We start from the raw sequence: 69650 nt of genomic DNA, 5'->3' as shown, positions 1-69650 counted from the left end.
ACACAGAGCACTGATCACTCACATAACCTCATTCTCCTGCTCAGACAGCTGCAGTGGAGAAATTTTGTCTTTAAGCAGGCATGGTCTGCCTGTGCCATTCTAACTTTGTTAAGTGTCATCTACCAGCTCAAATGCCATATCACACATTCTGGCTAGTTTGACAGAACAACCACTGGACACCAGTGCCTCATCTGGGTTGGATCCACTCTGCTGGCTGCTTTGGCAGCACCCACATAGGTAGGAATTGATGAGGAGCCTTGGTCTCAGACTGATAGTGTGTTGGCATCTGCTAGGGGTCTGTCCCTGAGATGGATAGCACCTGTTGCAAGAGGCTTGGGATCCCGTAACAGGTGCTGCCAGAAGATACCTGGTCCATACATCTGGAGAGCAGGAGGAAGGCAGAGAGGTAGGAAGAGATGGTAAATTGGTGCTACTGCCTTCTTTAGGAAAAAAAAAAAACCACCAAACATGTATTTCTGCATTCAGTGACAGGAGGAGGTGGATGCTGAAAGCTGAGCCTAGACCTGGTTACAAAACAGGAATAGAAGCTGGGAGGGACCACAGAGTCCAATAACCTGCAGACCCTCTGGCCACCCTCCCCTCCTGTCCACCTTGTTTCCCATAGCCCTGCTCCAGCTCAGGATTCCCCCTGCTTCACCTCGGGGCTGAGCTCTCTGGTAGGGACCAGGCTGGGCTGGCAGAGTTGGGGGGTCGGGGTGGGGTCATCAGGTTTCCTTCTCTGGGGCTGCAGAGTTAACTTCTGCATGGACTCACGCCCGCGGGAGACATCTGGGAAGAGCGGGCAGAGCCGCCTGGTACTTACGTGTCATTGGGATGTACATTTTCCTCTGCTTCACCGGGAGAATCCGTGTCATGTTTTTCCCCTTTCTTAAAAGCAATTGAGCAAAGCTGTCCCAGGAGGGAGCGAGTCCCCCCATGCACTACCGGAGACGCAAGTCCTTCTTTCTGGACCTGCCCATCGCCCCCTCCGTGACTGGTGTGGGACTGGGGCCCACGCCCGCGCCCACTGGTGGCCGGCCGGCCGGGCTGGCCTCCCTCCGGGGATGCGCGGTCCCTCACCCTGACGCCGGCCGGTCTCTCCCCCGCTGTCCCCTCGCCATCTGCGGGAGAGGGGGCTCGTCTGCCGGGCTCGGGCAGCCGGAGCGGAGCGGCGGCTACCGGGGGACGGATGCCGGCAGCCAATCGGCGCCACGCACGGAAACACCGGCAGGAGAAGGAGAAGGAGAAGGAGGGGATGGACGACAGGGGCAGGAGAAGGGAGAGGAGCGGGGGGGGAGAGAGCGGGATGGAGAGAGAAAAGGGGAGAGGGAGGGGCAGGAGAGGGGCAAGGTGAGAGGGGGAGCGCAGGGCAGGGGAGGATGGAGGAATGGGGAGTGCAGTAAAAGGAGCTGGGGACGGTGGAGGGGAGAGAGAGAGAAAGAGGAGCGGGATGCAGAGAGCAGCTGTGCGGTGGAAGGGGGGCTCTGCTCGGCTCCCCGAGGCAGGGGGAGCTGTGGCAGTGCGAAGCGCCCTGTGAATGCCCGCGGGCACACAGGAGAGGGGCTCCCTGCTCCGAGGATCTTGCGGGCAGGACCGGTGCTGCTCAGAGATGCAGGGATACGGCAAAGCCTGCAAAGCCTTCTGGCTGGCAAGATGCTCAGAAGCCGAGGTGGCTGCTGAGCACACAAGAGCTTCTCCCTTCTGCTCTGCCCTGCCAGCACCTCCAGCTGGATGGAGCTGAGAGCAGATGGGCAAATAGGGGGGCTGTCAGTCTCAACTCTCTCCCTCCCCTGGCTCCCTCCACAATCTCATGCCTCTTTCACCTTCTTTGGGAAAAAAGCCCCAGTTCAACAGCCCCAAACTCTCCTACCAGATTTCATCTCTGCTACAAAGAGTGGACCCGGAAGAAATGGGGCAGGGCAAGAAATTAAGCTCCTTTGTGTAAGCAGTTCTCCCAGGAAGGAAATTAGGATTTTTCCATCCCATTCCCTGCACAAAGCGCTTCCCTGTAGCCCTCACCCCCTTCCCTGCCCTGCAGCCAACATCAGTGACTCCTTGTGCTGTGCAGTCACGCAGCTCTTCACATTTGGCACTGCTGTTACTAGCATTTGAGCTCCTAGGGCCAATTCCAGCCTTAACGGAAGTAGGGAGTATCTCTGCGAGCGGAACACAGCCAGGGTCTAAAACCTGGCCTTCCAAACCTGCTTGAGCAATGTCCAGCCACTGCTGCTCAAAGGTGAACAGGTGAAGGCAGTACAGGGCTTCAAAGCTGTCCAGATGCCGTAGCCTAGATCTTGGCCACAATGCTGTCTGGAGACACACAGGAGAGATGAGGCCTCACTGGGGAAGGAATGGCATGGGCAGCACCCAGCGGCTATCTTTGTCATGGCAGGGCAGGTGTCTGCAGCACCATGCAGGGAGCCCCCAAGCTAGTGTCTGAGAAGAAACAGAGCCATGCAACAGCAGAGCTCTACCCAGGCCAGCTACCCCTTGCAGGACTTGTTAGCATAAACACAGTCACAGGATTACAGCTTCCAGGTCTCCAGCTCGCTTCCTCAATGCTCAAAGTCCTGCCCCATTCTCTGCCTCAGCTCCAACGGGGTTGTGCAAACTGCTTGAATTGTGCTGGAAGGAGAGCTCAGCCTGTGCACCTCCAGGGAGGCAGATACATCAATTTTGTTTCATGTACAGGGTGAGCCTCGCCTCTCTGCATTGCTGTACGTGGTAGGGGACAGGGCAGACTGAGAAGGTAAAAGCCAAAGGTTGAAAACTGGAGAGGAAGTAATAACCCACTGGGAATTCACTGGTTTGAGTAATGTTTAGGATGTTTAAGGGAGGCTAGATCCCAGTCTCAAGGGCTTTGTGTCCCTTGCCCTTCCACAGGCATATGACCACACCAGAGACTTCATTTCTGCTCTTCTGGACTTATGTTGACACAATTTACATTACCTTTGGATGGGGCTTGGGCAATTCATCAGGCAGCCCATGTGCAATGCAGACATTTGTGGAACTCGCTGCCACAGGATGTCCTCCAGGGTTGCTCTGGACATTATCAGTGGATAATGCGTCATATCACTGAATTAACTGCCTTACTCAGATCCGACCATGAATTGAATTTGCAGAAATTTCCCTGGCAGCAGGAAGCCCTCAGGGGCATCACTGTGGCGGGTTGTTGCTGACACTACCCATGCACCTCCTCAGTGCAGGAAGCAGCTTTTGAAACTCAGAAGTGGTGCTGCATTGGGGAGTGATAAGCTGGCTCAACTCCACAGTTTCTCTGTGCCTTCCTAGGACTGCAGGATTTTGCAGTGCCAATCATTGCACCCTGAGCCCTCCTCCCTCCCGCAAGCAGTGGCAGTAGCAGCCACCCTGTAACACTTATTGCTCTCAAGTCCCTGCAATGCATCAGAAAGGCAGGTGCTCACAGCTGCCAGATCCATAGTACCACTGGGACCACTCTCTTCAGCTTAATTTTAGTGACTTGGAGGCAATTCGTCTGGACTGGTGACTCATTCCTTGCTCTTTCTTTTTTTTTTTCCTTGCCCTCCCCCTTCCTGTTCTTGCTCTGCCTGTGCCTGGCAGCATGAGTGAGTGCTGGTACCGATATGACTGCCTGGGACATGAGCTTAGGAGTGCTAATGCAGAAATGTTTTGGTGAAAGGTTGTCCCCAGCAACGTGCAGGGGCAGTCCCTACAGAGAGGAGTCTGGGCCCGGGTGTCCCCTCCCAAAGCCTGCATCTATCTCATCCTCTGTGTGTCTCGGAAGGGAGACAACTTTCCCTTTGAACACATGGAGGCTGAGAAGAGGAAGGGCAAAAGCCAAGGTGTAATCACCCCGCTGCCCTTGGCTCGCACATGATATTTGCACTTTATTGAGGAATGCAGGGGGCTCAGCCGAGAACTTAGCAACTCGGCTCATGAATCAGGCCTCGTCTTTTCCTCCTATAGTGGCTGGGGCTCCCCAGTACCACGCTCAGTGTGGTGCTGCCTGGGTTGTCACTGCCGAAGGAGGGACACAGCTGGCAGGCGCCTCCACCCCAGCTGTCCCGTTGCTCACTGCTTCAGGGCTGTGTCCCCCCAAAGTGCAACACATCACGGACATGACAAGAACGTACGGTCTGTTTATTGGGTCTTTTTCACTGCGTTGTAACCGTGGGGCTTGGTGAGGAAGGGAAGGGGCAGGTGGGGTGGGGCAAGTGTTGGGAAGTTGTGTAAACAGACAAACCAGTGCCACAGACCCACAACAGTCTTTCAAGCCAACAGAAGTAAAAAGCGCAGTGACTGCCACAAAGTACTGAGCTCTGGGATGCTGGAGCCATCGCTCTCCTGCGTGCTGGGCAGAGCCTGGCATCAGGACAGGGCTGGGATCTGTAGCCAAAAACACGACAGACCTCGTGAAACCAGCCCAGCTGTTTTCCTGCTCTCCCTCCCTCTGCCCTGGTGGTAATGGGAGAAGAAAGGGGCAGGGTCCCAGCTAGAAAGCTCTCACTCTTCTCTCTCCTCAGGATCTGGACAGCTTTGCCTCTTGTCCTGAAGCCTCTCTCCTCCCTCTGCTGCCTTGAGTTGAAGGGGAAGGGCAGGTGGGGACAATATGAGGAGTAAAGGAGTCCTGGAGGAGAAGCTGCTGCCTGCCAATGAACAGCAACACAAATACCACCCTTGAGGTGAGCAGGGCCTGGTAAGAGGAAGGGCCATTGGGCAACTTCCATGAATAAGGAACAACTTTTTTTTTTTTTTTTTTTCCTGTAGAAAAAGGCTGCGGCTTCACAGCTCTCACAGCAGGTCATCTCCAGGGCAGCCTGGATGCAGTTCCCTCTGTGGCAGAAGGTGACAGACAGTTCTCTCTGTGAGGGCAGAGGTGAAAAATCCTGGGCCACCCTGCACCAGAAGATGGGGGCAAACCTGCCCATGGGCAAGCAGCAAGGAGGGGGAAGTGGTTCAGGGGTCCGTGTGCTCCGTCATACCATGTCCTGTCCTTTCCCCAAGCAGGACTGCTGTCTCCCTCTCTCTCTTTGAGAGTGACCCATCCCACCAGGCACAGCAGGTCATAGGAACTCAGGAGCCCTGACCGTCCAAGTTCAAGAGTGGGAAAGTGCCACTAGGGTCACTCCCAGGGATCTCTTTCAGACTTACTCTCTTAGAGGAGGCTGCATACACGTTTCTTTGTCCGGGTGGGCTGCGGACAGAGGACTGCTCGGATGGCCTCGTCAAACACCGTCTTGAGGCCGCGCTGCGTCAAAGCTGAGCATTCGAGGTATTTCACGGAGTCTGTCAGGAGGAAAGCAGGTGCTGTAATGGGGAGGAAGGCAACTGGGGCAGGCAGTGGGGGTACCCAGGAGTCTGCTGCCAAGGGTGCTCAGAAGAGAAACACGCAGGAGGAATACCACAGATCACATCAAGCAGAAAGAGATGCATGTGCCTGTATCACCAATAAGTTTCTGGCTCACATCACTTCACAGCCACAACACTCTCCTCTCTCAATGCCCATTTTACAGTGTCCTGAGGCACATACACACCACCTAAACACACCCTGAGTCTCGTCTTAAGATGAGGTCTCAAGTCTCCCCAGGCTTCAAGTGCCATTCAGAGTGCCTGGGCTCAAGCACCTCTGGTGGCATCTCCAATCACATGGCACCTCCCTTTTGGGACTCTGTACCCCTAAATTCTCAGAGATCTTATGCTGGAAAGCAAGGCACCTGGCTCTTGCCTGAACTGAATAAACACAGCACAGGTGATCAAAGCCGTTAAGCATTGTCAGGACACGCTCACTCATTCAGGCAGTCTTCACTTCAGGGCAAAGCTTGCCAGCTGTACAAGACCAGGGTGTGCCTATTCTCTACCCTTGTAGCCAGAGCAGAGCCATCGCATGAGGCTGGCTACGTTATCCTGGCCAGACACCCTCTCCTCCAAATGCCTGGTTGAAAACTTCTCCCTCAAGCTGTGTTTCCCACCCTCTCTGCTGCCTCTGCGTGCTGCATCTGAGAAGAGAGGTTACCTGGAACAGGCATTTCTGCATGTCCCGAAATACAGGAGGGAGCTGATGCCCCTGAGATTAATGGTGGGGTGAGACACGCATACTCAGGGCTGCATGTACAAGCCCCGGTAGTCAGAGGCAGGGACGGGAAGCTGCAGTTGCAACTCTTCCTGAGAGATGTTAGAAAACTCACTCTTCTGCCTCTTTCCGGATGTGGGGGAGAGGCCTCTGCCCACACAGCAGCTGCGGCTTTCACAGAAAAATATTGGCCCAGATAGAAATAGCAGGGTAAAAGGGGAGGGTAATGTGCAAGTGTATATTTGTGTACGTGTGTGGAGGATGGTGGCCAGAGAGAGGACGAAAACAGAGGGTTGAGGGGTTGAGGCTTCCTCAAGGAGCAGATCTCTTTCCTGAGTCTCCTGAAGTGCATTTTTTCCCGTGACCCTTGATGTGTCTCCCTGTGTCCCTCAGAGATACCACTGCAAGATACCTCTATGAAAGCCTCATTAGATTGAGGGGAAGCCCTTATCTTCTGGCTCTCTCTTTTCAGTAGGTCCACGATTTTGCCCCCAAGCACATACCAATTTCCTTGGCCAGAGCAAGGCCCTGAGGATATGTAATGGGGGACAGCTTCTTCTCCTTCAGCTTCTCAATGGTGTCCTTATCATCACGAAGATCCAGCTTTGTGCCCACAAGGATGATGGGAGTGCTAGGGCAGTGGTGCCGCACCTCAGGGAACCACTAGCACGGGAGGAAAATGGCAAAGATGTGAGAAGAAGTCACACATATGGGCATGCACAAGGGAAACAAAGACACACCCCTGAAAAAATGTCAGCCAGATAGCTAACACCCTGTCCTTCCTCACAGCCCTTCCATCCAGTGTTGGCCACTATAGCCTGGCCCAGGCCAGCCCTTGTTGCTGGGTCCTCAGGCAAAATCCCTGACATGGAGCTCAAATTCTGTTAAGCAAAAGCACAGGGTGCTCTCCACCCTTCATGGCTCCCTGAAACCCAGGGAGGAACCTGAAAGTGGAAGGAAGGAAATACTATGTTGTTCTCCTCTCCATCAATCTCTCCCTTCTTCCCTCACTTCCCATCCAAAGGCCGTGGGTACGTGCTTCTCATAACCTATGGACTGGTCCTGTGTGTCTGTGCTGCAACAATCTTGGCTGAAAGATACTATCAGAATATAAGCCTGTGGTCTCAGAGTTCAATAGCCCAGCAAGGTGAATACTAGCCCTTTAATAGGGTTGGCCGCCTTCTTTGAGATGATCCAGAAAAGACATCTGAAGGAGGCCGATATTTTAGTTCCTTCTGACTGACACAAAAAAGATATTACCTCTCTGAATCTAGATGTCCTATTAGCAGTCTCCACCCACAGTCACTCTCTTTGCAAGACCACCACCCATCTCACCCTCCTCAACCCCTGATGGACCAGGATACCCTGTCTCACCTTAGCACGGACGTTTTCATAAGATGCTGGGCTGACAAGGGAGAAGCAGATCAGGAAGACGTCCTGTAGGCATACAACCATGGTGCAGAGTTAGGATGAGGGCATGGAATTGCATGACAGGAGGCAGGGAGGGGAGAGAAGAGCTGGGTGGGCAGCATCCTCCCTCTGCAGCAGAGGGTCATGCTAGGGAAAGCTGTCTCTCACAATGTAACACAGTCCTGACTGGTGCTAATTGCCTCTAGAGGAGAGAAGGATATTTGCTCCCCTGACTCATGGTAACCATAGCCACCATTATCAGAAAAGCCAAACGTTTAACTATGAGCATGGGGTTTTTGCGGTAGGCACACTCATCCTCATGGGAAATGGCCTGACAGCATCCTGCTCATTTCTCACGGAACACCAGAGAGCTTTCAGGCCAGAATAATTTTGGCTGCTGTTGAGGCAGAGCTAGGCTCAGCCCAAGAAGTGCACGTGCAGGACGCAAGTGAGGCGGAGTTTCGGTTGTCCACGTAAGTGCTTCTCCTGGGCCTGGCAGAATTTAGACTTCCATTAAAAACAAAACAAAACAAGACAAAACAAAACCAAACCAGGTCTTCAGGTTTATATTTATTTCATCCAACTTCACCTAGCTAAAACAAGGTGTCAGGCCCAGACTATCCATTTCCATACTTCTACAACCATCAGAGGCAAAAACCTTGGAGAATAGTTCCCCCACCTATCTTTGGGATGTGTCCCAGAATGGGTGCAAGCACGTTGTTGAGAAATACATCTGCTTGCACTGACTGCAGAAGGAGTCTAGGCAAACAGCTTATACCAAGTGTCCGACTTTTAGGTGGCTGAACCTAGCTGAAACAAATAGTGCCCTCAATTCCGAGCCCTTTTGGTTACAATGGCAACCTTTAGACCACTGCCTGAGGCAGCAGGGTCTTTCTGAGCTTGCCAAGAGATTGCTTGGAACAACATCCTCCAGGGAAGGTGATCTTTAAACCCTGAAATCACCCTCTCAGTGTCATGAAAAACTGGTGAACACAGTATCTGAGGCATCCATTTGTTTTGCTAGAGGCTTGGGCTTAGTTGAGGCATCAGGAGATCAAATACATGTGTCCGCATATCAGATCTCTTTTAAAAGGCAGAAGCCAGAATAGCGGGGTTCACAGAAACATGAGAAGCTCCTGCCTCAGCTCCTAAATTCCCTGAGCCACCTTAACTTTGCAAAAGGAGGGGTTTTTACCCGGGCTGTGTAAGGCATCTGCCCGACACTGAAACCAATGTCACCTGGGCTCATAAGTATCTTCAGCTGGGCTTAAAAGTATCTTTGAAGGTCTTGGTTTTCTTGCTAAGTTATACCAGTAATGAAGTTTAGATAAAGACTCCAAAATACCCTTAGATGTTTTTTACCTTTAGGGTTTCAAGGCACTTCTATATCAACAGAGGTATTCTCAGAAAAGGGCAGAGAGAGACAGGAACAGTCCTGTCACTGTTTTATGGCAAATGTTGATTTTTTCAGCAGGGAACAGAGGCATATCTGAGGGAGGAAAAAGGGAGGAGGGGTATGGAGTGTGACTCACCGTCTGAGGGTAAGAGAGCGGCCTCAGCCTGTCATAATCCTCTTGTCCAGCAGTATCCCATAGGCCCAGATTTACAGGCTTGCTGTCAACCATCACGTTGGCAGAATAGTTATCGAACCTGAAATTCAGAGACATGGGCCATGGCTCAAACAGGAGAAGAGGGAGCCCTTCCAGTAGTGTAGGTGGGGTTCACTAGGTGCACCCAGGAGAAAAGGGTAGTGGTTCTTCTTCTCAGCTCACCTGGGTGATGCTGGTTTCCTGTGAACCTCTACCTTATGGACTTCCCACTCAGTATCAACCTCCTCCTCATCACCCAGCTGTCCTGGACAGGTGCCTGGCTGCAGCTCCACCTTTGGACCTTGCATGCAGATCCATAAACCCTTCAGTTTCCCACTTCTTTCCCCAGTATCCTTCTCACAACTGTGTCTGCTCTAGCCAAGCCCCTGTCTTTTTTGTGCTCTAAACCCCAGCTTTCTTCTGAAAAGTGAAGAAGAAAAACCCATGACTCTGTAGCTCCCCCAGTGCCCTGCACTCCTCAACACCCCTGCTGGAACAGAGGCCAATGTGCCAAGGTGTGTCTCTTTGACAACCCAGCATGAAATACTTGAGAATAGCTGTCAGGATTGCATGTTTGGGAGCAAAGACTTAAAGGAAAAAAAGGATATTAAATCAATAGAGATGTTCCTCCCCTCATCCTTGAAAATTTTATTTCCTGTTCCTTTTGGTACAATTTTTTTTTCAGGCTAAGGTGAGGGAAACCAGCGATAGGAAGGAACAAACACAAAGACCTTGTGAATGTGCTCACAGTATACACCGCCATTGTAAGATAAGCCATGCTGTCCAGGAGCACAAAATGGCCTCCCTTTCACATCTCCAGGCACAAGCCTCAGACAGGAGGAGAAATGGTGTGTGACACACAAAATGCATAACCACTTCATGGCTACATGCTAGGAAGGGATGGTGCCCTTCCACAAACCAGCTTCTCAGAAAAGATGGGTTCTTGCTGCCACAGCCATTTTTTGCAACATCCATGGCAAATTGATCTGGAGAAAAAAGTGAGGCTCTGAGGTTTTCCTGCACCTGTATTTCCCAAGGAATCTGAACGTGAGCTGGAAGTCTGACACACTGTGCCTAGCTCATTTTCCCACCTCAGGGAGCGTGTAGTCGTACTCCACACCCCAGTGGTGTGGTATGAGTATGTGTGGTGTGCATCTCCAAACATACCCCCATGTACTGTGGGGACACAAATGCATCTGAACACTCAAACTAAAGCAACCCTAAGCTTGCTCCTTATTCCAACAGTCTGCAGGTCTGTGCCAGCCTCACACATACATCTGCTGGATTGCATAGTGCCTCTATTCTGGCATTGAGCTGAATCCTGCACTCTTACCATTAGGGTTATCAGTGCCTGCTCTAATGACAGCAGGTGCCTTGGACAAGGAAGGAAGTGGGGACCCCTGTCCATCCAACTGCCTTCTCTTGGGTCTGGCCCAATTTTTGTAGCCTGATGCCTGGTTGTTTTGCCTAGCAGGACCCCATCTACTACTTGTAAACTTAGCTGGCAGACAGACCCTTAGGTTGGTTTGTGTCTCCCAAATATCCCATTTATACCAGGGTTTTATAAGGCCACTTGTGCTTCTGGTGAAAGGTGACAGATTCAAAGTGTAGAGGCACCTTCGCTGGTTTGGCAGCCCTTCCTCTGCTGGCACGGAGATTGCGACCCTGCCTTCAGAGCGCACAACAAGGGGTTTCTGCACCCCTTTGCATCCAGCTTGCCATGCCTCCCACCCACCCCAGGACCTGTTTATGCATTACTCACACAGTGGGGATGTATTCTCCTGGGAAGGCATTGGTGGTGTAGCTGATAAGGAGACAGGTTTTCCCCACAGCTCTGGAAGAGGAAGAAAAAATAGCAGGAAGTCATGGTAGTGCAGGCAGTCTTGCTAGGGTGAGACGGGGATGGGGCAATCCTTCCACACCTCTAAGCTAGCCCTGCCAGGAGACCCCTGGAAGCAGAAACACATTCACAGGACCAGACAGTGCATAACCATAGGTTAGACAACCGGCAGGAAGAAAGACAGGATGTCACCCCGAAATGTTTGTTGTCTTCGAGCACGAAAGCTTGTTTTTATGGTCTGGTACAGAGATCACTCAGCTAAAACGCATCCACTCTGAGATGGAGGTGAGAGCCCATTTTCCAGTGTGTGCACAGTGCTATACGCTCACAGCCACGGTAAGTGTATTGATTTGGTGTGGGAGTGCCATGACAAAGCTGCCCAGCCAGCTACATTCCCTGAACACAGACAGTCCTGCCTGCTTCTGCAGGTGCTGTGGCCAGGAGCTGATAGCACCTCTTCTTGCCTTAGCTTCAACATCTTCCACTTTTGCCTGTTTGTGGTAAGCTGCAGCATCATCTGCAGAGAGAGCCATAAGCAGCAAGGTGTCTCTCCCTGTGGCTGCTGGAGATTGTTGGTGGTGTTTCTGAGCTAGAAGCTGGTGCTTCCTCTCTCCTCAGCCTCCCCCACACCCATGCTGCAGCAGGGTGGAGCACAAATAAGCCAGGGTAGCAGCACAGTTCAGACTGGGTGAGAGTATTGATGTGAGGCAGGTGGGAAAGGGGGCAGTACAGCTGTCAAGGAGAGGAGAAGGTGTCATGGGCAAGGTGAAGCCTGTGGTAAGGGAAAGAAGAAGTGGAGAGAAACTGGAAGAAGATAAAGCAGCCAGGACAGGTGTGGGAAGGAGAATCCTTCTCCTGCTGGGCTGCTGTTTCTCAGGTCTGTGTGGCCTGGGAGTCTGGCCATGTTTCAGTTACAGGATGTGGAAAATGGAGGTGGTGAGAGCAACCTGCCTCCTCAGCCCGCAAGCACAGCCACAGGATGAGGGAGATGCCTTTCCTGGGGGAAAGGCTGGAGTCCTGCTGCTGGGGATGCTCCAACCATCTGAGCTGTACCTGCAAAGTCCCCTGTTGCAGAGCTGCAGCCCTGCCTTTTTGTGTGCCCTTGACAGGCACAGCTGGCATCTTCGCCCTGGTCACAAGGCACCTGCCTTGGTCACTGCACTGTGGGGCAGCTGAGGAGGAAACTGAGCTCTTTGGCGTGCTCTGATGCTTGTTTCTTCCTTCTGCCACCTCCCTTTCTTAGATCTTCCCCTCTCAGTCCCTTCTCTTTCCCCAGCTCCCTTGCTTCCCTCTTATCATAGAGGTATTGAGGGAGGGCCACAGAGGATCCCTGAAGGTCTACAGGTAATGGCTTAGGAGATCTATGGGACTGTGGGTGTGTCAGTCATGGAAGAGGGGATGGTTCTGAATTAGTGTGGTTGAACAGAGAGGAGCACAAAGGGTCAGTGAAGGGGTGAAGGTTACAACAAAGCTATTGAGAGAAGAGGTGAGGTTAGTGGCACCTGCAGGCTCCTGGTACTGAACTCAGGTTGTTTAAGAGGTCGGTGATGTGTGATGGAGGGGGCTATGGGGCCAGAACAGCTATGGGGCAACATGAGGGGCTTAGTTGAGTGATGGCAGAAGGTCCTGTGGTCAGTAAGGTTGAGCCAAGGGAGGGTGACATGGCTGCTATGGCTGGGAGGGAGGTGAAGGGTGGTGAACCAAGAGCTCAGCGCGATGCGGGGATGACTGGGCTGCTGTGCTGCAAGAGGGTGAGAGGGGAGGTGCAGTGTACAGAGAAGCAAAATGATGGGACAGAAGACATTTAAGAGGAGTTGCAGTCAGAGGGGTTGGGAGCAGGATGTGTTGTGGGGTTAGCCATGATATGAGGGGAAGGCTGCCTTGAGGGATGGCTACAGAGTTAGTGCAATGTGTGAGGGGGAAACTGGGGGGTTAACAGGGCAACAGATAAATGCCCAGTGGCATTGTTCATCCAGCTCTAGCTTGCAGCCTTCAGGGGACTTTTCTTAGAGGTAACAGTCTTTATCTGGGGCTCTGTCCTTCCTTGTCCCTTCTCCCTGTCCCCTTGCCCCAGCCCCTGAGAATATGTCTAACATGTACCGTTATGTTTGCAGATGTCTTCTTCCCCGGGCAAGTTTTGAAGGAGGAAGTGACTGTGGGGAGCAAGGCTGCTGCAAATGTCTCTTCATCTGCTACCTGATAGCTGCCCCAGATAACAGTCTGGCCAGCTCCTAGCTGGGAAATGAATTAACCTATCCTGTGCCAAACGTGGACTCTCCTCCCCTCCCTTCCCTGCATCTACTCATCCCACAGGGCAAGAAGAGGCCCAGTTCACCCCATCTCTCCCACCCCCTGCAGTACTGACTGCTTCACTTATTGGTGGCTTAGATCAGGCTATTTCCAGGGATCACAGGACGTGGGCAGTGGTGCCATCATGCTGTGAAGGCAAGGTTGTGTTACCTCTCACTCCCAAAGTGGGATATACTTGTGCCTATCTCAGTGGAAAGAGCTCCTCCTCCTTGCGTCCACAGAAACTCCTTGCCAAACAGTCTCCCCCACACCCCGATACAGAGATAATGTGCCAAGAAAAGCTGAACACAGAGATACTGGCAGACATCTCATCAGGACCATAGTGCCGTGCCCTCTCCCAGTCAGTCCCAGTGAGCAGATGGCTTTCAAGGAGCCATTCACCTGCAGGAGAGCGCTTGCACCTCTTGGGTTTTAAATCTGACTCCTGCCTACAGGTTGAATCTGGCAGCAACGCCACCACCTCCTGTGCGTGGGACAGACCTGCTCCACTTTCCATGCCCTTTTTGCAGATGCCCTTCAAAATGCCCTCTCTCACACCCTCCCCAGAGGAAGGTGCCTTGCCCTGGGGAGGAAAGAGCGAGCGAGAGAGGGAATGCAGTCTGCAGGAGGTCAGAAGCAAAGCTGGGGAAGTTTCACCAAGCAACCACCTTCTTTCTTGCCCCTTGTCACTGCCCGTCCCTCCCTGCATCCACAGCAAACCAGTGGGTACCTACCCGTCTCCCACCACGACACACTTGATGGCTTGCATGTCTCTGGACCCGTGGTGGAGGACAGCGCCTGGGGCAAAGGAAAGTCACGCCAAGGCAAACAGCAGGGAAAGACGGGCAAATTTGGGTATCAGCCCTTGTGCTGCAGTGAGCGGCAGGTTGCAGGGAGGGAGGAAGTGGAAGAGGGAACTTTACTTGACGATCACCCTCTGGTCCCTCCTCCCTTCCCACCACAGCAGCAGCTCTGCGGCCAAAGCCGTTAGCTGAAGGCGGAGCATGCGTGACTTCATGGTTGAGATGATGACTGCTGTAATTTTTCTTTCCTCCTCGTTTGTCTCACCCACTCCCTTCCCACCCCATCCCAGTGAACAGCTGGGGGCACCAAACTGCTTTTACAGGGGAGCTGAACAAGGGTTAGAAGCGGGGTGAGAAAGTGGACGGGTGGATTTCCTCCTCCCTCCTTTATCATCCAAACTTTGGAGGAGGTGGAAGCAGGGAAGGGAATCTGAAGTGGGAGTAGTGGGGAGACATGAGGCAATGAAGATTTTTCAGGTCTTCCCCGTGCCCTGGAGCGTCAATGGCAAAACATCACAAGGAACAATGTTTTCTGTGAAGGCTGAAAAAGGAAGTTAAGCAGCCTCTAGGAAGCAATAGCCACCCCATGGCTGCTCTGTCCCTCCTCTCCTGTGGTGATAAGGTCCTCCCACACTTCCCCACCTGCCCAGATTACTAGTAAAAAAAAGTATTGTGTGAACCTGTGTATTCACCATGAAGTGGGGCAAATGCATCAAGGGATGTAATGAATTGTTTTCTCTCCCCTGCTGGTCCTATGAGAGCCAAGTCTGGTGGATGAGAGGAGCCCCTGCAAACCAGCTTCTCCCTATCCACCCTCTTCCTTACTTCTGTGCAAAAGCAGCCAGTGGGAGCTGCTGCCAGACCTCTTCCATCTTGTCATAGAATCACAGAATCATGGAATGGCTTCAGTCAGAAAGGACATTTAAAGGTCATCTAGTCCAACCCCCCTGCAATAAGCCAGGACATCAACAACTAGATCAGGTTGCTCAGAGCCCCATCCAACCTGACCTTGAATGTTTCCAGGGATGGGGCATCTACTACCTCTCTGGGAAACCTGTTCCAGTGTTTCACCACCCTCATCATAAAAAATTTCTTCCTTATATCTAGTCCAAATCTACACTCTTTTAGTTTAAAACCATAACCCCTTGTCCTATCACTACAGGCCCTACTAAAAAGTCTGTTCTCATCTTTCTTATAAGCCCCCTTAATGTACTGAAAGGCTGCAATAAGGTATCCCCAAATCCTTCTCTTCTCCAGGCTTGTTTAGCCCCAACTGTCTCAGCCTGCCCTCATTGTCCTCAGAAGATAAAAGAATTTTAGAGCTAAGCAGCAAGGAGAAGAAGGAAGCAAAGAGGAGACAAGGAGCAGAAAGATCCCAGAAGGCTCTACTCTTTCCTTTCCCTTCTCGAAATGAGGGTCTGCCTTCTCTTCCTTCCTTCTCCTCCCATGCAACACTATGCCTGGAAAAGGCTTATGTGTGCACATCTGTGTGCTCCAGCCTGAACTGATGAGTGGATGGGCAGGAGATATGTTTTACAGAAGAAGGGATGTAGTGACACAGAATTAACTAGAATTTCCAGGCTTTGTAAGGAGGCCAGTTAGACCAAGAACAGTGGGTTTTCAGCTGGGATGTTCCTGAACAAAGGAACTCTGAAGGAAAGTGTTTCTCCAAAGGTTGGTGACCTTTGTGCTGCTGCAGCCACAGGAGGCTGTTGCAATTGACCTGCTCAGGAGGAGAGCTCTCCCATCTGTCACTCAGCACTGGCCACAACCCAGAAACCTTCAACCGTGGAACATTTCCAAGTCTTGCAGCTATTTCACAAGCACAAAGCAACCAGCTGTACTAGGTGTTCCCTCTGTGGGTGGTAGGGAAGGGAGAGGAAGGAAACCCACTGATTCCTCTGCAAGCGAGAGCAGGAACAGGCCATAGGAATACAGGTCAGAGAAGGACAGAAGGGAGAGTGACAAAGGCTGTTACAGGGAGAACAGCAGCAGGAGCTGGAAAGGGCAGGCAGGCACAGAATATAGTGGGCCAGGAGACAGGGACTCAGTCAGAAGAGAAGACAGGTATATCTGGCTCTAGAGAATCCTGCTGGTGGATGAAGAACAACCATTACAGCTCCCTAGGCAACTGGGCACATTGAGAGCTCTCTGTGGGAGACATCTGGGTGACAAGCAAGGGCCCAAGGAGCTGGAGCTGGTGGAGTCCCTAGGGATTCAGGGAGCTCTAGGTTGGGCAGGAAGCCTGGGACAGGCAAGCAGGAAACTAACCCCTTTCTGGGCATCATTAAAACTTCATTCGGAATCAGCTTTTCCAAAGGAACATTTCTGTTTTCACCAGATCTTTTCTCTGAAGGTTTCCGATAACCCTTACGTGCCTGGGAAGAAGCAGGGTGGGAAGAACAGAGAGTGAACACCTGGGGCGGGAAGGAAGGGGACTGAGTGGAAAAGAGCTGGGGAGAGCTGGAGAATACGTTTAGTCTTACCTGGGACAGTCATGTGAGGATACTGGGGCTAGGGACGGGATTCAGACAAAGGGAGACTGAATGGAAAACCAGCCAGCAGCACAGTTGGACCTGGTGGCAGGGACAAACAAGGACCACTGACCTGCTGAATGCCAGTGTGTGCTTTTGTCCTTGTAGTCTGGCATATGGGCTTGTGAGACTGGCAGTGTGGAAGGGAGTAAAGGGAAGAAGAAGACAAGTTAAAATTGGTCAGGGAGGAGCGACTGTTGTTGAGACCCCATGTCCAGGTGAGCCCTATGTCAATGACACCGTAGTTCTTTATGGCCAACAATGAGATGTGGGAGTCCTGGCAAGAAGGTATATCTCCAACCCACTTCTAGGCAAATTACTTTTGGAAGAGAATTGCCTGCTACTGCTATGGATAGTCAGTTCTCATCCAAGTCAGAGGTCTACGCTGTGAATCTATAAACGTCCCTCATCTGGCAGTGCCTCTGTAGAGGGACGACGGGGGTCTGCATAAAGGCTTTTAGGGTGTTTCTTTCCATAATATTTAAATTATTAAAAACGGAATATTACATTCAAATAACACATACTGTAATCACTCTGAAAACAACTGGCACCTGTTACATTAAAATCTCTCAGTTGTACATGCTGCAGGAAAGGGAAGGAAACTGCAGGAAACAGGCCCATAACCCCTAACTGCGCACATACAGATCTGTTGCTGTTTTGATGTCCTCTCGCACCACCAAGAGGTGCTATTGACCTGAGTTTCCTTCTGCACGTGCAGTGGGGCTGAGGGAAGGCAGGCACGTATCTGGTGTGTCTTGTTCCCTTTGCTGAGTGTGAGGAAGACACTAATGGGAAAGAATGGCTCAATAAGACAATTTTGCTCTGACTTCCAGGGCTCTGGGCTGGGTCGCCTCCAAGTGCTGGGTTTGCATGGCACCCATGTGGGACGGCAGGCAAGGGAGGAAATGCATGATACCATTTTTCCCCCCACAAGGATCCAAAGCAGCGAGGAGTGCTCCATGTCTCCCCCTCTTTCTGTGGGGGTCTGCTCCCTCAGGGAGGATGGGAAAACGGTGAGGGGGCTCTTTCAGAAATGATGTTTGCACTTCACAGCCCTGCACAGGAGAGCAGGAGCTGAGCAGGAGGCTTGTCCTTCAGCACAGACAGAGTAGCAGGGGAAATCCTTTCCTGGGGGGGGACACAAGGCTCATTTCTTTGTGCACACAAGGCATGGCCACAGCAGGTATTCTCATTACCCTGGGCCCTGGTAGGATTTATTTTATGTGAGCTGTCGCTCAGGCAATCCTGAGCGGCCATGAGACCTTTTCTGCGTGTGCTGGGCCTCCACCAGGGAAGAGAGAAATTTGCTTCAGCCTGGCTGGGCTGCAAACTGTCCCTGCTTGCTATATTCCCCTTTTGCGTTTTCCCACTTCCCCATTCACACAGCGTCGTACCATCTGCCTCCTGCTTTTAGATCTTGCTTTGCTGCTTCTCTCCTCCAGAACTCCCACCCCTCCCTGTTGCTGCCCCCCTCTCCCCTCGCTGCTGTGGTTTCTCACTGACTGCCACGCTTGTCCGAAAAGCCTGCCCTGAATTCAAAGCTCAGATCATAACTGAAGTGGGGCGATGCACCTCAGGCCATGATGTTCTGCAGTCCTTGTTAGAGAGGTTGTGGAGTTGCTTCATACAGGATCTGTTTTCTAATATGGCCATACCAAGGGCTCCTCTAGCCTAAATTTACCCTGTCAAGTAAAAGGTTAGGAAAAAAGTTTCCAATCCAGTCTCACTGGACACAAACTACCTACGTTTACGACGTAACTCATAAGCAACTCATCTTGCAAATGGTGTTTACTGAATCTTGGATCTGTCTTACTCATTGGCTTTTCTGGAGACCAGGCCTACTGCAATCAGGGGCAGGTGGTCCATTCCTGATACGTTGTGTCATGGAAGCTCCTCTGTCTTCAGAGTGTGACTGTTCTCAGCCTTTCCAGTTTGGGGCAAAATAGCAGGTCCACTGCCATGCTTCTATCTTGAGCACTGAAAGAGGTTCACCTCCTCCACCTCTTCTCCACTATGCACTTGGGTAAGCAGAAGACCATGGCACAGACCTTTGGGCATCAAGTTCTCTGTGATGGCTGATTCACACTTGCACTTCCCTCAGTTGAGAAGTTGTTCGCAGACTCTAAATCATACTCTTTTTTTTTTTTTATGGCTTGGCCTTATCTGGTTCTCTGTACTTCTGCAAGTCCCCAGTGATTCTGATATGGGTTTCCATTCTTACAGATATTCTGTTCTCAGCCAGTGACAACCCCCATCTCGCTGATACCACTCTGTTACTTAATGGTGATAAACACAGATCAATATCTGACTGTGCATCCTTTCCCATGCGGTACTCAGATGGTTCAACAATGTTTTTTCACCTGCCTGTTTTAGAGGGGAGGTAACAGGGACTAGAGATTACACATGTAAATTCTAACTTGAGGGTCAACTGCTTGACTTGACTCCCCTGCCTGCTAGTACTCTTCATACATTATCAGACGTTAGCTATTCTATGTTTTGTAAAACCAGATCTAATACATATCCTTACTGGTAAGCTATGGTATCTTCTAGGAAGGCTGCATCAGGGAAGTGAAAAGCGCTGTTTAGAGTACTAAGGAAATCTGTAGCTACTCTGTTTTACAAGACTAATATTTCCTGAACTACCAAAGTAAAATCTTTTGCTTGACTTCTACTATTTTATTTCAAAGGCTTGAAGCTTCAACCTTGCTGCGCTTCTGAGTCTAACAAAAAAATCCCTCTGGCTCTTCATTCAAGTTTATCAGACTCTAAGTGGCCCTCTGTCACGGAGGTACACTAAAATTAACTGAAACAAAGGACAAACTCAAACAACTTTATTGCACAAAACAGCCAACACCACACAACAGAAAACAATGAGAAACAGGGGTAAACTGAAATCAAATCAAATGATAACATTTAACACACAACAGGTCCGATAACATTTAACACATAACAGGTCCGATGTGTCAGTCGGGTGGGTATTGTTATTACATGACAATACACACGAGAGTGATGATCCAAAGTGCGCGCACGCTTTCACTCACAAAGGGGGGGGGAACGCTCTCCCTCCCGTGGGTACCCAGATGTAATCGCTCACCCGGGGAGGGGTGTGCGCGTGTGTGTGAGGGCTCACTCAAGGATATCCAGAAGAAATCACTCACCAGAAGGAGGTGAGGGCACTCAATCCTGGGAAGTTTCCTGAGGCAGCGTCTCAGCCCGAGGGGCGAGGTTTCGAACACAGACCCCCTGCTCTGAGAAGACCGCTCCAATTGTTATATGACAAATCCTGTGATTGTCTTTGCTCTAGTGCTGTTTTACCTTGCATCAAAATACTGTCTGTGCAGCTCATAATCCCCACAATACCGTGTAAGAAGTGCTACACTCTCTCCTGACATACTGCAATCCCTAAGCCTAACCTGAATGGCAGGCTAGACATCCTGAAGGGGCTATTGAATTTGTACAGATCTGTACTTTGTCTCTCTGTAGATAGTTGTGGGAATACAATTGACATGTTCAGCACAGAGAAATACATGGCACTTTGTCACTGTCTTTATCCCCTTGAAAGTAGTAGGAAATACTTATATTTCTTTTTTATTTACACAATTATTTTAAGCTATACCAAGCAGTAGAAAAGTGCACGCATGCTGTTGGTTTGATAATTTCCTTTGTGACCACCAGAACAACGGATATTTCCAGATCCAATTTAAGTCTCTGTGTACAGTCAGGGAGCATCCTGGGAGAAAAAATGGTTCGTGGCACAGGAGGCACAGGGAGCGGCCTGATCTGCAGTGGTCTGCCTAATCTGCCCATGCTTGATAAGGTGAGAACTGCTGGACCAGCCTGGATGCCCCCACTGCACACACTCCCACCTCTTACCTGCACAGCCCTAGCCTGAGACAACCACAGCTGGGAAGAAGGTGCAGTGGCAGAAGCAGTTACTGGATCTAACCCCAGTCCTGTATCAGAAGTGCTGATTTCCAGGGGTCTACTTCTTCCGGTCCCTATTCCCAACAGCTCTGGAGGCACAGGAGAAGCAGTGTGTTACCTGTAGGGTGGTGGATCTGAAGGGGAATGATAGGAGGGGACAAAAAGGACCAAATCCCACCCCAATCCAACCCCAGACATATCTGACCTGTCTCAGTCCCCTTCACTTACCCTGATATTATGTAGACCCCTCAACACCCTCTCCCACCCAGTCCTCTTGTTCCCTTGTTGACACCTCTTCTTGCACAGCTAAGAGAACTTTGTTTGCACCTCTGAGCCAGGTATGTCTTGGAGCGAGGAGCTGCCATTCCCAGCTCTACTCTTGGCCTTGTTGAAATAATCTCTGTCACCTGGAAAATGTTCTTTGGTTCTTCCTCCAGTCTCCCACTTTTCCAAGGAGTACATTCCTTGGTGAGATATGCCCTTGATCTCATCTGGGTTGCTCTTTTCCCACATGTTGCTGCAGTCATCATAGTGATTTTTTTTAATGTATAGGCCACAGATGTCTCTAGAAGGAGGAATATGCCAGAATCAGTGCCCAATGTAAGAGTTAGTCTCCTGGATGTGGGTTTCTTTCAGCATAAGTTGATTTTTGCTGCATGTCAAATTCTCCTTGCTTAGTCTGTATTTGACCTAGGCCGTATCTATGTTGGCCTTGTTGATAATACCAGTGGGAGAACCCATGTGCTCTGAGCCACTGGCTACGGGCTGGCTCTGACCACACTCTATAGCATTTAAATCTCATCTCCCCTAGGATCCATTTGATGTTTCTATAATTAATTTTTATGTGTTCTTTGTTGCTTGCTTGCTTGCTTTTGCTTGCTTTTGCTTTTATGCTTGCTAGCTTTCCTGCTTCGTTCCTCTCCTTTTTTCCTCTCCTTTTTTGCTCCCTTCTTCCCTCCCTCCCTCCCTCCCTCCCTCCCTTCCTTCCTTCCTTCCTTCCTTCCTTCCTTCCTTCCTTCCTCTCATTCTCCCTTGTTCTCCCTTGTTGTCTCTGTCTTTGCTTTTTCCTTTGGTTCCTCCCCACCTTTTTCACTTGAAATAATAAGAGGGTTGTGTTGTAGCCCTTTCATGGTGTTTTCATTCCATGACCACAGAATGTGTGTTACTTACCTTAAGGGCATTTCCAGATGCATTGCTGGCTGGGGTAGTGTTGGTATCCACCTGAGTTCACTACAGATCTGTACTGCCTGTCTGGGATGCTCAAGTGAACTGACCTCTCATCTGGGCCCAGGTTTTCTCAAGAGAGGAACTGGCTGTTTTGCTCCAGGGTAAGCCTGGAACCAAACTAATTTGTGTACCATGTGAATGAGTGGGGGACTAAGGACCTGGAGAGGGAGACATACTTACCCTGCACTTTGGAAAGAATGGGAGAGGCTCTAGGCTTAGTTTAGTTATATGATCCTGTCTCACTTCTTGTGTACCCTCAGGAGAAAACATCTCACAGGTGTTCCATTTTTACATTAAATAGACTTATGCATTTTTTTAACGGTGCATTTCCCATTCAGATTCCTCTGGCTGAAATAGCTGAAAGCATTTAAAGTGCATCAAGGCCAACCACTGTTAAAAGCAAGGCTACCAGAACCAGGAGAATGCAAGTAGTGGAGGTGATCATTGAACTGAATTAGTAGGTAAGGTCTCAAAACGGGGAAGTTAGGGGTTCCAACAGACAGGCAGGAAAAGCTGTGAGAAGAAGGAAGCATCAAGGAGTTAAGAGGTGAATCAAGTAAGGATTAGAGACACAGGTACAGGTTTTGCATTGCTCTCTGTTGGAGTGGGTAGGAGTACTTCTGCAGTGCACAGACGCATCAGTTTTGGTGTTTGCAGGGTGCTTGTGGTTTGACCTGGCCACCGACGCATGTATAAGAACAGCCCTCATCAAGTTGCCTATATATGCCACGCAACTTTGAGGCAGGCAAGATCAGGTCTTTCAAGGCAGTGCTTTAGGTTGGCATGTCTGCTTGATGTCAGCTGCAATACTGCTGAAACAATTTTTTTGTGGAAAACAATTATGGAAGGACTGGAGGTGATACGCTGGACCCAGCCCCAGTGCAGGAACTGGGACACTGGGCTGGACTGTGGGGCAGTGAATTCTCCTCTGATGTGGCCCAGAATATCAAGACAGAAACTGAGTTTACAAGGGCGGGGCTCTTGCCAATTTATGACCCAAATGCAGGCCTCTGATAAATTTTAAGCATGGACATTGGGTGTAATGAAGGTCATGGCAGACATGGGTGTAACGGTTTGTAATCAGTTTGCATTAATAAAGCTTGCTCTCTTCTTCCTTTTATCCCTCCCAAATAAGCTCCTAGTTGCTTCTTTGAAAATATTGTCACTGACCATGGAAAGCGAGTGCTAAATGTTTGCCACTGACTCTTCCTAAACATCATAGGTTATTTGTGACTCCTGTTTACAGCTGCCTGTGTGGATTCATTCTGGATTTCTGCCACCTGTTGACATCTTTAAGGTTGGGATATCTCCCACTCCTCACTGGAGGTTCATTGGAGCGCTTATCCTCTCCAGTAAAAGCACTGAACCTATAGCATAACCACAGGTTAGAGCAAATGTAAGAGACTGAGAGGAAGGGAGGGCAATCTGTGTCTGCCTTTGTGAGGCTGAATGGCCCTAGAGCAATGGACCTTAGCTAAAGTGTTCAGGCAGATCCTCCTTTCTCATCAAGCCTTTTAAAGCACCAGTTATTCTCTCCAGAGGATCTCAGACCAGCTGCAGTTAATGGGAATGTGGGAAGGTAATAGCTCTTCCTTTCCTAGTGAGTCAAGGATCTTCAGCCTCACAGGAGCCTATTCTAAATGGTGGCAAGTGTACATAGCTGCTAGCTCTGACTGCATAACAAGCCAAAGGGTCATTTCTTGTTTTTCTACACATGCAATGCTCTTGCAAACTCTACCTTGCAGTCTCATGGAAAGATAGTAGGTAGAAGTCTGGACCTGTTTTGCTGTCTTGCTCAAGGCCTGCTGTGAGTACAGCAACAGGCCGGGGAGCAAAGTATGTAGAGTGCTTCAGAGGTAAGTGTTCATGCATGGAGAGAAGCCATCTCTCTACAGTTTCAGTCCTGCTAGAGGAGGCAAGAACCCTGTCTGGGCACCACACCTGGTTTGAATTTTACCTTGACCTATTTATTCAATCGTCAGTTCTTCTGACTCTGACATGGTGCTCTCCTGCATGCTTCTTTTTTCCCACACTGCCTACATCAGAGATCTACCACATAAATCACATGGAAACCAAACACAACTCAAGGGGAAGTGTACAGCCTTCTGGGGCTGTGTGGAGGGGATGGAGGAAAAAGAACACCTCTCTGCCTTGCAGGTGAACAGAACAGCACAAGTGCCTTCAAAATGGTCCTGCTCTCCCACCAGCAGGAATACTGCTAAACCTGAGAGAGGACTTCATTCATCCTCAGTTCACTCCATCCTTACTTACAAGGCTTCCCAAGAAAAAGAGTTTGTTAGTGGAAAAAGAAAAAGGAGCAAGACTTAGAGTGCAAGTCACTTAGTGGGCAGTGAGGGAGGGAAAAGAAGAAAAAGAGTCTCTTCTCCCTTCCATCAACCATCCTCCAGTTTTGGAGTGTTCATCCCCCCCACACCTGCTGCAGAATTAACACAGGAAGAATCTTTCCTTTAATGTGAAACCACTTCCCAAATCAGATGGGTTTTCTGAATCAAGAACTTCCCTTCCCCTCCCCTCCCCCCCCCCCATCCTCGGAGTATCTCAGACAAAAGCCCAAAGTACTATCGGCCTCTCACTGCTCATTTCAGTCCCTTCAGACAGAGATGTGTGCTCAGAAATTGCCCAAAAAGCTGCTGGGATGGAAATGCATTTGTGGATTCGCATTTCAGAGGTAGCCGAGGAGCCCCTCTTAGCTCATAGCAGTATGCACATACAGTTTCCTTCACTGATGCAAGCTCATGAGATGTGGTCGGAGGGATGAGGAGAGGAAGGGCGGAGTCACAGGCAACCCGCCCCCCTAATGCTGCTACGATCTTGGTCACTGGCTCCAAGTTGTTTCAGTTCTGTGAAGCATCTGAACAAGCAGAAGGCAAGGAGGAACAACACTTTTATTGAAAGTATATTGAACTCTTCAGGATGGACTTTTGTCCTGCTGGTAAGCCTTGACCATCTTTTGCCTTGTTTTCTGTGAGGGCTGTGCACTCAGTCTGACAGGGCAGAGCACACCATGAAATCCCAGCGGCAAGAGTGGATGCTGTGGCTGGAGGAATGAGATGGTGGAAGATCCCTGGTGGTGCAGTTAATTGCTTGTCAGCCTTCAGGATTAGGCATGGTTTTCTTTTTACTTGCTCTCCTGTAAGCAAACTCCTTTCACATCAGGAGAAATTTTCCCACTGATATCAATGGCCTTTGTGCTGATAGTGTCTGCTGCTGTGATCCCTTGTGCTGGTGATCCTGAGCTGAGCTGGGAACTGAATCAGGGGTATTAAGGGTATATGTGACACTTGGGATGAGCACCTATAAGCTTTGGCTTCTCTTCATGCAACTCTGGCATGGCTTGCAAGCTCCTCAGTAGTGTTTCCCTACAGCCCCCCGGAGCTGGTTTGTCTTTGCAGAGACTCTTAGGCAGTTGGGTATCCCAGTGCAACATGCTTGCAAGGCTTTTCGTACTGGGGCCTCTCTTGCTTATGTCCATGTTAAAGGTAAATGACTGTATTAGGGTTCTACGAGCTCCAAGTGACCTGCAGGTGGGCCTGCCTTGTCCTGAAATAATCACAAAAGGCAGATGTGGGTGGGGGGAGACAACCCACATCTGAGGAACTGAGAGAGATCTCGGGTTTTATTTCCTACTTTGGCAGGTGGTGGTTAAAGTGGTTGGGATTCAGCAGGGAAAGGCATACTGCCAGACTGAACATTTCTAGCCTCTGGCTGAGGAAAGTCTGAGTGTGTGTCTGTGCAAAGGCAGCAGATAGGGAGAGACGAACGGGAACAGGCTGAACAAGGGCCAGGAAGAAAAGGGATCATCTTGCAATGGCCCTGCCATGTTTGACTGTGTCCTCACAGGCTTTTGCATATATGAGATAGAGCACAGAACGAAGGGAAAAAGCAGTGCCCAGTTTCAACAACGGTTTGCACTTTTTAGCTCCTAGGTGGGTAGCCAAGGAAAGGGCATGCTCAAACTGCATACCAGCCTTGCTTGTCAGGGAAACTGGTGGGGCCTGTGGGAGCTGCGCTCTTGCCAGAATCTGGCTATGAATGTTGGTGAAGGTCGGTCTCTTCAGATCACCCAGCCCTCACCACCTGAAAGCAACTGTGGACAAAGCTTCTGCAGGAGAAGCTGGGCAGGAGGAGGCGGGGTACCTTCTGTTTTGCAATTCATATTGGGGTGTTCTTTCCACAGAAACTGAGGCTCTCAGAACTGATGGTCTGACACAGTCATTCCCTCAAGTTATGTGTTATTGAGGTAATTATGTCTTAAAAGTTACACACTGCAATAGCACAATGAGATCCTGTGCAGGGACAATGCGGGTTTGCTCAGCTCAGGCTAGAGGCAGAGCCTGGAGACAGGCAATGCATGAAGAGATCTGACTGATGTCTTTGCTCAGTCCTAGCCTGTCACTTCACAGGCAGGTGGGAAAGTGGGTTTGTTTGATGCTGCTCTACCTTGAGAGCCAAGGCTGCTGCCAGATGCAGTTTTCCAGTGGGCTTTAGAGCACTGGATGTGAAAGTTGCTCAGTTGTGATATGGTTTTCCTGAAGGTCAGAGATGCACATACACCTTTTCCTGGAGTCACTCCTACCCGGAGATGCAATGGTCCTGTTAGGTACCTGTCTGCTACAGCTGCGTGCAAATGAGACCTATATCTGTGGGAAGGCTGCTCTCCCTGCAGTGGATGTCCTCTTCCAGCTTCCTTCAGGACCCTCTAGCGACTGTCTGGGTGAGGCCACAGAGCCAGTATGCCAAATCCTTGAGCTGGGTGTGTGAACCATGGGAGAGCAGACTGGTACCGTGGTATCACGTGCTAGAATGTGTGGGGTGAGAGCCATAGGCAAAAGTGGCTGGAAGCTATACTGATTGCTGTAAGTTGTCATGTGGGATAAGGGGACCAGGAGACAACATAAATTCTTCTTCACACCTTTCCCCCCATAGCTGGAATGTGCAAATAAAACCTGTGTGAGGCCCATGTTGAATTTCTTCTGACACAAGCTGGAAGAGAAATGTGGAGTGGCTGCAGGAGGGAAACAGATTGGGCTGGAGGGAACTGAGGAGCTGGAAGGCTTCCTGTTATCTGCCCGGTACCAGCCTGGAACCTGGCTGGGGAGGTGGTGGTCTGTGCTGGAGATGACACAGAAGCCATATCAAAAAAGAAAAGGAATTTCAGGTGAAATTCTTCCACTAGACAACCTCATCCAGGCAGAAGGTGCCCATCAGGTTGCTCTGCTTGCCTGTTGCCATGGGTGGAAGTGCCCAAACCCTTTAGCAACCACACTTGGAGCCCTACATTGCCTTGCAAATGGGCCAGCTGAACTGCTGCTGTTATACTGCGAGTGGGTAGCATGTGGATAGTCTGTAACAGCACTACAGATGCAGTCATTCTTCATAACCTTCCCCTACTGTTTCTGCAGTCCATCCTTCCAGCTTTCCCGGGTAGTCACTTGCCACTTATCTCTGTGCTCCGAAAGCTATCTTCCTATTCATATACTTTTGCTTGGGATTGAAAGCCTCACTTAGCACCTGGACAGCTCTGCACAGCCCTTTGCAATGGGAAATGAGACCAGCAAACACAGTACTCTTTGCTGGCCACATGAGACTTTTGGGTAATTCCGTCCTGCTTTCCAGATGGGGAGGCTGAGGGCGTAAAGCACCACAACTGGAATTGAAGTCTGTGTTCTGTTATGAGTGAGAGCACTAAAAATACAAGCCTAGGCAATTCGTGAAGAACTGGCAGGTCTCTCCATCTGGGTCTGCCCTGAGAGTGGGGAAACAACCTCAAGAGCCCCACAAATGTGATGCTGATGTGCTTTCCTTTCAACATTTGCTCTCTGAAAATAAATTTCAAGCAGCAACTTCATGCCCTCTCTGGAGAGGGTGCTAGCCTAAGTTTTTTGTCTTGTGTCTGAACTGGAAGATTTTGGCGTTGGTTTGTCTGACAGCATCCCCCTGAAACCTGTGGGTGTTTTCGTGGGGTGTTCTTCATCGGGGTGAAATTTCCCCCTGTGCAGAGAACCCTGACCAGGGCTATGCTTCATCTGTGTCCTGACCTAGCCCTAGAGGGAAGTGGAACTTGGTGGTTCTGAGGGCTTTGATGAGGCTGAAGCGGTTTCTCAGTCCCCCAGTGCAGGGATGAATTCCCTCTGCCATTGCAAGCAGTCGGAGCGAGTCAGGCAGTGCTTCACTCGAAGCGTCCCTCTCCTGCCAGCTCAGCTTGTTCTCAACGTGGAGAGGGAAGGAAAAGCAAAGCAGCCTGCTCTCATTATCTCATCTGCTGCCTGCCCAGCTGCCTCTGCTGCCTTCGCTGCCTTTCCATGGATGTCCCCAAACAAGCCTTTTGTGTTCACTTCCCCTAACTGTAGACCCCAATGTGTGCAATAACATTGACGAACGGCCTCAAAACAGCCTTGAGCAGAGCATCAGGCCTTCTGTTAAGGAAGCAGAGTAACGTGCAGGCACTGACCTCAGAATTCTTTTCCAAGGCAATCAGGGACTTAAGCTGTTTAGGAAACTTAGGAAACGTTACCAGGACCCTCTCTGCAGCTCAATCTAAATTGCTCTGAAAGTTTGATCCGGACGTTTTTTTCCTTACTATGTCACCCTTTCCTGGTTTTTTATCTTTTGATTCCGTCCCCTTCTCCATGACTTGTATGCTTTTTGCCCCCCGCCCTCCCCACACACACAGCCCTTCCCACACTTTCCTCATTCTGACAAACTGGACAGGTTGGGGTTGGGGATTTGACACTTGGGAGTTGGGGTTTTCAGATGCTCAGGACAAAGCAGGACTGAGTTATTTACAGTCTCCGTGGGGGTCATGTGGGTGAGATGGTGTCCTCTGGGAGCCTCACATCTCTTTGAGATGCTTTAGGCTGCTTCAGCAGACACAGAACAACTGAAGCAAAGAAAGCAGCCACACCACAGACTTTGCTGATGGGGTGGGGGAAGGGGAGGTTCCTCAGGTATGTCCTGCTACAGTGCTTTTGTGGAAAGAAATACAGGACAAAGGGTCTTAGTGGTCATTTGTCAAGGAATCACCTCAGTGATTCCACAATTACCAGCCCCCGTAGGGGTGAGAGAGATAAAGCTGAGGAGACCAAGAGGCTGGCCTCATCTCCTGCAGACACCAGAACGGTGGGAGACATAAAGTAAGCTGAAAGACCCAGGCACCCCTCAGACGCGCAGGGCTGACATTCAAGGGGAAGTCAGCATCCTGCCTAACTAGCAGCAAAGCCACTGCATGGGGTTTTTTGTTGTTTCTTTTTGTTTGCTTGCTTCCTTGCTTGTTTGCTTGCTTCCTTGCTTGTTTGTTTGTTTGTTTTCCCCTCACATACAGATTTGGCTGTTGCAAGTTGCTGGATGCCACAGGTTTTCCTCGTCCCTTGACCAGCTTCAGCAATCAGTCAGCTGCTTTCAGCTCTTCACAAGGGCTGCTTGCAGAGCTGGGAGGGGACATGGGTCCTTTCCAGTCCTGGCTTTGTGCTGGCTCCTTGCCCAGTGCTTTCCTCCCTGAGGCTCAGCAGCCTCTCCCCAGGGAATGCAATGCTTGAAAACAGCAGGAGGAAGAGGGGCTGCAGCCTGAGAAAAGTAATAGGACAGACTTAGCACATGGAAACCCAACCAGCTGGGAGGATGGGGGAAGGATTAGCATCGGGGAAGGCAGGTCTTGCTGAGCTGTTGTGGCCATGACATGAAAGAAGCATATGGGCTCTGAGATGACTGCCTTTGTCCCCTTTTCCTTCTGTCTGTCTTGGCTGGTTCCTTCCCCTTTTTTCCCCACTCATATTTATAGCAGTTGTTTTGCGTGTGAGATCCACACTAAGAGAATTTCCAAGGCAGCTGGCGCCACTTCCCCTTTTTCCAGGAAGATGGGAGGCCCAGGGGATTTTGGCTTATGAAACAGTGGAGCAGGGCATCCAGTGACCTGACCTAGCTTCTGGGGAAACTTTGTCTCATAGTGCTTAGGTGCAGCAAGGACATTGTCTGCAAGTTCTGCAGTGACCTCCCAGGAGCTCCAGTGCTCTCATCCTTGTGTGAGCCCCCTGTTTTTTCCTGGGGCTCACAATCTGCTTTGCCTCTCTAGGGCTGCAGCCTTCTCTTTTCCTTGCTGAAGAGGCTGTGCTTCACCTGGATTATATTTGGCAGCAGTGCTGTCACCCCAATTCTTCTAAGTCTTTTATGAATCATTTTGTGGTCGCCTTGGCTCTGATGGTATCTGTTTAACTTCCTGTACGTTACAAGGAAGCCTACTTATAGTTCTGCATTGTCTGTAGTCCACAGAACAGCAGCCTCCCACGGGTGCTCCTTCTTCAGCAAGGCTTTCATCCCCCCAGATCCTGCCCTCAGACTTGAAAAACCTCAATTCTCTCTCTTAAGCCATTTCTGACTCTAGCTGTGGTGGATCAATCCATGAAGCCAGTGGCTCTTCATGGGAGGTTTGGATGTAGATAAAGTATTCAGGTCACAGCTTTTCAGTACATAAAGATGACTGACATAAAAACCACCAAAGACCATTTGGTAAGACCTCTTCATTGTGCTCGCAGCAAGCAAAATTGGTTGAGTAGGTGGGGTGGGTTGCTGCAGGGTTAGATCAGAGGGCTACCAGCACAGCGGCTGGCTGCTAGGAGGGATATATGGGTCTGTGCTGCTCGCTCGGGACTGAGAACCATTTGCAGGGCAAAGCTGAGGTGCAGCGGCTGCAACAGCAGGGAACACAGATGCTGAAACACAGAAATCAGAGTTGCTGTGGCATGACCCTAGGAGAGGATAGGTGCTGAGAGTTTGAGGCAGCTTTTCCTGTGATATGTTGGCCCTAGCACTATTCTCACAGGCATCTTTGTTCTTCCAGAATCAACTGACTTGAGTGAGGCTGAAGAAGCTGAAATAGAGACAATAAGGCAGCACAGACAGGAGCTTTTGGAGGACATTAAGGTAAGGACCATCCTGTTCATCTTGTCTGCCTAGCCTTCTCAAAACTGTCTTCACCAAGGAGAGTCTTCACCAAGGAGAGTCTTCACATAACAGTCCAGGCCATGCAGAAGTGATCCTGCACAGGAGACATTTGCTCTGGCACGATCCAACTTGAATTCTGAACTTCAGGCTGCCCTGGCAGATTTGCCACCACTAACATCCAACCTGGTACTCTCTGTTGCAGGAGTCATCAACTACCTTAATGGGATATTTGAGAAAGGCTGGTCAGCTCATTAGCAGGGATGAGCTGGGATTGCATATTTAGGACTAAGGAAATGAGTATAACTTTACTAAGTCATACTGGCAGGGATCTGGCTCAGCATTTATGATTATTTTTAATTACTGATTACCTGCTAATGACATATCAGTCCTAGTTATCCGCTGCATCCCACTGTGTTCATTAAACTGTTTTTTGGTTTGTGGACCTCTAACAAGTCCTCCATGAAGGATCCTGTCTCTCTAAAGAGGTGTGATTGCAGGACTTCCCACACAAGTTTCCGTGGTTGAACTTGCTTTTCTTCTTTTAGCAGACCCAAACATTTCTCCAAAGAATCCTAAAATGTCAGATAGATTCAAAATCAGTCAGTAATATTGCATGGCAGTCATGCATGGTGCCTTATGCTTTCTATTCTGTTCTGCCTCCACCACCGTGGAATGTGGTCTCCCATTTGAGAGAGCTTATTGCACTGAATCATTGGACTTACACTGATTTTCCCACAACATTAAAATGTCCAGATCCTTGGGGAATTTCCTTGCATAAAGGATTAAGCTTCTCAGGCTTCTAGACTCACCATCTCTGCTGCAAATCAGAATGGTGTCTTGTCCCTTCTTGTAAAACGGGCTATGAATGTACGTGCATGTTGTTTGCTTGCATGTGGTTCTTATCTCTTCAATCTTTAGAATAGGCAATGGGCACTGCAGGAGGCAGGATACTTGAACAGGAATACTACATTTTTTACCCACTATGGACAGACAAAAGCTGCTAGACTACACAGATCCATACTCTAAATCCCAAAGCTGTTAACCAATGGGGTATGTATTGTCCAATGGAGCAGGATGAGTTTAGGTGGAAGAGTACCTAGAACTAGAGACATTTCCCAGGTGGATTTCTTCAGAAAGTATCTAGCAATACTCTTTAACACAAAGACTTGGGAGGATGTCTGGTGGGGGGAGAGGTAGGAGGGGAGAGGATGGCTCTAGACTTGCCGGTTGCACTGTCAAAAGACAGCAGTGCGTAAAATAACAAAACTGATAATCATTTGAAATTCAGGAGCTAAGATCACAGCTTTGTTACATTTGTGCAATAGCTAAAGCTTAGTAAGGAACACTCCCAGCTCTGGAGACTGATGAAGCACAACAGAATGAAGGCCAGAGCAAAACTGAAATCCAGGAGCTCTTTTAAATTACAGGATATTGGAGAACTTCAGTTTCTCTATTTGGGTGCATACTGTGGCCACATCCTCACTCCTTGTTGAGGCAAGATCTGTCATAAAACAACCCTTCTTCCGCTGCCTATTCTGCTTTGCATGGGGAATAATTTGGGTGATTCCTGGAAGAGAGCTGTGATGCACTCTGGCTCTGAGGAGAACCATAACTGCAGGATGGAAGCATGGAGATACAGACATCTTCATTTCCTTGTTAATGCAGAATATCCAGCCAAGAAGGCCATGGTCTGTCATGGGCCTAAAGGAAACTGAATTCTACAATTGATCTTTTAAAATTTGGTAGTCATTACTCTTCTTTTACTCCTCCTCTCTTCTTTCTCCACCTAAAGGCAGGTATCTGCTCAATGGTATTTGAATGATAGGTACTTTAAAAACTCTGTGTTTCACAGTGTGGCCACTTGAGGTTCATATTGACCTCACAGTTACTGGTTCCACTTCTCCTTTCCTGGATGTGTAGCACAGCTATGCAAACTAAAAGCTAGAAGGAAATGGGCACGATGGAAGGAGTCTCACATCTGACATTGTTTGAGGAACTGAAATCAACACTGGGGTGATTTCTCTGACACTTTCCACACTGGCTAAGCTTGATTTTCCAGCCTTCATTGACAACAGACATGAGAACATCCTTCTGCCCCTCTCTCCCATTGTTTTCATCTGACATCCAGCAGGGTCACCCCAGAGCCATGCCCATTTCATAGACATCCTTGGCTAGTCATGTCCATCTGACCTGGACTTTTTCTATGATTGAGGGAAGAAGTAAGACACACTGTGTATGTGTCTGCTGTTTTTCCCTGCATAGCCCTCATCCTCCTGCTATTTCTCTTGCAGAAGCTGAAGGAAGAGATTGCTGAAGTGTTTGCAGAGATTGAGTGCTTCCAAAATGCAGAGGAGAGGCAAGAGGCAGACAATAATCCTGGGGAGCAGACCAGGCAAGTGGGACAAGATGGGTATTCCTTTGTTTACAAAGTCTCTCTCTTGATGTTGAGAAAACAAAAACACTGATGGGATTTGGATCACAACAAGGACAGGGAAAGGAATACCCTTCTCTCCTCTGAGATTTCTGGATTCCTGGATAGTCAGACACCTGTCCTTGAGATATCCGAGTTACCTTGCGAGTGAATTGAAACATGGCCCTTTATTCTAAGTTTGACTTCCCTTCTTCTTTGTGTTTGCAGCAAGCTATCACAGCGGGATAAACTTCTGTCCCTGGGCCGGAAGAAATTCAACATGGACCCTGCAAAGGTAGGATTTGCTCATTCCACCTATGAGGAGAAACCTGGGAGGAAGAGCTTCTGTTGGCTACTGGTCCACTTGCAGCCAACCATGTCAAAGGAACTACGGCATGGGAGTGTGGGACTGGTTTCCTACCTCACTAAGGCTTCAGTTAGTACCACCCTCCATCCTGTCCCTGAATAAGGTCTTCTGATATGATCAAGCTGTGTTGCTTCCCCCCATACGTATGAAGTACGAAGAAGGTGAGAAGTTTTGAGAGTGTGTCAGGTTCCTTGGCTCATTCAGAACAGAAGAGGACAAGCTGCCTTTGTCATTTTGGAAGTAGTTTTGATTTTGGTAGCACTGGTTGGACTGTGGAGTGAATCCAGGTTTTCCACTTTCTGGGACTCTGACCAGTGGGGTCCAGACTCCATAGCCTTCAGCCCTCTGCAGAAAGCTCTAAGATTGTCATGATTAAGTAGACAAGATGCGAGAAAGACAGTTTCCTCTTCCTCCCTCCTCACTGGTAGACCATTTTTTGAGCTCTGTAAGGAAAACCACAAGCTGCGATTGAACGATTGCTCATCATCAGCTAACACCCCACATCTTGGGTGGCTGCTGGTCTGGGTGACAACTTTTCATGCCTCCTCCTCCTCTGCCCTGATGAGACCCTCAAGATGCCTTCCCCAGTGTCTACATCACAGCTGGAGTGCTTGCCAGTCCCCTGGACGTCCCTCTGCCAGTGGAAGCTGTCTCAGAGCAGCAATATCAGTACTTAACAGCCTGCGTGAGAGCAGGTTTCATTTTGTCTTTCTGTCTGACCTTGGTTTGAGGCCCCAGGGGCATCTCTCTTCGTGGCACTGTGCCATGCTGTGCAGAAATACCTGAACTAGTTCTGACCCCAAACCAGTTCAGCTTTATTAGTTCAATGCCAATCAGCTGGGCCTAAAGGTTATACTATGTGTCTATATTATGCATATCTGTTTATTGCTTCCCTTTTGCTACATGCCATAGGCTGAGAGATGCTGCAATGCAAGGAACTTTCTTTGCCCCTCCTTGCTAAGGTTACGCTTCATCCATGCAATGCTGATACTTTAAATGAGTTCCTATCTCCAAGACCTCAGGGCAAGTTCTGGAGGCTAGGGGAGGTAAGCATTAGGAATCTGGCTGAACAAAACCTTTTGGGAGAAACATTTTCTTCTGGAAAATGGAGACCTATAATCATCGCAACGCTTTGCAAAATTAAATTGATCTTACTGAAATTCTGTCTGGGGAAAAAGAAAGGAAAATAGTGTGGAAAAATCTCACAAATGTTTCAATTTCTTCTTTTGAAACTGCTTTTTCTTTGGGGCAAGTGAATTGATTCAGTTGAAGTAGAACATTTTGATGGATCTAAACCAATTTTCATTCCTTTATTGTATTTTGTGAGGAGAATTGCAATGTGGTCTGGAGAGTTGCAGTGGTTTTAGATATTGTTAAGAATCTGAACAAAGCCTCAACTTTCTGTGACTTTGAAAATCATGAAATTCCCTCTAAAATAGGATTTTGACTCTTTTGACCTTCTATATTCCTTAAAAAAACATATTCCATCCTTGCTGGCTGGGGAGGATGGAGCTGAAAAGATTGCAGGCTTCTGTGGCGTTAAAGAAAATTTAGGAAAAAATAATTTGAAGTTGTCTCAAGCCCATATTTTTGTCTGAGTACATTTTTAAATTTTGTCTCCTTTAAAAAAGCATTTTTTTCTTTAAGTTAACTTCATTCAGAAAAAAACGACATTTAGGAACAGAACACTAAGATATTTTGATTGAAAATGTTAAAATGAACTATTTTGACTTTGTCTTTTTGGACTTTTAACCTACATTGCCCTTTTTTTTTTCTTTGAGTTTCCATCCCAGTGAAACATTTATCCAAATCTAGGGATGAAATGGAAGTGGGCCTGACCCACCGTGGGGTATGAAGAGGGATGGAATAAGGGTGGGAACACAGCTGTGGTCTCCCATAAAGGGGCTGCGGAGTAACAGAGGAGGCAACATCATCAGAGCCAAGGAAGGCTGATATCAGCGTGTTAGGGTCCTACTTTCTTATCAGCCCACAAAGCTGTCTTATTTCATTGTCTTGTTTCTCCTCCCCCAGGGGATCCAGTACCTGATCGAGCACCAGGTATTGTCCTCAGACCTGCAGGAGATCGCCAAATTCCTCCACAAGGGTGAAGGCCTGAACAAGACAGCCATTGGGGATTACCTGGGTGGGAGGTGAGCAACACAGCCAAGATGAGGAAGCCCTTTGGAGGCCCTGTCCTGCCTGGCCCCTATCAAATACCATTTTAGATGACCCCTGGCAGACCTCAGTCAGGTGCCAAGACTGAAGATACCTTGAACTGCAGTGGGCTGGGTGGGCAGTACACCCAGGGAGGGGGGCCTTTGGAGTGTGGCTAAGGCTGGCTGTATGGGCTACCTTTCCTTCTGCCTGTAACGGGGTCAGTCTTCCCAGACAAGAGCGTGCATCTTGGCTTCTTGTTGGTCAGAGGGGAAGTGGATGGCTGGGATGGAGCCAGGTGCATGTTGTCCCACCAAGGGGCATCCAAACTGAGCAGGGTTGAAGCTCTCTTCTGACTGTTTCTCTCTATCCTCTCCCAGGGACCCCACAAACATTCAGATCCTCCAAGCCTTTGTGGCATGTCACCAGTTTGCCAACCTCAACCTGGTGCAGGCACTGAGGTGAGTGAGCATGCAGGACACAGTGGATGGAGCAGAAGCCTGCTCAGCCACTGGGTCTTATCACCCAGGAAGGTTGTGAAGCCCTACGGGGCTGAAATAGGGCTTCCCAAGGCCCTGCAACATATGTTGGCTCAAAGACTGTTGCTCTGTGAGTTGTTAACACCTTTTCCTGGGGGAACTCTTTCATGGCACCTTGACTGGACTGGCCATGTGCAGAGAAGGTGGGAAAAGCAAAGTGGGTCACTGTGGCTTCAAAGGCTGGGGGGAAGGGGCAAGTTATTTTTTGCACCAGGAAACATGTCTGTCCACAGTGCCCATTATGTCAGTGACAAAGTGACTCTGTCTTAGGGCATCTTGTTTTCTTATACGCCAGCCTTCTGGCAGAACTCTTTCTCTTGAGGTCTCTGCTGCCTTGCAGGACACTCTTTAGGGAAGAGGAGCCATGATTTCCAGGATGCTTAGTTCTGGTTCCTGCTTTTAGGGTGTTTGAGGCTGATGAGCCCAGGCAATTTCTAGTGAGCAGAGCAGAGCTCCTGCTTCCTGCACTGTGTTGTCTCCCCAGTGTGATGAGACTTCTTTTATTTTCATGGTGTCCCATGGGTTGAGGGAAGGGATAAATGTCCCTTGCACCCAATCTAACTCTCTGGCATGCTGCTTCTGATAGACAGTTCCTATGGAGCTTCCGGCTGCCTGGGGAAGCACAGAAGATTGACCGGATGATGGAGGCCTTTGCCAACTGGTACTGCAAGTGTAACCCCGGAGTATTCCAGTCCACAGGTAATTATGGGGAGAAGGCCCGTAAAGCTTAGCTCCACTGTTTGCTAGAGAGAGGAACATTCCTTTTCCATTCACAAAGCACAGAGGGCATCACTTGGAAGTGTGGATGTTTCCCCTTAAGCTGAAGGAGGCAGCCCAGTTCCTGTGAAGCTTTTCAATAGGTTGAGGGTCTTCAGTCCTCCTTTTGCTACTGTGCTCCAGTTCATCCCCATGGGCAATAGACTTAAGAAGTGCTCCCAGCCCCACATGAGGTACCCCTCATCACAGCAAAGATAGCACTGACAGACATGAGTGTGTAGAAACTTTCCTGCTGGCAGAGACATTATCGGACCAGATCTACCTGACTTGCCCCATTACCCCAAGAGGACTGAATCACTTGATCATAGGAGATCAACTCTGTTCCTCTTTCTCCTAGCAGAGGGGACATCTTCCTTTTCCTCCTACAGCTGAGAGGGTGATGATGTTCTCCAATGACTGGAAACCAAGCCACCTGTTAGGGTGTGGATTGATCTGTCCTCTAAGACAAGTGCCACCCATCCTCATTTTCTTTCTTGTTGCCAGATACCTGTTATATACTCTCCTTCTCTATCATCATGCTTAACACCAGCCTGCACAACCCCAATGTGAAAGACAAACCCCCCTTTGAAAGGTTTGTATCCATCAACAGAGGCATTGACAATGGAGGCGACCTGCCAGAAGAGCTCTTAAAGGTAAGAAGACCTCCCGTTTTCTGATCAGTCCCTCTTTTCTCTCTGGCTTGGTGTCCATTGAGAAGCAAAGGTCCACAGGTCTCAGTGTAATACAGGCCAACTGACCTTCTGCTGTACAAGGGGAAGGGCTGTACGAGGAAAGAGGGCAGTATGTACAAAAGCAAAGCTGGAAAACGTGGAAACTGCTTCGGAGAGGGGCTGCACACATGCTTGTTGGTGAAGACATGGAGCAAGAGAGGCAGGGCTGGAGACATTCAGGGAATAGCAGTATAGGTTTAAGAAAGTTTGGGCTTTTAAGTGTGTCCATGTGAGAGGGAAGCAGATACTGTAACTGTGTGAGAGAGGAAGACATGAGCTGCGGGTGTCTGTGTGTCGTGTAGGTATAAGGCTGTGTGAATGGGGCACCCACCTCTGTGGGAGGTAGCTGGGCACCTGAGTCTTTTGGCCAGCTTTGGAAGTCCGAGCCCCAAAGGGGACTGTCCATTTCTTGTGTGTCCCTGTGTGTGTTAGACAATGTCGCCATGGCCCAGATTATGAATCCCTTTCCTTGGTTCGTACCTAAATGTCTCAGCTGGCTCCAGTGTTCACATCAGTCAGGACACCAGTACCTAACCTCTCTTACACCAGGATATATCTTTGAATGAGTAGAACCAAGAAGCCCCAAATGAGTGTCAGGGTCTCTTCTAGCATCTGTAAAGCTCTCAGCAGGTCCATGGTGTCTCTGATCCCAGAGGATGAAGATGCAGAATGGGGGAGACAGACAGGGCATGCATCCATTAGCAAAGCTGGAGCTGCCATTTTCCCAAAGGCTCAGCAGGCATGGGACCTGCCCTATGAGGCAGGGTAGAGGTGGGCAGCCTGCCTACATGTGTGCCTTCACCCAACCAACCTGGGGAGAATAGCTTGTGTCTTGTGTCAAAGAGACTGCCTACACCCCACACTTGGGTTTGCTGAGCAGCATCCCCTCAGGGTAAAGGCTTTAGATTTTTCTCCAGAGTGCCATTTCTTTCAGGCAATTTGAGGGAAGTTGCAGGAGCCTGTAGTTTCATTTTTTTTCCTTGTCTTGGGATTTATGTAATAAATGATGGCAGACCAATGATGTGAGCAACATTTTTGTATCCCTTGAAAGCTAGTAACCTGCCTCCCTGTCACTCTGCTGTTATGCATGTCACACTGTGTGTCCCTCAGTGCAAAAGCCTTAGTTCTATGAAATGTGCCTCGTTGTGGTCGTATAGATGTGTGTGTTGGTCTCTACATACAAGGTCTCAGCAGAGTGTTTGGCCCCACCAGCCCAGGGCCTAAATGGGGCTGCAGTCTCTGCCACGTCCTGTCCCCTCTCTATACCTTAGTACTACCCACAGCGGCACTAGTGTGACATGCTGGGTTTGGTCACTGCAGCCTCTCTTGATATGGGTGCACACTTTTGTCTTTGTGGCTTTCCAAATTGGGTCTCTTTTTTTGACGCAGTATGCAGAAAAAAGCTGGTGATCCCCCTTGAGACCCTGCGAGGTGTAGACTGAGGGCTGTTGTACCCCCAATGCTCATTGTCCACTCCCCTCCCCATTCACCTGCCTGCCCCTATGGAAACAGAGTGATGAACCAGATGGACCTAGGAGAGTTGTATATAAGCTTTGTCAGAAGTCTGTCTCTCGTTTTTTCTCTTTCCCTCTCTCTTTCCCCCACCAACACGCTGGGGCAGAATCTGTTTGAGAGCATAAAGAATGAGCCGTTCTCCATACCAGAAGATGATGGGAACGACCTCACACATACTTTCTTCAACCCTAACCGTGAGGGCTGGCTCCTGAAACTAGGTAAGGGGGAGTATTCCCCTAGCTCCTCTGAACTCCCCGCCTGCCTGCCTGCCCATCACAAATCTCCCTCAGGAACCCACCAGCATCTCTGCTGTCCTTCCCTCCTGTCTGCTGTGGTGGGGTGAGGCTGACACCTGCTGTTGAAACCAGCCACCTGCTCAGCTCCTGCAGGCTTTGTCTGCTCAAAAAGGGACTCAAAAAGATATCCCTCACCCCTCCCCACTCTCAGCCCCATCGGAGCAAAATTGACTCCCTGTGTGTGTGTGTCCACCATATGGCATCACATCAGCGGGTGAGCACCACGGTTGCCTCCTTGGGGCTGATCTACAGGGAGAGCTGGGAGGGTATGCCTGTGTTTGCAAGTCTGGAGGTTGGAGGGAGCAGAAAGGACAGCAAAATGTGTGATTAATGGCTTTTGAACCTCACTGCCTTTAGGAGGACGTGTGAAAACCTGGAAACGCCGTTGGTTCATTCTGACCGATAACTGCCTGTACTACTTTGAATATACCACGGTAAAGGCTTAACTCCTCATTGGGAAACTGTGTTCTGGGTGGTTATGAGCCTCTGAGGGGCCAGGGAGGAGCACAGGGTAGGGGGAAACGCTTCCCTTCTACCCTATGCTCCCAGACTGAACTCAGGCCTCCCTTCTCTCCTGTGCTGTTTCCTTGCCTCTGGTCTTGAGGAGGAGAGAGGCTGGACACTGCAGCTATTGCTGTGATCTCCTGTTAACTAAGCTTCCCACTGTGTAAATGGAGGGGGATCTCTCCAGGCATACACTGCCCTTGTCACCCCCACAAAGGCACACATCTGGGAAATCAGAGAGGCTGTAAATAGTGGCATAGATGTGGGGAGCATGTTGGGTGTTAATTCATGTTGCCTTGCCTTCAGGACAAAGAGCCTCTGGGCATTATCCCCCTGGAGAACCTATCAGTCCGGAAGGTGGATGATCCCAAAAAGCCAGTAAGTCTCCATTGCTTGGTACTCTGCCAACACAGGGTCTCAGGCGGGCAGAGGGAAGAGAGGGTGCACACACCCTACTCTTACCATGCTTCTCAGAGGGAAGGTACCATTCAAAACCTCTTTGTCCCCCCCCATCTAAACATGAGGAATCTAAACATGATTGTATTTTACCAGGGAAGACCTGGTGTGAATGGAGAGCTGTCCTTTGACTGGCTGTATTGTAGGTTTTCACATGTGTGTGTATGTGTAGGGGGGCAGAGCTGAGTGCACATAGCTGACTGCTTACTCATTTTGCACCAGGAGATGTGGGTTCAATTTCTCTCCCTGGGACTCTCCATGAGTTACAGCACGTGTGGACCAGACAGTGCTGTGGTGTTAGGAAACTTGCCCAGGAAGTGACACTCTTTGTCTGTGTGTCTTTTGTGGATACCTACTCTTTGATGTGTCATGAATCTGGGAAAAGCGCCTTCTATCTGCGTGGTGGCAGGCAGAAGAGAGGATGTTGCATCTGCTTAAAATTAGGGGGAAGAGATCTTCATGAGTGGAGCAGAGTGACAGATACTAGAAGGTGTTTTCTGATAACTGTTGATGATCCATCTCTCCATAAAGCCTGTTTTAGTGTCCAGTCCTTCACAGGAGGGCTGTATTTACCTAAGAGCAGTGGCCTGGAGATCTAACTCATAGAGGGCCTGGAGATCTAAGTCACAGGGGAATTCTTGGAGTGGGAAAGGAAAGGCTCTGTTGCATTTCAGAGTCAGAATGCTCTCCTCCCCTTTGGAAGGTCTCTGAGCCTGTCACCCATGGTTGAAGGCAGCATAATCTCCTTGGTCCACCCTGTCCTCCCCTACTGCTCCATTTTATTCCCTTTCTGACAGAACTGCTTTGAGCTCTTCAATCCCAACTGCAAAGGGCAGAAGATCAAAGCCTGCAAAACAGATGGGGATGGGAAGGTGGTTGAAGGCAAGCATCAGTCCTACAAGATCTCAGCAGCCACACCAGCAGAACGTGATGAGTGGATTGAGGCAATACGGTGAGGAGACCAAAACTGGAGGCCTGAGCTTGCCTTTGATCAGCCCCAGGAACAAATGGCCATGCAGTTTGTTTGGTAATTAGAGCTTGAAAAAGGGGGTGGAAAGAAATGTTTTCAGTCTGGCAACTATGGTACCTCTTGACTTCAAAGAGTTTCAAGGTCCCTTCTAGAGAATCTCTAGCCACAGCTAAATTCTCTGCTGTGGATCTGCAGATCTCCGGTCCTACATTTTGGTGAGTGGTGTCTCTGTGCAAGTTCAGTTAGGTAGCCTGTACTGCTCTCCAGCATTAAATCTCTTACTTTTGCTCCCATTTCCTCTTATTTCCAGGACCAGCATCACACAGGATCCTTTCTATGATCTGGTCTCTGCCCGTAAGAAAAAGATTGCCAGCAAAAACTGAGCTCTGACCTGGTCACTGGCAGCAGGAAGATGGAGTCATTGGACAGCTTCCCTCCCATGCTGGGCTCTTCCAGTGAAGAAATTTGGGAGCATTGGTTCCCTCCGCCTCCCACTTGGCAGGAAGATGACTGACAGGACAACTTGCCAGATATGCTTCTTCCCTTTCCAAACTGAAGGCGGAGGTGCAGGGTGCAATCCACTGAGGATTGCCAGAACTGCGGGCATGGTATTTCCCATGTCCGAACATAAAGGCTCGAGAGCAACTGGCCTTTGGGTTCTCCCATATAGCCCCAGGAATGTAGGACAGGATCTGAGAGGAGACAAGAATGTCTCCAGAATGTCTCCAGCCCCTCCAACCATCAAATCAGGCCTGGATATTTTTCTGTGAGGAACCATGCAGATGCTCTCGGAGCAGCCAAGCATGGTTCCGTCAGTTGCAGAGCAGAAAAGCCCCAGTGGTTTCTCTTCCACAAACAGATGTGTAGTGGTTTTGGAGAAGGGAACACTGATATTTAAGACCTCACTGTGAAACCAGAGTTCAAGGGAAGAAGCCCTCTGTTCAGAAGAGAGCCCTCTCTACCTCTTCCTATAGCCATGAGGGCTGTAAACCTGGGAAGTCCCTGCTCTGTAACTGAGTCATAGGTTTTAGAAAGGTAAAGGTGTTGGATGGGGAGAGAAGAGGTAACTGAGTGTAGAGAGGCTGTGGGACCAGGGAAGCGGCTCTGGGTCTTTTGTCACTCTGTTTTGAGACTCAGGGACCACCACAGGTCTCCGTAGGGAAGAAACCCAAACACTAGCTCTCCTCCTGGCTGATGGCTCCCCAACAAAGGTTGCTTCCTTGTACCACCCCAGAGGCCTGGGATTTGTAGCTGAAAGGCCTGCAGCCAGAAGGCATGAAAAACTGGAGGTGCAGGCCAGTTCTGTTCAATGTCTTTATCAATGGTCTTGATGAGGGGATCGAGTGCACCCTCAGTAAGGTTACAGACAACACCAAGTTGGGTGGAAGTGTTGATCTGCTGGAGGGTAGGCTCTACAGAGGGATCTGACAGGCTGGATCGATGGGCTGAAACCAACTGTATGAGGTTCAACAAGTGCTGGGTCCTGCACTTGGGTCACAACAACTCCATGCAATGCTACAGGCTTGGGGAAGAGTGGCTGGAAAGCTGCCCAGCAGAAAAGGACCTGGGGGTGCTGGTCGACAGCTGGCTGAACATGAGCCAGCACTGTGCCTAGGTGGCCAAGAGGGCCAATGGCATCCTGGCTTGTATCAGAAATAGTGTGGCCAGCAGGACCAGGGAGGTGATAGTGCCCCTGTACTCGGCACTGGTGAGGCCGCACCTTGAGTACTGTGTTCAGCTTTGGGCCCCTCACTGCAAGAAAGACATTGAGGTGCTGGACCGTGTCCAAAGAAGGGGAATGAAGTTGGTGAAGGGTCTAGAGAACATGTCTTATGAGAAGCGGCTGAGGGAGCTGGGGTTGTTTAGTTTGGAGAAGAGGAGGCTGAGGGGAGACCTTATTGCTCTCTACAACTACCTGAAAGGAGGTTGTAGCAAGGTGGAGGTTGGTCTCTTCTCCCAGGTAGCAAGCAACAGGACGAGAGGAAATGGCCTCAAGTTGTGCTAGGGGAGATTTAGGTTCGATATTAGGAAAAATTTCTTCATGGAGAGAGTGGTTAGGCATTGGAACAGACTGCCCAGGGAAATGGTGCAATCACAGTGGCTGGAAGTATTCAAAAAACATGTGGATGTGGTGCTTAGGGACATGGTTTAGAGGTGGACCTGGCAGATAAGTTAGTGGTTGGACTCGATGATCTCAGAGGTATTTTCCAACCTTAATGATTCTATGATTCTATACACACCACACACACACAGAGGCATTCCCATCTTCACACATTGGTTTCATCTGGAGTCTGGGGTTTTTTGTGTCTTGTGCAAAGAAAGAAATAAAAGTGCTTGAAACAAGCCCAAAACTCAGGGTAACATGATCGTTTTAGTGATAAAGGCAGAGGATGTGAGATAAGAGTGTCGTGTTCCTGTGCCTAGCAAAGCAGCCTGAGCACCACCGCAGCTCTGCACTGCACCCAAAATGCAGGCAGGCTGAGCGCATGGCACGAGCAGGCAGCTGTTGGGCAGCGTGGGAGGGAGGAGCAGGCAATGGGACAAGAGGAAAGGTGCAGGGAGCTGTAACACTGTAAGCTCGGAAGAGCACGGAGGCAAATATCAGAGACTCGCTAGAGACAATTACACCTGCAGGGTTAAAAGACGTGATAAGCTATTGCTATTTCATCTGTTACCTTTCAGGTCTGTTCTAGTAAACACTGGTGCTGTCTCAGTCTCTTGCCTTTTTTCTTCCTGCAGAGGGCTCTATCTACCACGCAATCTGCAACAGGGCCAGCACAGCCCGATTATTCATTCTAGCTATTTTTGCCCAAGCTACAGGAATGTTGAATTAATTTCAAGAGGCAGGGAGTGTATCTCGGAGTTGAAGCACGCGCTCACCCTGGAGAAGGAACGTGAAGGTTTTCTTCTGCTCGCGCCTGCAAATGTCTCCGGCGTTGAATCTCTTTGTCACTGATGTGATACGGAGTGAGTTTGCTGCCCACTGCTCTAGAGCACATGTGCTTACACACACACTCACTCTTGCTTTGAGTTCAATGCAGGGAGGCAGGGTTGTGTCCAGTGGTGGGAGGAGAAGTCAGAATATGGCCCCTTATCTTGGCAACATCTCCGATATATATAAGGGAAATATAAATATGCACTTGATTGGTGAAAGATGCCCCAGAGCCTAGGATTTGGGTGAGCAATGTCTGTTCTAGTGCCTCTCAGGCTCATGCTCTGTGTGACAACAGCCATCAAAATGTCGCCTGGAGTCTCTCTTTTACCCACAATCTGGTCTTGGGTGAGGGAATCCAGGCTAAGCCCTCCCTAGACTTAACCTGGATCATTCTTATGACAACAGGGCCTATCCAAGCTCTTCCCAGTCCCTCCTCATCTCAAATCCTTGCAATTCTCTTCAGGCTGCCTATGTCCTTTCCCCTCCTTTCTTCCGCTAGATACCCACGCACGGCAGAGCAGAATTATTCCTAGCAGGGACAGGGTGGGAAGGACAATTTGTGAGAGGCAAAACAATGCACAGGGTCAGGCAATTGTGTAATTTCCATCCATCAAACTAACCACAAGAGTCAGGTGGAGATGGACCAGGTTTCTTCTCTCCTAGAGAATGAGGTAGGGAGAGAGAAAGTAAGTCTGAGTTTCTGTTGCCTTTCCTTGGGTCCAGCACAGAAAATTCATTTCCAAACTCCTTGCTATACCATGCCACAATCTCTTCAGTGCCATGAACACAATGGTACCTGATGTTGCTCACCAGCAATACAACATGTGCACTCTCCAAGTGGTATCCCTGACCTCATGCCTGCTAAACACCAATGCATTTTGTATTGGCCAGGGTGTCTCAGGACAGGTCTATAAAACTTGATCATCCACTCATATCCATGTGCTTTGACAGCCGTGCTTGGAGTCCTTGCAAATTTATGATGGGAACAACTTGTGCAACTAGAATGGCACCACCAGGAATGTGTTACTGGCCACCCTCACACATTCCCTTTGCTGAGGGCAACTGCAGCACCACACACATGAATGCAGACACACAGACACACACAGAGCCCTTCAGGTACTAAATCTGACAGATTGCTAGCCGGTAGATGTGGTCCTCTTTCTCGTCATAGGCAGCATATGTGGCTCACACAGACATACACGCAGAAGACTGACACTTATTCCCTGCCTGCCTAACAATTCCTGCACACGCCCAGTAATTCATTTTCATAATAAATGTCCATCTATTTTAATAAAAGGGCTGGGAGGATAATACTGCAGATGTGTGGAATAGACTACATCACTGCATCCTGCCTCCTCCCCCCTTCTTCCATTCCTCCTGTCCCCTGTTTGTCAGCTCCTTTTTGGAAGGCTAATACATTTTTAAAAGGCTTTCTAGAAACTGTTTGCAGTGACAGAGATGGAGCAGCTGTGAGGAGAGCCATCAGTCTCATTCAGTACAGCTTAGGTATCTAGCAAAAGGTAGAGAAAAACTCTAGGAGGTGGAGGGGAAGGGCAGTGTACGAATGGAGACAGACTGACCTGAATTATGGATTCAGAACCAATCAAAAGGCATGAGTTGAATCTATCTTTCTCCAGGGGGTGAATGCCCTTGGTGATGGGAGCTCATGAGCAAATAGAGGCCTGTGGGAAGGCAAGACTCTGCAAGTGAGTTGGCCAGGAGTATTGCTCAGTGGTGGGGTGGGAGCACCCATTTGAGATATGGTCCATTATTGGCAGGCCTGGAAGTGGTCAGCTGCATGTCACACACCTTTCAGTGCAAAGGGAAAATCAAGCAGCTCTTTTCTGCTAGCTAAACAGGGTTATCTGGCATGGGACTGCCAGCCTTTCAATTCCCTCTGTGATATACCATGTGAGCCCACACACCTTGCCCCTCCACAGCAATGCAGGGATTGCCACCAAGAGGGGTCAACAGGTTTGCCAGCTTGTCCCATAAACCTGGAGGAACAGAAGGCTATTACAAGGGCCTCAGAGGGATGGAAGCCAGTCTTCATACCCTCTGGGATGAGTCACTTCTATGGAAAGGACCACAGCCCCGCTGTATTGGAGCTGGTTTGAATGCTGCACTCAGATTTGTGGGGCCAACAGGAGCAGTTCTTTTTGTCTCCCATCCCTTATGTTTGGTGGCTGGAAAGCAACTCACTACCTGAGGGTAGGGGATCCCTTGCTGCACTTCCTCCCTCTTAAAATGTTCTTTGAAGATGTGTTTTACATGGAAAGTACAGAGCAAAAATCTAAAGGGCAGGATGGCTCTCAAAGGCACCATGGTCTCTCTGCTGTGCCTTGTTCTGGCTCACTTCTCCTGTTTCCAGCCTGACAGAGGGCCAGTCTTGTGGGCTGGAGGAAGCCCAGGCAGACTGGGGTTGAGACCTGACCAGGGTTTCTTGGAGTGTCATTGCTGTCATATCTGCAGAGGCTCTGCTCTAAGTGCCTGCGACAGGGGCATGCAGCAGTCTCATCTCGCCACGCCATTTCCAATCCTGCTGCAGCCCTACGATGAAGATGAATGTGGCCTGTCCCAGGTTATCACATTCCTCTGTGTGTGAGCCTGTATACAGATATCAGTTTGCTCCTGAAGGCTGATGCTGTTGGGCTAACTGCAAGGAGGCTGTGTATGGTGGGACAGAGGGGACTACAAGGAAAGAGTTAGGGAGAGTGCAGGAGTCTGGGTCTTCTGTGGGCAGTTGATGAAGAAGGATTTGCAGTTACAAGAACATGGCTTTCACCTCAACTCCAGAGCAGGGGTGCCATGAATGTCAGGAACAAGGTATGACATCCCTTGAACAGCCTACAACCTTTACCGCAGCTACTGTGTCACACCACCAAGGGGCACTCAGGGAGAGAGTGGAGGTGCTGCAAGGTGGCCATCACATCTGGGCCCTCAAGGGCACAGCATGTGCAGGGAGAGGACCATATGCTCTGCTAGCGCAGCATGTCTTTGCTCCTCTACCTTGCTGAATAAGTGGGGTTACATGTCCCTTTCTGCATGTGAGTACAAACACAGGTATAGATGTATGTGTGTGTGTGCTGTGTCCTGCACACTTATAGTCACACATACACAAGCACATCTGCGCATACACAGGTACACACACAATCCACATGCATCCCAGCCCAATGCCTCTCCTTGCCCTCTCCTTGCAGAAGGGCTCTGGCAAAACAGCCTGTAAGGGAAGAACAGAGATCACACAGGAGCAGGGAAGTGCAGTCCTTGTGGGGTTGGATAGCAAGCAGTATGTGGGGAGAGGGAGGTAGGACAGACTGCAGTAAGGTCCACAGAGACAATAGGGTAGTGTAGACCATAGTGTAGCCCCCCATGGGGGCTACACTAGTGGGAACACAGCCCTTCACCTGGGACAGAATCTGGGGAAGGACTGTGGTGGCTATGTTAAGGGACAGTGCAAGGTGAGGCATTTAAGAGTCCCCTCTTCCTTCTGAGGTACTAGGCTGACCTTAAGGCACCTACAGAAAAGACATTTTCTGCTGCCTCTAACTATGGAGGGTGGCAATAAGGTTCCTGGGGTTGGCTGAAGAGGTGGTGATTTGCGTAATTAATGTCTAATCAGTTCTATGAATATTTATTGCTAGTCAGCAAGCTCCTGAGTGACAGTGAAGCCCTATCTGATTGGAATCACATTCACAGTTAAGCCAGAGCCTCCTTTGGGGTTCACAGACCTCCCACTGGGACAAAAGGCCCAAAAGGTGTAACCATCCTGCTGCACATGGGAGGCACAAGAACCACTGGAAAATTTTATTTAATCCTTTTTCGGGGGAGGAAAAACTGAAGTTTTAAAATTGACTGGCTGGGGAGAGACACCTTGAAATAGTCTGATATATTAACAGACTTAACCCATGATTGAGTTTGAGCTTGTTCTTTTTTTTTAATTTGTGCTCTCTCATTTACCTTCTATTGCAACATGGAAGAGAAAATAAAAAGAATAGAAATATAAACTCCTGCAACTGTTTGAAGAGTCATGTAATAGTCAGGGGTTTCTTGGAGCTTGTAATTGACCCTTCCTCCAACATGGCATAAAGTGTACAGAAAGCTATTATTTTATTTCCTCAAGAAATACTACTCTTTGGACTTTCTGTCATCACCAGAATTGTGATGCTTCTCAACTTTGCCCATATTTGTTCTCCTTTCCAGAATCCCCCATTCTCCCCCTTTGCTTTCCCCCTGCTCTAATCCTTTCACCTCACCTCTGTCCCTGGCCTCTCTTTCCCACAGTGTCTTCTGCCCTCTGTGCTTTGCTCTTCCCTCTCCATAAACTTGCCACTGTCCTCTCACCTTCAACAAACCCCCCTCTTCCCTTTTCCTGATGAGCGATGCCACCTCTCCTGCTCTCCTGCTCCCTGGACAGACTCCATTCTGGGAGCTCAGTCTGCCTTGGCAGTGCTCTGGGAAACCCCCCTATTACCAGTGGAAAGCAAGTTGCTAAACCTGAGCCAAACTTTTCAGCTCCTGCTGCTCACCTGCAGCTTGGGTTTGTGCTGGAGGCGCTGCCAAAAGCCTGTTATTACCTAAAGGAAAAAAGATACACAGCCCTCTCTGAGAAGGAAGAGACACAGATAACAGTGTTTTGCCCATTGCCTGCTGCCTTCTGACTGGGAAAAACACCCCAAATTCCAGCAGGGCTTCCAGGACCAGCCCTCAGTGGAGGGAGAAGGACAGAGACAGCTCTGCACAGTGAAGGCCACATTTTTACTTTCTGCGTGGGTAGGATCTGTGGCTTTTGGTGGCAGGGTGAGAGAAGATCCTCCAAATTGGCACCACAGATATCCCCTTCCTCTCATGTGATTATACTTGGCCTTGAGCCAATACAGGACTAGGAAAATACAAAAATGGGAGCCAATAATAGACCCAGGATAAACAACAAGGTATCAGGGGAGGGAAGAGAAGGGAGGGTTGGCAAGCCTGAAATCATTATCATAGTGTACGAGGGCTCTGTTCTGCAGAGCTCTGTTTTCCTTGCTGCAGCCCTTGACTTTCCTCGCCAGCTGCACCACTGTGCTCTGGAGCCGCGATTTTAATATCCAGGAGCTAATGGGCTGCTTGGCCTCCTCTCCAGAGAGCATTCAGCAGCAGAAAGTGTGCTTCACACACAAAGAGGCTTGAGGGACTTCAAGGGAGGCAGTGGGAAAGGGCAGGGGGAGCAAGCAGCTCAGAGCCACGTGCTGTGGGGAAGAAGTGCGCTCAGAGGTTCCTGGAAATTCCAGCTGACCCTAAACCCCAGGCATGCACAGCTTCACCTCACATGGCTTGGTGCCCATACAGTGATGCCTTTGCTCTGATACAGTTAAAATTCATGCAATGGTAGACAACCAGTAGTCAACCAATGGTAGACAACCAGTAATGAGTCGTGTTGCTGTCCTGGGACCAATATTATTTAATATCTTCATTAATGACATAGATAGTGGGATTGAGTGCACCCTCAGCAAGTTTGCGGGTGACACTAAGCTGAGTGGTGCAGTTGATACACTAGTGGGAAGGGATGCCATCCAGAAGGATCTTGACAGGCTTGAGAAGTGGGTCCATGTGAGCATCACGAAGTTCAACAAGGCCAAGTGCAAAGTCCTGTACCTGAGTCGGGGCAATCCTCGATATCAGTACAGACTGGGTGATGAACGGATTGAGAGCCATACTGCAGAGAAGGACTTGGGGACATTGGTGAATGAAAAGTTGGACATGAGCCAGCAATGTGAGCTTGCAGTTCAGAAAGCCAATCATATCCTGGGCTGCATAAAAAGAAGTGTGGCCAGCAGGTCGAGGGAGGTGATTCTCTCCCTCTACTCCACTCTTGTGAGTGGAGTACTGCATCCAATTCTAGGGTCCCCAGTACAAGAAAGACATGGAGCTGTTAGAGTGGGTCCAGAGGAGGGCCATGAAAATGATCAGAGGGCTGGAACACGTCTCCTGTGAAGAAAGACTCAGAGAGTTGGGGTTGTTTAGTCTGGAGAAGAGAAGGCTCCAAGGAGACCTTATTGTGGCCTTTCAATACTTAAAGGGGTTGCCAGGGCTTGTAGTGACAGGAGAAGGGGCAATTATTTTAAATTGAAAGAGGGCAGATTTAGATTGGACATAAGGAAGACATTTTTTTATGATGAGGGTGGTGAGGCACAGCAACTGGTTGCCCAGAGAAGTTGTGGATGCCCCATCACTGGAAGTGTTCAAAGTCAGGTTAGACAGGGCTTTGAGCAAACGGATCAAGTGGAAGATGACCCTGCCCATGGCAGGAGGGTTGGACTAGATGATCTTTGAAGGTACCTTCCAACCCAAACCATTCTATGACTCTATGAACTCATGCACATACACATATGTTCCTTTTCCACTACAGTACCTTCTTATACCCATTTACCATTTGACCACATCTCATCTGTCCCAAGCTAGACCAAAATATAACAACTTCCCCAAACATAAAACTGGGCTTTAAAAAAATCACAGGATTTTATCTGAATGTCCAAGGGACACTTGCCTAGTTATATTTTGAGAATATTTTGTGCCTCTGGAGAAGAGAAAGAAACATGCTTCCATCCTTCCTTTTTTGTATTTGGTATGAGAATTAAAATTGCCATTTGATTCCACTGCCTCTAGGTGCTGGGGCTTTAAGGAAAATATTAACATCATGCTTAGGACAAAATGGTGAGAGTTTGCATCATTTCAATTTGCAATCTTTCATCGGACACCTCTACTCCTGCTGTAAGGCATGCTCTTACACTCAGATCTTCTCCCAAATGCTTTCCCTCCTGTGTGCAGCCGACCAAAACATCTATGCACCACGTGCAGCTCTGCTTAGTCCTTTGCAATCACACACAGAAATACTCTTTTGGTTTCTGGTTTTTGTTTTTGTTTTTTACAAAAGGCCAATGTTTATCTTGCCACAGGGCAAGATAGAGAGTCTCTTCCCAGCTTTCCCACAGACATCTCCATGATTCCCAGCTTTGCTACAGACTCTTCCATGATACCTGATCATGCCTGTTACCTAAATTCATCAAGGAAGCAGCTATAGCATGTACCCTGAGGAAAATCAGAAAGTGTTAGAAAGCATTCAGCAGGCTGCTAAAAGATCCCACGTCATTCAGTCTCATTAGGAGAAAGCAAGGCTACCATTTTCATGTCAAATCCCTACACTTGCACAGCCCACAGCTCAATCCACTTCTGAAAAACCTCCAGCCCTTTAGCTGTGGGATACTACCCAGCTACACTGTTATGCTGTGGGCAACTCTCCCCCTTCCAGAGCCAGGCTTGTTGGCCTGAGCAGCCAACACCCAAAGCTGCAGATGAAACCATGGGGCTCTGGTAACCCTTAGCAAACCCATGGGGTCTTTGCTGTGGGGGATGAAGGAGAAGAAGAAAGCCTCTGTCCTCTAGGCAGGTTTGGGAGCTGCTGCATATTTCCTCTCCCTTCCCTGAGCAGGCAGGCTGCTGCTGCGAGCTGGGAATTGCTAAGAGATTGAAAACCTGTTGTTGTGAATTTCAGAGATGCCTGTCAGGGGCAGCTGGAGCAACGAAGGGTTCAGTGTATTAAACTCACCATAGTAAAGCCATAATGGGATTTTGCATGCTGCTGCGAGCAGAATACCCAAACCAGCTCAGCATCTTGCCTCATCAGGCATGCTTTCAACACCTCCTTCTTCCTCCAGTCCCTCTCCCCCTACCTGCAGTGCATGTCCCAAATCTAAGGCTTCAGAAGGATATCTATCTGTACAGGAGGAAGGGTGGCTTTAACCCTCAGGCCCACCCAAGTCCCATAGGCTTGTTGGCTTCTTCCTCTGCTCCTTTTACAAATGTCATAAGCATCATTTATAGGTGGGAATACATCAGTGGTGAAAGGGACAGGGCAGAACTGCTCCCTAGGAAGAAGGAGCAAGAAAGTGAGTTTCTGGGGAGGTGGGTCAGACATATGTGGAAAGGAAGCTTGGGAAGAGGCAGGTCAAATGACAAATGGGACATGAAGAAAGGGCATGGAGGAAAACTGGGAGGAGGAATGCTCCAGGGAAAGAGCTAGGAATGGCTTTGGGGAGGGATGTCTTCAGAATAAGGAGGGCGTGGACAGGGGTCTGGGAGAAAAGGTAGCCAGGAGATGGGGCTGTGAGAGGGCAGGCACTGGGTCTGAACAAGGGTTTGCAGTCTGTGGTCAGGGGAGCACAGGGGTGGGGGTGTGTGCATTTAGAGGGGATATCTGCATTATTTCCCATAGGGTAAATTTCTCTTAGAAAAAGTCACTTTGTAATCAGGAAGCTGGGATTTGCTGTACTGGTTCTGCTTCTCCTCTGCAAACCATTTAAGAGAGTTCATCTTGTTAAAAACCCTGCACCAGAGAAGGTGAGGAGGTCAAATGCCTTCTGGGGGATACACTTAGCAAAGCTGTTTCGCTACTGTTGCAGAGACCCTACACCACCACCACCACACCCCACCATCCTCCACCCAGTTCAGGCTGTAATACCTAAAAGGAAGAAGACAACATGAGAAATAAGTGTGGATGTGAGAGCAAACCCTTCTTCCATCTTGCATGGCACTCCAAGGCTGTGTGCTACCACCCTAGGCTGATTGTGCCACCTGCCCAGCTCTGCAGCTGCCCAGAAGGGGTGAGGGCAGGGAAGTCCTGGGGCTCCCTCCCAAACCCTGTGGCCTGGTTAACTCCCACACACCCAAATCTATTGGTGAGACCCACACTTTGCAGCAGGGAGAACATATAAAGGGCAAGGGCCTGAGATGCCTATGCATCAGGGCGATGAGAGGCGGTTGCAGGGCTTGCACAACTGAGAAGCCTGATTAGAACATCTGTTCCTGCCTTACTTTCTGAGTGTGTTTTGGATCAGGAGTTCTTCACCTCAGGCACTACAGCGGTCTCTGTCCCACAGAGCTGACTCTGGGGTGCAGCTCCAGGGTTGGGAAATCTGCTTAGACCTGGGGTATGGGTCTGCTGGGAGCCCAGGATGGAAAGGAGGAGTATGGACAAGATTAGGACTGAAAGAGAAGATTAGCAAGGTAGAACAAATGAAGGAAAAGTGAGAAGAAAGCAGGCAGATGCACAGAGAGAGGCACCAGGGCAGCCTGTGCTCACATTTATTTAGTGGTGTTGCTATGGACTCCCCCTTTGCCTGGTCATTTTAGCCTGAACATGTAGTGGCCACTCATCAGAGCATAGAATGTGAGGCAGAAGGAAACCACCTCATCATCAAGAGAGGTTTTGACTGCCAGGAGGAACTAGGACCCAACAGCCCCTTCGGAAACTCTCATAAAAGCAAGAAGGATTTTTCACTCCCTTACCTCTTGAGCACCTGAAGGCCAAGAATTCACCTTGAATTAGAAGGCAATATTCACCTGTGGAGAGCTGAGTGTCAGATCTCCAAGTGTTGCTGGGGGTTAGCTATTTCATCTTTACATTTTCCTTATGTTCCCTCTATAAAATGCGACATTATACTGGAGTAATCCTTTCACTTCTCCATGGGTTGCCTCATTTACTGAGCGGCAAGATCTTTGGCATCAGGCAGTTACTTACAGCTGCACAGTGCCCGCATGCAATGATACTGTTATTCTTGTTGGGGCTACTGGAAATAACTCTAATACTCATAACTGAGAGGGTGGGCTGCAGACTCACAGATATCTTCTTCATCATAAGCACAATCACAATTTGATTCACTTTCTGGAGAACCTGATTCCTACCTATACATAATTTCCTTGCTATTTCCTCAATGCTTTTCCACTCTTCTGAGGCTTTGCCCACTCTCTCTTTCAATGGTTACTCCTTAATTCTCTCCTGAGCTCTTCAGTGGGATTGTGCATGGCTGTCTCTTGGCCAGCATGGCTTCTCCTTCACTACAATGAGGAGGTAGGCAGGGAGAGTAGGAGGGAACTGTCAGGCTGCCTCTGGGGAACCTCCCTGCCACACTGGTTTGGTTTATCTGCCATCAAGATGCATGCCCCAAAAGCCCATCTGACCCCAAGGCCTGGCCATTGTGACAGAGTCAGAGCTAGCCTCCCTCCCTCTCCAGCCCCCTCAACTCAAAATATAAGCCTGAGTTGAAGTGAAAGAGAAGGGTGTTAAAGTAAGGGAAGATTTGTCAGTGTAATTTGGAATATTTAGGGTGGCCACCTCTGACATGGAGTTGCATTAACACAAGGAAGGTATGAGGCATTTCTGTGCACACTGCTCCTTTCTAGCCCAGAGGAAGCCAGGAAGGCACCTGAGGGTTTGCTCTTCAGCTGTGAGTAAGCTTGCAAGGAAAACCGCATTGCTTGGGTCACTGACAACTTGACTGGCCAGAGCCCCAGGGGCAATGCTCCCTAGCTGGCTGGGTAACACGAGCATCCGTCTCCAGTGCTGGCAGCGTGGCAGTCAGCCACTTGGCAAAAAGACGTATCAAATCATAACACAGCCAAGGAAAACCAGGGAGGGAAATGGAGTCCAGCTCTGTCAGGCCAGGCTGCGGCTGCTTAGCAGTAGAAGGACAAAACCCAGTTGGGTCTTTTCTTTGGCACCTTGGAGGGTGAGGCCTGGGTATGGATAGATAGGGGTGAATCCTAGTGTCACTATGAGCAGGAGAGGGTTGGGACATCATACCTACCCCCTCATTAGCCTTCCCTCCCAGCACCCAAATCAGAAACCAGTTGTAACCACTGCTATGCCAAAACACCACCACCACAGATACAAGGTGAGGGCAGGGCGGACTGAGGGGGAGCAGGGGTGGAACTAGTGAAGGGTACATTGCTCCACCTCTCCCTAAATGCTCTTGGTTTTCCCTTTTTCCTTTTGGTACTCCATGTGTAGTGGTGTTCCATCTGCTCAGTGAGGAAAAGCAGGTGAATCCCTTCCTTCCACCGCCTCTCCATAGACGGTCTCCAAGGGCCGGGGAATGACAATCTCTCATTTGCCAGTGCTCTGCCACAAAGCAGAGGGGCAAGTCATACCTGACTGAGGATGGTACTGCCACCAGGACAGGTGGGAAAGACTCAACTTATAGGGCTCCAGCCAGCAGCCAGCCACTCCTGCCACATCTCCACCTCACTCCACTCCATGGGGCAGGAGGAGATGGCTCCATATCCAATATCCATATCCTTCCCTTTGAGGGATGGACATGTCTCCCTTTGTTCTTCTCAAGGGCAAGGCACCATTGGGCACAGAGGAGGAGAGCAGATCTGTGTCGTGTTGGAGAATGGCTTCCCACCTAGAAACAGGCATGCTGTTAGCAAACAGCACTGCACAGGACTGTCATTGTGAGATGCGGAGTCACAGGAGTAAGCTCCCTGACAAGAGGAAAGGACAACCCTGTACTCAGCACATACAGTCTGTTGGCCCTAATTTCTCCTCTGCTCTGGGCTCTGTGTGCCAGGATGAGATGAATCAGGAGAGGTACCATTTTGCTAAATCTTGAAGCTGACACTTTTAATATCCATTAGTGTTGCTACTCTGCCAGAGAGCATTAGCTGAGATACACGGACTGTCCCCTTCCTGATCCCTAGCCCCAACCCCTACCATCCCTCCTTTTGTCTCCCCAGCCGAGCCTGACTGCTGTTCCCAGTACCGACAACAACAGTTATCTCAGGTTCAACTCCCCTCTTCAACAAATCTGTCATTGCCGTCTTTCAGTCCGCTCCTTTTCAAAGAGTTTTGTATCTTGAGGAAAGTGACTCCCTATGCAATGCACATGAACCCACACTCAGACATATACCTAGCAAAGGACAGAAGGCAAGACTTACTTTCTTCTGCCTCCAAGAAAGAGATATGAAGCACTAAGTGGAGCAAAGGAAGGAGAAAGTTTGAAATACAGATTCTGGCATTCCCTCTTGGCTCCATTGCAGGGGTCAGCAGAATCCCCTGCCAAGATTTGGTTTTGAGGCACCGTGCAAATGAGTTGTCAAAGCCATCCCTGCCATCCCTCCACTAGCTTGGACTACTGAGCATCCAAAAGCAGAATGGTTGGTGCTCCTCTGTAGGGGGTGAACAGAGGTGAGGAAAGTGAGTAGGATTTACTCTAGACGTCTGTGACCAGGTTAGAAGATGGAGCTGGCCCTCTATGCATTGGTCAAGCTGCCATAGACTCAACATCCTACTTGCCAAATCCAAGTGACCTGAGACAGCTTATACTCAGATAGTTAAACTCTACTTTCCTCTACCTGAACAGGAGACCATATAATGACCCTTGGCATTGGCTCTCCCTCAAGCCAGGCATGAACCTCATATAGCAGATTGCTCATTTGCACAAGCCACAGCCATGCTCAGGAGTGGGCTAACAATTGCAGTGTGAACAGCCTGAGAACAGTGCTCAGACTGGAGACTGGATGAGTTCAGTATAGCTGTAACCACAAAGGGCTGTGTCCATGGGCCTTCAGAGTTTTCTAGGCATTGAAGAGTCTTCAGGAAAAGGGAAGTGAAGGACAAGCAAGAGAAGTGCTTTCTGCAAAGGACTTTCTGGGGAGATGGTTTAAAGTGACTCAGGCGAAGAAAGGGAATGATTTTGGGAACAGTGCAGTTTGTTCTGCACTGCTGTTTGACTGTGCAGGTGTCAAACATCAGAGATAGGAGGAAGATTATATCAGGATTCCCATTTTGGCTGGGTGACCATAAGCACCAATGCATATGTGTAACCAAGAAGTCTCAAAGGCTGCTACAGACCCATGTGCCTTCACCCACAGTCATTTTGATCTACCTCCTAGTCTTGATATCAGGATCCATCTTTTTTTCCCCTCCCACCCACAGAGATTCAGAGAAAAGGAAAAACAAGGCAATAGTTACCCAGCACAGTACACTACAGTCATTATATTACCACAGTGAGTAAGTATTGGAGAACATGTTTGTGGGCATGTGCTTAAGGATGGAGAAAGGATTTGGTGGGAGTACAGTATGGTGTATTTGTTTGTGTTCATAAAGAATAAATACCCACCTCTTTGCCATAAAGCAAGTATAAGTGTGTTTCTGATCACCCTATAATACTGGCAGTTTTCTCTCCTCTCTTATTTTCAGGTGATACTGTCCTCACCTGACAGGTAAGAGTGGCAAATATGTATTTGTTATGGTTGGAAAGAAAGATGAATATCAATTGTCAGGGAGCAACAAGAGGAGCACTACTCCATGAAAAAGGATGTCAGAAGCCAAGGGTAACATAAGCATGGGCAAGGCAGTGACCCCACAGGCTGGGGTGAAATACCATGCTACCTGAGCAGGGCTAGTGATAGCAACAAGATCTATTAACAAACTTTGGTCAACCAAGATGATGCTCCTGATCTCAGATCCACTCAGGAGCAACACAACTACCATACATTACAAGTGGGTGCCTTGGCCTGAGCTTAGACAGACCTCTGGGGCCATGGGTATAGGATGTGTGGGTGGAAGCCCCAGGTGAGATTGGTCAGGGCAGTTAAGGCTCATTAGTGCACTAATCAGGGCCCTGACACTAATTAATACCACTGAATGCCATACTCTGAATGTGTTGGTTATGGCAGTTGTGACTGGGGGCTGGGTCAGGCAGGCAGGCAGTGTTTATACAGTTATATTCTAGTGTGTGTGATGAAGGAGTTTGTATATATATGCACAATCTATCAGCACACTGGTATGAAGTTGTATGGCTACTGAATCCAAAGCAAAAACATGTAGTTGATAGAGCTGCTTCCATCTACTCACCCAGTAACCTGGTCTGGTCTCAAAAGCATGGGTGAGTTGTTTTTACCTTTGCTATTGCTCCCACTTTAGGTAAATTAACGATGGGAAAACCATTTCAGAAAAACAAGCCTTAGCCTGAAGTTTGTTCAATTTCTTGGTCTGTGAACTGTTGTATTAGACTGAGTTTGAATCAAAGTGGCTGTCAATCATTCTACCTGGAGAAGTAGTAGAACACACAAATGTGCTTGAGTGACCCTTCTCTAGAAAGATGCTGGACAGATTGTTAAAGAGTTTATAGCTATGCTAGAAAGTGGAAAAAAACCCCACAGATTGGGTTTTCTTGAAGATGGGGAGACACTCTCTGTCTGGGACCCACCTTAATAGGATATACTAAGGAGACTCTCACTTCAGTGAGAAAAAGAAGAAATAAAAGTTTCCTCCCTGCAGGCAGACAGTATTGTCACATTGTCCATATGCAAAGTAGAGGTAAAAGAAAGAAGTACAAAGAAAGAAAAGAAATCAACAGGTGGTAAGGCACAGAGGCATGAGCAGAAGTCTGAAAGGACAATAGATATGGAAGAAGAAGAATTGATTGGAAGCTTGAATAAAGGAGGTAAGTGTTCGTCAAAGCACCTAGAAAGACAAGGTCTTTAAAAGGTGTCACCATGTAAAAATAATTCTGTAGCAAAGCATAGGTATGAAAAGTCATTATCTCACATAGACCTCTCTTGGCAGAACATATAGTGCCTTGGCAGCTCCATCCCAGCCCCACTACAATGGCAACTCTAGGCTGTCTCTTGCAATGAACCCTAACCCGACTTTCTGGTACAGGCTGGGACTAAGGCACCACCTCTGGCCCACACCACAAACTTCCTGTCAGCACGGATTTCTTGGCAGCACACATTTTGTTTTGGCTTTTCTGTTTTAGACCTGCTCCAACCATACCTCTAGTCCTTATTTTTACACCTTTTACCCTTTTTACAGGATGTAATGGATTCTGATAGAGAGGACTCCTAGCCGTGGTATTTGCCGTACTAAGTTCATCTTGAATCCTCAGATAGTTTTCTTAAGACATCCGAAATTGCAATTCGATGTCTCCATTGTACCTGTCTATTGTTTTTCAAGGAAGAATCCAGCTCTTTATCTTAGGAGAATGAGCTAGTATTTGTGATGTCTCTTACCAACATAGTGTTCAGGCACCAAGCAGAAAAATCCCTGGGATTGCAAAAAGCCTGGAACTGCTTCTTCCAGACATGGACGTGCTCAAGTCCTCTGGGACAGGCCAGAAATTTTCCTCCCCCAAGCCACAGCCTGCCCAAGAACAACATGTAAGATCAGACCTGGAGGACAGAGAATGATGGAGAGTAGAGTAAGAACCATTGCTGCTTGGCCTCTTTGTCCCCTTGTTTTGTCTTCAGTACTGAGATCGTTGTGAGACCATGTCCTTGCCTCTGGTCTCTTCCCTTGCTCCATCCCTTTTAATGGCACTCTTCTGACAGCTTTTGATGGTGAGGCTGGAAGGAGGGATGGTTGGGTCTGGATTGCTGGAGGTTACTTGAGAGTGGCAGGACTTCATGCCCTATTGCCTACAAGCCAAGATCAGGATGGAGGTACAAGGTGAGGCTGATGGGTGAGAGATGTTTGGATACAGCAACGCGAAGAGCGTGAGCAGATGACGCAAGGAAGGAGGAGGCAAGAAGAGTTGTGGAGTCCTTTCAGACCCCTGTGAGGATACTGGGTCAGGGGTCACAATGGAGCCAGGAGAAAATGGGCAAGAAGGGACCTAGGCCTTTATCTGAAAACACAAACAAACAAACAAACCACCACCACCCCCCAAAAAAAAAAAAAAAAAAAAAAGCAAAGAATAGCACAAGCACCAGCCTGCAAGGCTTTTTCAGTGGGCATGCCAGGCAAATCACGGACAAGGGAGAGCTCCAGAACCAGGGACACCACTAAGTGCCTAATTCCTATTTAGGCGCCTAAATTCCCATTGATTGGAAGGGACTGTACGTGTGAATACTAGAGTCATTTGTCATTCCCTTACTGTGGTTTGTAAGGGCCAGATTAACACAGAGACAGACAGACAGAATGAATGAAGCAGCTCTGAATTAATCTCCAGTTTAGCAACATGTTCCTTTTGTCCTCAGGAAGGATTAGACAGACAGCACCTCAGTGCTGACCTCTAAGCTCTACCTGCTGCTACTCCAGGCAGCCCAAGGTTGATTTGCCTTGGATTTGAAGCAACTGCTGTCAATAATATAAACCTCAAGAGGTGAGTAACAGGCCTCCTCATGAGATCTTTTTTTTTTCCCAGCCACCCTGTCTGCTCCCACAGCTTTAAACCCAATGAAGGAATGAGTAATTTTTGTCTAATGATTGAAAGAAGACAGATAAGAGGTAGGTCTTCAAATTAAGAATCCAGGACTTGATTGCAGCTCTTATATTTTTCCATTTTTCCCCTTCTTCCCAACAGAAAATAAATTGCTTCAGTAAATTACATCTTTAATCTGCATAGGGGACCAGCAGGCTGGGCTCTCCTTTTAACATGTTCTATTACAAGATAATCAACCCCTTCCTCTCACTGCATGGAGCAAACTAATAGATTTTAAACATTTCCATTATTTGATGATTTCTCCCATTATTAATACAAATTGCCTCCACTCGCTTTCAATTAGAGCATTTTTATTTTCTAATAAATCCCAAGCAGGTTCTCTCAAACACCACCTAAACATGGGGAGATTACCGCTCTTTCCATTTAAACAAAGAACCCATCACACTCGCATGCCTCACCTCCCTCTGTTTCTCATGACTTTCCTTCTTCCAAACTCTTCTTCCATTTTCCGCTCCTCTCTCTGTCAGCAGAACCCACTTATTTTCTTCCCCTACTGCTTTCTCCTAAATCTAATTCTATGTCCCTATCTCTGATGGCAAAGTCAGTAAGGCCGCCCATTAACACCACTGATTTGTGCTCTCCTCTATTATTCTGCCTGCATTCCCAAGCATGACACAGCTCAGAACTGGCACAGGTCCCCTATGCAGGGCCTCCTTTCTCTGTCCTGACACATGAAACATGCTAACCTTCAAGCGAGGGTTGTCTCTGTCCCAATGGCAGCTCTGCTTGCAACAGCAGCTGCAGTTCCATGCCCAGATGTTTGCGATGCAACTGCGCAAAGGTACCTCCACTCTGAAAGCAGAACTTCTGTGGACGTTCAAAGTGGAGGGAGTATCTAATCTGGAGCCAGTTGTAGCAAGGGTTGCAGAAGATTCTGTTGCTGCTTTTACCATGATTGTGTTGATTGTGGCCAACTATCTGCTCTCCTGCATGGGCTCTTGGCCAGACACCTTGGCTCTGGAGGTTTTCACTCACCTTTTTGGGTCGCTAACCACTGAGGTTAGCCCAGCCTTGAGCACTGATGTGCCGTCACTAGGCGCTACACATTTCTTTGTCGTCTGTCTCCAGCAGCACCAAAAGACCACTGGTCAAAGGAGGCAGGGAGGAGATGAGTGCATGCAGTAATACCCCATCCACAAGCCTAGGACCCTGCGGGTAGCAGATGGAGAGACAACATTGCCACCATTATCTTAAAAGTGAAGGAGAAGGTTGTGATTTGCCCCACAGGTCTATGAGAAAGCTAAGATCTCCCAAATCCCACAGAGCTGTGATGCTTCTTAATCTGAAGGTCTTGGGTTGTTTTTTATTGGGGATGGGGGTTGTGCTGTTTGGGGTTTTCTGGAGGGGGGATCATGCTGTGTAAAGTCATACAAATAAAGGCCATTGAAGTATTTGTGTGAAAGAGATTTGAGAAGGTGCACCAGGACATAATGGCCCAGTAAAAATGTAAGAACGGCTATCTCAGGGTAGATCAAAGATCTAGTATCTTGTCCTAAGGAACAAATGCTTAAAAACATAAATACAAAATATTCTCCCCAAAACGGAACGCCATCTTTTCAGAGGACAGCAACTGTTGTACAAAGCAATACCAGCTTTCTTACTGCTACCAATCGAGTGCATTCCCTAAACGATGCTGCTTAGAGCAGACAGGGGTGGCATTCAGCTCACCTTTTAATGTAGCTGCTTCTGGGGTGGAACCCGATGCCCTATTTGCTTCTGCAGTGTAGCAGCATGTCTGTGTTACAGGGAGAGAGATGAAGATTCCTGAAGAGGTACAATTCAGTGTGGAGGATGTCTGCACTGCCACCTAGGAGTGGTCTGGAGACCCCTTCTTTATTTAATGCTGTCATAGCACAGTTTAGCTTTCAGAAGGGGGCACCACTGTATCCAACCCAGCAGCTGGACAAGATTGGGTGCGGGTGAGGAGCACCATGCATGCCCAGTACACTAGCAGCTCTCCCTCAGTACGACACCTGGATGCTCTGAGATGACTACCACCAGCCTCAAAAGGTTACCAAAGGAGTCCCAGCTGCTGTTCCCGGGAGACAAGGACACAAACAGGCCATAGGTTGCTTCCTACAACCCATCTATTTTACTGCTGCTGCCTGTCCTCCAGAGAGGTAGGACAGTGGAAGTTGTCAGCTGCTATGGCAACCCTGCCTTGTCTGGCAAGGAGTGAGGAAGGATCAGAATGAGGGCAGGGATGGGAAAGTGTGTGGGGATAGAAGATCTCCACAGCCTGGTTCAGGGTAATCAATATGCAGAGATCCATTAGCCTTCACTATCCTTCATCACTGCAGTGCAATTGGGGCTGCAGGGGCTGCATGGCGGAGGAGGAGGAGACTGCTGTGGGGTGGACAGGAAAGCTGGGTTCCTGCACATTGATGGGCTGGCCGTAAACTCCACATGTATGGGCTTCATCTCCTTCTGCACTTTGGTCATATCACTTGCAGCGTGTGCCATGCAGCACCCCCCTCCCACTGGCTCGCACCTCCACCTCGCCTCTCTCAGCCCGCTGGGTGACACACTGCTGTTGCCCACCTACATACGTTCTCCGCGAGTGTCATTTCACTGCTCCTCCTTGACATCCACAAAGACACATCTTTGCCCCCACCTGCAGGCAGGTTTGCAATGCACTGACCAGCCCTGCAGCTGCAGAGGTGTGGTCCCTTATCCTGATGTAAACCCCACCCTGTGCCTGTGATCCTAGACCCCCCAGACACACACACCTTACACACACACGGAAAGCACAGCCTCCCCCACACACACTCCCAAGCTTGGCCTCTGCCATGTATGTTTGCATACACTGCCACAGTCAACTTTCCTCCTCCCCTCCCAAGCAAATTTGCTCAAAGCATCTGAGTTCCCCAGCATGCACACATCCTCCCCTCTGCCCCAATACTCCCTCCCGCCATGACAGCCAGCACCAGCCACCCACGCGAAAACACACGCATGCAGATCGAGACCGACGGCAGAGCCCTCAGTGAGCTGCTGGAGCAGAACAGATGGCTTAGCAACCAAAAAAACAGTCATTCGCTCCACAAGTTTCTTCCTCAATGTTCTGTTTGTTTTCAGAACACGTTCGTCATCAGAATAAAATCCAGGCAAGATGGGCTGATATAAACACCCCAGCCTCGATCCCACGAGGTGTGAAGTCCCACCTGCTTTTTGCACCCTTTTTTTCACAGATGCCAACTAACTGTTCCTGAGGCACCCCCCACCCTTTCCCACTTGCAAATCCCCCCCCCCCTTCTGATACAGATTAACTTCATCTTCCTTGGGAGACTATACTCCCACAACTTGTCTCCTTCTTGTCCTCAGCTGGCAGGCACCCTCCATACTTTGCAATGTTCATTTTTCTGTTTCAGGTGTGCACCTGACCCAAAAGAACACTTTGTCTGTTATCTCGTGCTGGAGTCACCTCCCTGAAACGCATCTGCTAAAGGTTTGAGGAACCTGCATGGTGGATGGGGAAACTGCCAGATCTGTAGCAGAGGACACAGTACCCATCAGGTAGCACATGCTGCTAAAAGGAAGGGTTGAGGATATGTTGCAGCTTCTTCTCCCCTACAGTGAATTCCTGACTGGGATTTGGGATAGCAGATAAAGGGGGATGCATATGAATGAGGGGAAACTCTGTCTCTCACAGGCAGGAAAGAAGCTGTCATAGCCTTTTGATGCCCTGCATCACAGCCAAGTGGGAGCTATATCTATTCCCAAACACACAGGTAAATTATCAGGGCTGTCCTTATCCAGGACCTATGGCAAGGGAAGGGAGAGTCTTAAACCCTGCCCCGCCACAGCTCTCTGCCCGCTGTGGGGGCTGGGGGTTCCCTGTACCTGCCATACATCAGCAACTGAACCGTCCTATCCATCACCAGAGGCTTCTGGCTCATGCTGCGCTGCAGCAGAAGGCAGGTCTTTGACTCCCTCTAGTGATGTATCTGGAATAAGGCCTCACAGGCCCACTCCCCCCACAACTTTACCAAAAGCCGGTGCTGGGTGCTCAAGATGCAGGGTCCAGACTCCCCTGCCAGCTGAAACCAGGCTGTTTATACAAGCAAGCCAATTAACGGCTCTCATGTTCATTCCCACATTGACACTTAATGATGATGCCTCCTGGGAGAGGTCACCAGCTGTGTGGGATGGGAAGGGGAAAGCCCCAGGAAGGCAAACAGCTGGCTCCGGTGCAGCAGGAGGAGACGGGAGGTGGGTTGGGTTGTGGACACTCTATGCCTCCTGGACAAATTGTCTCAAACCTTCCCTCCTCCCCTTAGATGGGAATCTATGCCCTTGCAATGTTCTCCACTGTGAGGGAACAGCACATCTCTGTTTCATCACTGAGGATGGGCCCTGAAGTCCCAGAGTGCAGCCAATTAAGAGCCATGCCGTGCACAAGCTGCCTTTGTATTTCTAGCAGCGTCTGAGGTAGTGCCCTCCCCGCACGCCATCTCTCCCTACTCCCCTCCACGGGAAGAAAAGAAAACATAAAATGCTTCTGCAAGATGAAAAAGAATTTTTTAAAGGAAAGGCCAGATGAAGAGGTAATTGACAAGCACAGTCGGCGTGAGGAGAGGCAGAGAGAGGGGTGGGGAGTTGATGGGTATGGAGAAGCAAAGGGTTGTGTCAATATTTCATGAGCAGAAAGTGTTCCTGTGCTCTGGACACTGGTGTCCTCAACCAGTGATGAACGGCAATCCAGGCCAGGGCAGCAGGGAGGGGAGGGTGTCAGAGCATAGCTTGCTTCATGTCAAACAAGTGGTCCCGGCAGGCAGGCAGTTTGATTAGATGGGGATCTGGGCAAAGGAGGGATGGAAAGGTTGAAAAGAGAAACTGGTCCTTTCTGAGAGATGAATGGGGGCTAAGGAGTGCAAAGGACACAAGGTAGGGTCTCTTAACCCTAAAGAAAAGTTGTGCTCCCACATAATTATGCTAGGTCGTGCTTAGCTCGACTAATCCATCTTTGTTACGCTTAGGGGATCATACTTACAGTCCCACTTGCACTAAAGAAGTCATCCATGGTGTGTCCAGCTTATAGGGCATAAAGTTTTAGTATGAAGGGACAGGGCCACTCCTGTCTGCAAACATGCTGTATGTGTTTGTGCATTACCAGCCTCTGCTGAAGGCTCGAGGTTGTCTCCTCTGTGAGAGTCAGTTGTGCCCCTGCAAAAACTACATCCAGACTGGGCTGCAAAGACAGGCTGCAGCATACCTTGGTATTCTCATCCTACACCGATGAAGCCAGGGAGACTCTAGCGTGCCACGGCTCCCTGCTCACCTGCGTCCCTGCCCTGCGACATCAGGCAGGCACAGATGATGTGGTCTCACCACACATGGGCTCAGCACAGGACAGGGGTACATTGCAAAGCAGTGACCACAGCTAAGAAGTGTTCTGGAGTGCTGAAGCTCAAATGCAGCTGAAAAGAGCTTTTCTTTGTCCCCAAGGGCCCTTCTTGTGGAGGAGAGCATGAGTGCCAGCCTTGCCACCACCGCGAAATTGTGAGCAGTTGTGCTACGCAGCACAGCAACAACTGTGAAATCCCAAGGGCAGTCACAGATCCGTTATACTGTAATGTATCTGGGTCAAAACAGGGCAAGCAAGGGGAAGTGACAGGAGAAGGAGAGCTGAAATCCTTCTTCCCAGACTGCCTCCCTGGTGAGCAGGAACAAGCACCCACAATGTGAAGCAGACTGTTGTCATGACCTGCTGCTTGAGCTGTCTGGCTTTTGCCAAAGATGGGGAGAGATATCGCCCTTGCCCCAGCACTTGCTGAGTAGACAGGGTCCCTGTGGGCTGCCCCGCACCAGGCACTGTGGTAGCTCTGCTTGTCTCCTCCTTTGGGTTGCAGCAGCCTTTGGAGGTCTGCAGCTGAGGCCAGGGCAGGGAGGGAAGGTCATAGTCCAGGAATCCTGGTGCAGGTCACTGCCAGCTCTGCCATGCCATGTCAGAGCAGGGCAGCCAGAGATCACAGAATTGCACAGCAACAGATAGGCTTGGCCCAGGTGCCAAGAACTGGAGATGAGGGGAAGAAAGACAGCCTCATTTCATGTGCAGGGCACTGCTTCCTGCCCTCCACCTCCCACGCTTTTAGCTGACATGCCTTGGGACCTCCTTCCCTCCTTCCCCTCCAGTTCCAGCATCCCTTCTCATATTTCCAGGAGGTGATTGTCTGCTCTATCTCTTTTTCTCAGCTGCTTCTTTCTCCCAAATCACTGACAAGGGGCTGTTTCTCCATATTGGATAACCCTTTCCCAAAAATTGGTACTGGTAATGTGTTATTGCATCTATGGTCCCCAGACATTAACCACAATGTCATCCTGCTGCTGAGCATCCTCACCAGCTGCCAGGCTGAAAGACCAGGGAGAAGTAGGAGCTCCCTTGCAAAGTTAGTGGGTGCCCAAGATACCAGGAAAGGGTTCTGATCCTTTCATGTCTGGTCCCATGCACAACCTGCCATATGCCCCTCTCATCTGGCGACAACCAGAATTTCCCCTGCCTCCTACTTACACTGGGAGTTCTCCCCGCCACCTCCCAGCCCTGCTCCCTCCCTCCAGTGGAGAACAGTCATCTCCCTCCTCCATCATCGTGGAAGACGCCAGCAGGCTGTGAGGGCAGGTCTGGGGGAAGAAGGCTGCATTTCCTGGCAAAGTCAGTCAAGGTTTGGCACAGCAGTTAAGCCCTTGGGTCTTCCCTATGTTTCACCCACCCTTACTCTCACACCCCTTCTCCTAACAGGCTTCCCCACAGACATCACCTGACGTGGTATACAGCTGGTATTTCTACTGCCACAGGGCCATTTTCATTTTTGTTGCCTTTTCCTCCTTGATGTCCCCATAAACAAAAATTTATTATCACAGAGGGTCACTATGGATAAATGATCTCCTGACAGTTCTATTTACCAGGGGATGGGGAGGAAGCAGGAGCCTGCGTGTGTGGCAGTGGGGGAGGCTGGAGCTATGCTCCAGCTGACAGTGGCATTCATCCACAGAACTGTGCAGGACTTAATTAACATGGAGTGATGCTGCTCGTGGCAGGTAGTGCCACGGCTGGACATCAGCAGGGAGGCAAACAGACTGGGAAGGAAAAGAGGAGAGGGTAGAGAGAGAAGTTGAAGAAGAGAGAGGGCAGGAGAGGAGGGGAGAGGGGAAGGAAGGCAGGGTGATCAGGGCAGCCCACTGCTTCTCCATCCCCCTATGGGTGCTGCCTCCCCCTGGCTCCCCTAACAAATTCCTAATTGCAGTAAGTTTTTATTTTTTACCTGGCTGGTGTGAAGTGACAGCCCTTTTTGTAATGTTAATAATGTTTTCAAAGCCCAGAGCAGCAGCCAGACCCCATGAGGGGTAATGAGAGATGCAGGGGCATGGGGCGGGGAGAGGAGTGGAGTGCACAAGGATTTTTTACTCTTTCAGATTAATTCAGGAATCAGGCTTTTCATTGACACAGAGTAAACAACTCCACTCCAGGTCTGGGGAGCCAGGCCTTGGCATCCATGGGTACACACCTGGCTGAAGGTGAGAGGACAGGGACAAGGACCCTGGAAGGGGAATGGAGCCGTGCGCACGGGCATACGTAGGTGGCAGGAGGTTTCGGTGTGAGAAGGCCAAATCAGCCCATTTCATATAGTTGAGTGGGTGATAAAAACCCTGATGTGGCAGGGGGAGACTCAATGTCATGCAACAGAAAACAAGCCGTACTTACAGTGACTGTATGAGAGGGGTGGGAAAGACACTTTGTGATGTTCCTATGCATGTTTGTTCACTGTGTGCCCACTGTGCCCACATGCCATGTGCACCTATATATACGGACCTCTCATTGCCCACGCGCTCGGGCTGTGTGTGTATGTCCACTCACCCTGCACACCCAGTTGCTCAGCATGAGCCTGTGGAAGTCTAAGTGGCAGCTTGGGTTTGTGCCTGCAAGGTGCTAGCCGAGGCTGCCGTTGCACAGTTGTGCAGCTAAGTGTGTATGTACATGCGCACGCGTGCACACAAATATATGCTGCTTCCCTTCTGTACCAGCTGAGTGCCCAAGGAGCTGCAGGGCATACGATGTCCAGACAGCAGCTCTGTGCTCATGGATGCTGTGAATGATACAGGCTAGCTGTGGCAGTTCTCAGCAGCTCAGGAGAAGGCTCTTAACTTGCACAGACAGCCGGTGCTGGGGGCAGCTGGCAAGGGGCTGGAAGCCAATCTGTTGTGACAGCTGCTCTGCCAGGGGTGGTTGGGGGCTTCTCTCTTTTTGTTTTCACCACAAACTGGTTACCTAGTGTGAGGCTAACAGGGCCGCTGCTAAATCCGACAGAAATGGGATCTAAGGGGACAGGCACAGAGTGCATTAAGCAGAAGAGCATCAGGAAAGCAAAGCACTCGAGAGCTGCACACTTCTTGGTTCATGCGCTACTGATACACACTCCTCTTCTCTCATGCTTGCTTCTTTTCTCAGGAGCCCTCTTCCCTTCTATCTTCTATTGCTCTTCCTCTTCCTCCTTACCTCCACCATATCCTTCTTGCCTTTTCCCAAGTACCTTCCCTCCGTGGCCCCACTGAGCACCCAGTCAGGATACTGTGAAAGCTGGAGCTTCCAGTGTGGCTGGGACTCGCCCTTTAGATATCTTTTGACAAGGAAATCTGAGAGGGGATTACAGTCATCCCCTACTTTTGCCACACTTTCTTCAGCATCCCTGGTCTTTTAGCTGGAGCCCCAGAGCCAGGCAGGTTGCCAGCTATTACAGAAAACTGCTTGGTTTCTGCTTCCCAACAGGCTCCTGACAGCACTGGTGAGCCTTAGGCTCTGAATAAGGGAGAAAACAGTAATAGCTCTGAGCCTATTGAGGAGATCCAAAGGGGCTGTGATGTCTCAGCATAAAGTTCATCCTTGTGGATAGGTATAGGTAACAGGGAGGAGGGCTTAAGAGCAAGCACAGAAAACCTAATGCTCTGGATTACTCTTGAAAACCATCCTGACTCTGCTCTAAGTCTTTCTAGCCCCCTCATGCCCCATGCTGATCCCTTCTCCGCAGCCTCCCTCTTTTCCTTCAGTCCAGTGCAGGAATGCTGGTCCTTTCTCTGGTCTCACAAACCAGTTGGAGGAGCGAGTGAGGACCCAATTTTCTAGCTCCACAAATACTGGGAGAGAAAGAGAGCACAATGCGTGACTTGGCGGAGGAAGCAGCTTTGTCGCACATCACCCCATAAATCTCATGCCTGACAGAGTTTCTAATGCTGGAGTCACTTAAAACCACGGCATCGTATTGGGTTAAATTGATGAATGGCACTGAGAGAGGGGACAGCCTAAAGTGCTGAACGGGGACTCTGCCGATGGCAGGCTTCCACTCTTGTTCA

General features: G+C 49.3%; 3 protein-coding genes across 6 annotated transcripts in view; 1 reads left to right on the top strand and 2 right to left on the bottom strand.

Annotated features, from left to right (window-relative positions):
* Positions 1–1123, bottom strand: part of SSTR3 (somatostatin receptor 3) — a 5343-nt gene extending 4220 nt beyond the window's left edge. The window contains exons 1-2 of one of the 2 annotated variants that reach the window (XM_009475178.2): positions 1081–1123; positions 824–888 (exon numbers count right to left, since the gene is read on the bottom strand). The gene's annotated coding sequence lies outside the window, so the exon portion shown is untranslated. Of the gene's footprint in view, positions 1–823; positions 950–1080 lie in introns of those variants that run through there. The other variant, XR_015706335.1, reaches the window with a different exon arrangement.
* Positions 1124–4101: 2978 nt separating this feature from the next.
* On the bottom strand, positions 4102–14108 carry RAC2 (Rac family small GTPase 2). 3 transcript variants are annotated; one of them, XM_009475179.2, is made up of 7 exons: positions 13915–14104; positions 10814–10885; positions 8995–9112; positions 7427–7489; positions 6556–6715; positions 5134–5268; positions 4102–4368 (listed from the first exon to the last, which is right to left on the bottom strand). In XM_009475179.2, exons 1-6 carry the CDS (start codon positions 13947–13949, stop codon positions 5138–5140), a joined length of 579 nt encoding a protein of 192 aa, XP_009473454.1. In that variant the 5' UTR covers positions 13950–14104; the 3' UTR covers positions 4102–4368; positions 5134–5137. The 3 variants fall into 3 exon arrangements, with proteins under 3 accessions (XP_009473454.1, XP_087620774.1, XP_087620775.1); XM_087764648.1 differs by lacking the exon at positions 4102–4368 and adding an exon at positions 4379–4628 and having other exon boundaries at positions 13915–14107; XM_087764649.1 differs by lacking the exon at positions 4102–4368 and adding an exon at positions 4665–4844 and having other exon boundaries at positions 13915–14108.
* A 10399-nt stretch (positions 14109–24507) lies between these two features.
* Positions 24508–43923, top strand: CYTH4 (cytohesin 4). The gene is made up of 13 exons (XM_009475181.2): positions 24508–24621; positions 30523–30605; positions 32918–33018; positions 33265–33331; positions 35435–35553; positions 35938–36018; positions 36683–36795; positions 37357–37505; positions 39205–39316; positions 39752–39828; positions 40205–40276; positions 41152–41306; positions 41635–43923. Exons 1-13 carry the CDS (start codon positions 24603–24605, stop codon positions 41705–41707), a joined length of 1221 nt encoding a protein of 406 aa, XP_009473456.1. The 5' UTR covers positions 24508–24602; the 3' UTR covers positions 41708–43923.
* The last annotated feature ends 25727 nt before the right edge of the window (positions 43924–69650 follow it).

This window comes from Nipponia nippon, unplaced genomic scaffold (assembly GCF_047370975.1).
Source record: "Nipponia nippon isolate SJK-2023a ecotype South Korea unplaced genomic scaffold, ASM4737097v1 scaffold_3, whole genome shotgun sequence".
Classification (NCBI taxonomy): domain Eukaryota; kingdom Metazoa; phylum Chordata; class Aves; order Pelecaniformes; family Threskiornithidae; genus Nipponia; species Nipponia nippon.
The sequence above is the reverse complement of the archived record's forward strand: the minus strand, read 5'-3'. Positions and strand labels throughout refer to the sequence as shown.

What these genes read in the sequence shown, in the direction of transcription:
- CYTH4 (XM_009475181.2), top strand. An exon ending in GGGGATTACCTGGGTGGGAG is followed by an intron (nt 35,554 to 35,937) that starts GTGAGCAACACA and finishes ATCCTCTCCCAG; the next exon opens with GGACCCCACAAACATTCAGA. An exon ending in AACCTGGTGCAGGCACTGAG is followed by an intron (nt 36,019 to 36,682) that starts GTGAGTGAGCAT and finishes TGCTTCTGATAG; the next exon opens with ACAGTTCCTATGGAGCTTCC.
- RAC2 (XM_087764649.1), bottom strand. Translation starts at nt 13,949, where the DNA reads ATGCAAGCCATCAAGTGTGTCGTGGTGGGAGACGG. An exon ending in TGTGTCGTGGTGGGAGACGG is followed by an intron (nt 10,886 to 13,914) that starts GTAGGTACCCAC and finishes TTCCTCTTCCAG; the next exon opens with AGCTGTGGGGAAAACCTGTC. An exon ending in ATGAAAACGTCCGTGCTAAG is followed by an intron (nt 6,716 to 7,426) that starts GTGAGACAGGGT and finishes CTCCCGTGCTAG; the next exon opens with TGGTTCCCTGAGGTGCGGCA.